General features: G+C 38.8%; 1 long non-coding RNA gene across 1 annotated transcript; it reads right to left on the reverse strand.

Annotated features, from left to right (window-relative positions):
• Positions 1 to 27,322: 27,322 nt before the first annotated feature.
• LOC121527204 lies at positions 27,323 to 58,038 on the reverse strand. The gene is made up of 3 exons (XR_005993382.1): positions 58,005 to 58,038; positions 32,256 to 32,308; positions 27,323 to 27,531 (listed from the first exon to the last, which is right to left on the reverse strand). It is a non-coding gene; the product is annotated as an uncharacterized LOC121527204 (long non-coding RNA).
• Positions 58,039 to 72,089: the final 14,051 nt, after the last annotated feature.

Here is a 72,089-nt window from a genome sequence, read left to right on the forward strand (position 1 = left end):
TTTAGGTAACTATCACATATAACCTGTCTGACTGGGTTGAAATGAATTCAGGTCTGTTTGCCTAGTTGGTTTGGTTTGTTTGTGTTAGTGTGAAAACTGAACTCTGGGGTAAACAACTGTGACTGTGAACATCTAGAACAACAGAAACGTTTCTCTTAATCTGAACTTTCTGCAGAGTCAATTCGACTATAAGAATAATATTCAAGTCCTTTCATTTTGCAACAATATTAAATTGTTTTGTTATATTCCCTACTTATCCATTTTTTCTTTAATTCTGTCATCTCTGTTAATTTTATTAGTCTACTCTGGATGTTTCTTTCAGCTTATTATGTGAAAAGCTTTATAAACCATGTTTTACTTGTGTAATTATAATAATCAATAAAATAATCACAATATAGCAACATGCCAACTTTACCACTTGACTTGGTATTGATTTGCAGATTTTTATCACATTTACTTTAATATTTCATAATAGTGAAATAAATGCAGTTTGAAATACTGGCTGAACTGTTTGGATAAAAATGGAAATGAGAAGAAATGAAAAAGTTATCATAAGTAAAATAATAAAGTTTTGATGTCTGTAATATTCCTCTGTTCATCCGTGTTTACACAAAGAATTGTGGGTTGTCTTTTCATCTCTCCTTTGGTAAAGGATGGTCCAGTGTTTCCTGGGCTAAAGGAGACAATAAAGGCAGTAATGAAGCTCCTTTCCTTTTCAATTGCAGAATTGGAACAGCCTTTATCATGGCCGACAATAGAATACTTAAGGGTCGTTTCCCTCACTTAGGAACCTCCCTAAGCAAAACGGACTATTCGGATGGACCCAATGCGTAGAGCTATTGTGACTTATAAAAACACTAACTTTTCAGTTTGTCATCTGCTGATGTGAACCATGACCTGCAAAAAATAGATCTCTGAAGACCTTTGATCAGGAATTATTGAATTGCATAACTCTAGATGGGATTACAAAGTCATCTCAAAGACATTAGGTGTTCACCAGTCCACAGTTAGACAAAGTGTCCACATAGGGAGAGGTACTGTAGCTACTCTCTGTAGAGGCGGGCGCCCAGTCAGAGTGATCAGAGAGGAGTAAAGGAATTCCAGAGTAACAGCTAAAGGCTTAAGCACCCCATATCTAATATGTTTCCAGATGGGTGATATAGGTTTTACTGTAAGTTTTTACTTATGTCAACTGTTGCTCCCTGTGGACAAAGCAGTCTCCATTAGCTCATCAGTGATCTCTGACCTCTTATCTTGTTATCTAACATCTGACGTTCATCCTGATGACTTAACAGTCAAATATATCACTTAGCATGGAAAATGTACACAAAGGCCTTTCTGCAGCAGGCTCTAACTCATTTAGTTTGAAACCTACATATTGACAGTGTTTACAGCCATTAAAAAAGCCCATGTCAAAATGATGAAATTGGTCAGTCATGGTCTCTTTTTGCTTTAGTTCACACAGAGGCATCAGCTTTAATTCCCTAACCAATCTCAAACTCCTCACAGGAGCATTAATATACAGGGATTGTGAATAAATGACCTCATTATTTATTTTATGGTGAGCAGCCACTTTGAATTCCAGCACCCAAAAAAACAACAACAAGAATGTTATATTCTTCTTTATCTCATGTATTAATAGTCATATCTCATTGTGCATATTCACTCTGCTTTTCTGGCTGCTCTGTGTTGAAGTTTGGTTACTGTCAGTTCAATGCTACTTGTGTTGACACTGCCACGGCAACATGCTGTGTTTCATAACAATAAAGCGCCTGTGAAGTTGAGAGGGAGAGATAGAGGAGACTTTGAGAGGGCACAAGAGATAAAGACGGGGAGAAGAAGAGAAAGTGTAAGGGAGGAGAGGAGGGAGGGAGATAAAGAGAGACGGAAGACCCTGCAGCCGATTCAGCACCACGGACAGCGCTGCAGTGGGATTCTGCAGCACAAGGCCGGAACACGCTTTATCCTCGGAGAGAAAAGCCAAAAGCTCTTCTCAACATGCTGTGATCTCTCTGACTCTAACTCTCTTGCTCTCATACACACTCACACTTATCTCACATCCATGTTTTTCTCTTGCCCCCTCTTTCCTCCTCTCCTACACACACTCAGACACGCACACACTTCATTGCCTCTCTCACCTGCCTGCAACCCTCTACAGTCTGTTTCCTGTCATTCGTCTGTGTGACTGCTCTCTTTGTGGATCAACATCAGAAAGTAGTTGACAATAAGTCGGGCATACATGAGTGTGTGCGTGTGTGGGGGTGTGTGTGTGTGTGTGTGTGTGTGTGAGTCACTCAGTCTGATAAGCCTTTGTTTATGTTTTTTATTTTTCTCCCCCTAAGTACCAAATTTGGAGAGGACGGGTTCAAAAGGACACTGAACGTTAAAGTAGTTCAGAGATTTATGAGCAGGATAAGAGTGTTCAATCCTGGCAGAGAGGACTGTTTAGCAAGTAATGGACAGTGAGGGGGTGAACAAAGATAACATTAATTGTAGATAGGCTTTAACACAATTTGAGGAGGACAGGAAAGACTTCACATACGGCACAACTGAAGTAAGGAGAAAGTTAGTATTAGGTTATTTTATACAATGAAATCCCTACACAAACTCCAAGAAGCTGAACCTGAAACACCTCATACAATATTTTACAATCATGGACAAAAGTATTGGCATCCTGGGATAATACACCATTTCTCCCAGAGATTGTTGCAATTACATGTTTTTGGTATACACATGTTTATTTAATTTATGTGCATTGGAACAACACTAAAAAACAGATGAAAAAACGTAAAAATTGACATAATTTTACAAAAATTCAATAAAGGTCAAAATTATTGGCACCCTTTTAAAACTGTGGGTTAATCATTTATTTCAAGCATGTGATGCTTATCTAATCTCACCTGTGGCAGTAACAGGTGCTGGCAGTCTAGAAATCACTCCTGAAGCCAGTTAGAATGTCTAAAAGTTGACTCAACCTTTGTGTTGTGTGCCTGTGTGTGTCACACCAAGCATGGAGAAGACAAAGAAGAGCTGAGAATTGTCTGAGGACTTAAGAAGCAAAATTGTGGAAAAATATGAACAATCTCAAGGTTACAAGACCATCTCCAGAGATCTTGAAATTCCTTTGTCCACTGTGCGTAATATAACTAAGAAGTTTATCACCCATGGAACCGTGGCTAATCTCCCTGGACGTGGATGGAAGACAAAAACTGACAAAAGAATGCAATGAAGGATAGTTGGAATGATGGATAAACATCCTCAGTCAACTTCCACACAAATTCAGGCTGTCCTGCAGACTCAGGGTGCAAAAGTGTCAGCTCAGACCATACGTGGTCATCTGAATGAGTAGAAGCGCTATGGCAGGAGACCGATGAGAACCCCACTGCTGACAAAGAGACATAAAAAAGCCAGACTGGAGTTTGCAAAAATGTACCTGAGTAAGCCTTAACCCTTCTGGGAGAACATTTTGAGGACAGATGAGACTAAGGTAGAGCTTTTTGGAGAAGAAAAGAAAAGAACACAGTACCTACAGTCAAACATGGTGGAGGTTCAAGGATGTTTTGGGGTTATTTTGTTGCCTCTGACACCGGGTGCCTTGACTGTGTGCAAGGAATCATGAAATCTGGAGACTATCAATAGATTCTGGGCCACAATGTAGGGCCTAGTGTCAGAAAGCTGGGTCTGCGTCAGAGGTCATGGGTGTTCCAGGACAATGACCCCAAACATACCTCAAAAAGCACCAAGAAATGGTTGGAGACAAAACGCTGGAGAGTTCTGAAGTTGCCAGCAATGAGTCCGGATCTAAATCCCATTGAACACCTCTGGAGAGATCTTAAAATTGCTGTTGCAAGAAGGCAACCTTCAAATCTGAGAGACCTGGAGAAGTTTGCAAAAGAAGAGTGGTCCAAAATTCCAGTTGAGAGGTGTAAGAAGCTTGTTGATGGTTATAGGAAGTGATTGGTTTCAGTTATTTTTTCCCAAGGGTGTGCAACCAAATATTAAGTTAAGGGTGCCAACAATTTTGTCTGGCCCATTTTTGAGTTCTGTGTAAAATTATGTTAATTTTGGCTTTTGTTCTTCTGTTTTTTTTTTTTTTTTTGTGTGTGTGTGTGTGTTGTTACAATGCACATAAATGAAATAGACATGTGTATACCAAAACATTTGTAACTGCAACAATTTCTGGGAGAAATGATGTATTTTCTGGAAAAATTCCAGGGGTGCCAATACTTTCATTTTAGAAATGTCCAATTCTGACTAAACTTCTGCTATACTACAGCTACATCCACGCTACCATGACAGTAGCCATTGTAAAAAACTGGCGACCAGTACTTTGAAGACTATAGCCTCTCTATATTGGCACCTGCTCTGCCAGTTGAGCTTAACTGGCACCCAACCCTCCCAGACTTTTGTTTCTGTTCGGACTAGAACTGGACTGAGCTGATGCCGGCCCATGCTTTTCCCTCAATTCAAGCTATTAAAGTAAGACAGTATCAGCAAAAATTGCATTAAAAAATTTGCATAAAACCTCCCTTTAAAACCCACTCCATCTTTGGGGTTCTCAACATTACTAATAAACAAAAGCTCTGCAAACAATGAAAATCCATCCAAAGCTCCTTTGAGGAGTCTTGAGCTGGTTATGAAACAGACTAAAATTAACTCTAATGCTTCTACTTGACATAATAAGAATACAAACAAGACCATCGGAGAAAAGATTTATTATTTTCATAAAGTTAATGTTGACTATCTAAAACCACTGTGGTGTACAACGGTCTTGTTGTGTCACAAATCTTTGGTCTGAACTAGGTTGAACAAAATACTGCATTTTCAGATTGTCAGTTCCAAGGACTTGATGTCAGTTACATGTTCACACTTAAAATAAAGAGCAATGGAAATTCATGAAGTTATTCATCTATTTGTATTTATTTGTGTATTTAATTGTAAGTAACAACCACTTACACATGTAAGGACTAGTGGTGTAAGATAAATCAATCATAATCTGTAAACTGTTCTCTATGTCAAAGATCCATATGCATTAGTGAGTTGTAACATGAATGTCACATGAATTGGTCCATGCACTGTTATTAATGTTAGAGATCAGTTCACTGGAGGTCTGCTGTTGAGTCATCAGGGCTAAAGATTTGCCAAGATCCTGCTAAACTACCAAGCAGCTCAAATAAACCCAAGAGTAAACACTTTTCTCCGTTGAAAATTTGAGAAGTCTTCAGTTATGGTATCCACAACCTGCTTTATTCCTGGGGCTACAGCTGTAAGGTGTTGATTGAATGATTGATTTGGTGATAAAATCAATACGTACAAGCCCACGGATATTATAATAACCCGAGAGTATTTCATAGGGCTGGAGATCAATTCAGAAATGAAAACAAACAAGAATGGTCAGATAGAGATCAAGTAGAAATAAAAATGTCTGAGTGAAAAATAGACTAAATATTCACATTTAAAGGAATTATGACAGAATTAAATATAATGTATGAAGATCTGGTTTTGTTTGACTATTTTCAATATTATTCTAACCCATTATCCCCCAGTGGCCTTCCAGCAGACAAACAGAACTCTATCACTTTGCATATCCAAATCTCCTTTGGCAATTGATTCAGCTTTAATTTGGGCTTCTTGGGCAAATTTAACATTTAGTTTTTACGGCTGACGGGATTAATAAAGCCACTGAAGTTACAAGTATAGATGGGCAAAGATTTACCCAACAGTCAACACTATTGTACTTTTCCTCCAATAAACTATCAAAATAAGACACATGGACAGGTGTGTGGTAAGGACTTCAGTTCATAAATATAATGTCAGACTGACATTAAAATCAGTGAGAAAATGAATTATTCTTGCTGAACAGTATTGATGCCAAAAGTTTCTCTCTGTTGCAAAGGAGGCCCGAGATTTCATCCACATTAAAATCAGTGAGAAAATGAAAGATTCTTGCTGAACAGTATTGATGCCAAAAGTTTCTCTCTGTTGCTATAGATGTTGATAAATGTTCCAAAAATCCATACACAACATTTCTGCCTTTTTTGTCACACAGTTAATATTGATGCGCCCCTTCAGCTGTCAAATCCTGCTAAAGGCTGTTGTGTGTTTTACTTTTTTCAGGCATGTCACTCTATCATAATATAGTCACACTGACTAAAATTGGAATAGCCTCAGTGCCTCTGTGTATAGCTGCCAAGCACACACACATTTTGCTTCAAGTGTCAATCAAACGTCAATACCCTGTCCACTTCCTGCAGCCTGGCTGCCCTTGTCAGTTCAACACTGGCCGACCAGTCGCTGACGCAATCAATCAGTCAGCTGATCATGAAATCAGCCCCTGAAGCTGACAGCTGATCGAACCTCACATCAGGTAATTGATAGGCATTGATTAGTTAATGCCTCGGTAAGTGATTAAGAAGGCCAGGAGATGGTTTCACGGGGAAGATTATGGAGGAAAGGCCTGTCCATTGACTCTGCTGGTGAAGTACGCACTTTATTATGATCAATGAGATATATTAAGACCATTTGTGTCAAGGTAATCTCCTCTTGATATGCAGCATTGAGGTGAAACAGAAGTGGCTCTTGTTGTTGAAGACAAATTATACAGTAGGGCTAGATTCGAAGAGGCTCTCTCGTTGCAATTGCAATCTCATTTCATGGTATCCTAAAATGGTGTACCATCTGAAGGAACACCTGTAGCAATCAGTTTCTCAACCAAGTCTTGAGGATATCTGGTCTTACTGTAATTCTATCATTCTGTCTGGGCAATATGATCCCAAACCAACAAGATGCTTGGAACAAATACCATATCACTTCAAGGTGATTGAAAGAATCTTCCACTGGTTCCATCTATTGAAAAATGTACTGATGGATAGTACAGTGTGATTGTTTTTCACCATCTTCTTCAATTATTGATGTGAAATTGAAACAGAGAAATGGAGAACAAAGAGAAGCCAGCCAGTGACTGAGCCGCCATTTATCAGGCTTCACGTTGTACCATGTTGGCTCACGAAGAAGAAAAAGCAACATTGGATTGACCTAACAGTACTTCCAACAGCATCAGTGTTCCAAATTAAAGTTACATCACACTGGAAGAAAGATGCCTGGAGGAGAGGCACCAAACCTCAGATCTGAAAACTGCAGAATGAAATTTTGTCTGAGATGGTTTCGGGGAGGTTTGAGATAGGAAAACGTGCAAAGAAAGACAAATTCTTTGAGTAATAGGTATAATCATGCTCAGCATAATATTATTATAATAATATTTGGCACAATCCCAGATAAATCTGGATGAAAGATTGGAAATTATTTAATTTCTTTTTTCTGATGACTGAAAATATGTTTAACTACAACAGTCTTTGACACTGTACTGATCAGTGAAGTCGTAGCCTGGCCATTTGTAAACTTTGTTCAGCTGCCATCAAATCGACTGGAAGCACGACAAACCTTAACAACCACCTGGCGAAACGGCATGGCGAAATTGTCGCTGGAGATGAGGAGGCTAGCACCTCTAGCACTGCTAGTGCTGCCAGCATGAACAAGACTGGGCAGGACAAAGACAATAAAATACAAACCTTTTTCCAACCTAGCTCAGCCATAACTTGGCATGGTCCAAGGCAATTATGGCATCTATCGCTCTTTTTATTGCAAAAGAATTAAGACCTTACAGTGTAGTTGAAAGTGGAAGCTTTCAGGACATGACAAAAACACTCCAGTCAAGGTATAAGATACCTAGCAGGCAGCATTTCACTGACAAGTGTGCGTGAAATGTGTAACAAATTAAAGAACGAAGTTAAATAAGAACTTTCCCAAGCATAGAGAGTGGCAATCACGACTGATGCCTGGACCTCATGTGCAACCAATTCATGTGTTACTATTACTGCACATCATATTTCTTCAGACTGGGAATTAAGGAATCATGTCTTACAAACGAGAGTCTTCAGTGACACTCACACTGGAAGAAAAATAGGTGGATTACTGAAGGAAGCATGTGCTGATTGGAACATTTTGGATAAAGACCTAGATCTGGTAACTGACAATGCCAGAAACATGATTGTGGCTGGACTGGAAGCTGAAATGAGTCCTCACCTTACCTACATTGCACATACATTAAATCTAGCTTTACAAGTGGACACTGCTGCAAGGCTGCTATAGGGAGAGTGAGGAGGGTCGTTGGGTTTTTGCATTGCAACATTAGAGGCACTGAAATCCTCTGTGAGAAACAACAACAACTGTCTTTGCCTTCACACAAGCTAACGGCTCCTATGATATGCTACAGTGTTTCTTGGAGCAACAGCCAGCAGATTTTGCCACTCTCATGTCCAGGGAGCTCAGGAAAGGAGAGGAGGTGAACACTCGAAATGACAGAGACATTTGCAATGCTGAAAACACTGTCAAGCTGATGGCTCCAGTAAAAGTTGTGACCACTGTCATGTGTAAGGAGCAGCCAACAATCTCAATGATTGCCCCACTCAAAGCGAAACTTCAAAAGCACTTTGAGGCTACTGATGAAGATACAGCTCTCATCACTGAGATGAAAAGGGCCTTCAACAATGACTTTGAGAAGCAGTACGTAGACCTCCATGACCTCCTCTACACCGCATCAGCTCTTGACTCTCGCTTCAAGACTTTGCCTTTCCTGAGTGACCATGAAGCAGAGAGGATATTCACTGGCCTTTCTGTTGAAGCTGCAGCCATTCACAACAAGGTAACAAACAGCATGTTATTTAGTAAACATAACTTTTTCTATTGTGCAGTCTAACCATTTCTCACACTATGCATTTGACACGTTTACTTTTACTATTTGTGACTGCTGGAAGGTAGTGTATTAAATGTTTTAATAAAACATGGTAAATTAATTATTAGGAAACATCACATGCAGACAAACGGGGACAGCCAGTTCAGAGGGTTGAAAGGAAGACAGATCCTCTGACAGACCCTGGTCAAGGCAATCTGGACAGCGTAGTTTGTTCCCAGAGTAGTTTGTTCCCATAGTTTTTTCCAAGATAAACAAAAAGGTGTGTTGTTGAGCATAATAGGGCATAAGCAGATTCAAAGTTATACATAAAACTAGAAAAACACTCAGAGTGCGCAGACCTCTGCCATTAGCCCAATCTACCAATAGTGAAGACTCCTTTTAAAACATTCCTGGTTCCAGACGGTGATCCGGATCACTCCCAAAATCTAATTTGCAGATTACTCCCTCCCCAGTGGAGTGGAGGCACGGTGAGGCAAAGCATTGGCTTCGCTACGTGTGGACTGTCATGGCGGAAGCACCCCATGGTCTCACTGGACGACTGAAAGTCATGGCAGAGAGTGAATATACCTCTATTCCTCCCAGCATTGTGAGTATTCTCGCTACAATTCGCTGTCTCTCTCCCTGTTACGCCCTGTCTCGTCTCCTCGACCAGGTGTGCGTCTTCCAAACTCTATGAACTCCAAAACTTTGAATAGAAACACACCAAAAACATGCTGCTGGAATTGGAACTGGAACTTTGAAGGTCAGTACACACAAGACCAGTAATTCATGGAAATTTTTTGATTTTCAGGTGATGACCAGCCTCCGTGCAAGAAAAAAAGAGTTCAGTGCTGTTTGGAGAAACCTTTGTGAGAGCAGTGACAAGCTCTTCAAGAGAGAAGGCCAGTGAGGAAGTCATGAGGTACAGAGAGCGTAATCCATTGCCCCTCAAAGAAAACCCACTACAATGGTGGAAGGAACAGTTAGACCTCTCACTGCTGTCATCTCTTATGAAAAAACAACTCTGTGTACCAGCAACCAGTGTAGCATCAGAAAGAGTTTTCAGCACAGCAAGGGATATTGTTTCAGCGCAACGCAGTGTTCTCAGACATGATCATGTTGATCAGTTGATTTCCTCAAAAAGAATCTTGACAAGCATGAATGAACTCTTTTCTGTGGGTGAGCTGTAAACAGAAGTCAGAAATGTAACAGTTTTTCCCCCTATAGTATTAATGTAGGAGTGCAAGCAACAATGTGATTTTTTTTTGTCTCAAAGGAGAGTGGCCAAAAAAAAAAAAAGATAATTAATGGAGAGTAAGTTTTAGTTGTTCAGTGTTTATGGCTTTTTTCTGATTTATTGAAGAAAAGCTAATGTTTGCTGTTTTTTAAGTAAATGAGAGTTACTGGCATCAAAAACACTTTACATGTTGAATTTAACATGCTATTTTCTATCGCTGCTTAGGCCGGCCACACATCACAGGATTTTAAGCCTGATTTTAGCCAAGATTTGACTCCCCTGGCGATCGTGGGGGCATATATCGACTGGAGCCTCGTCGCAAACGATTATTTGTCTGAGTAGTCTGCATGTGTGTGGTGTCAACACAATTAATTTACTGCTCCAAATTGCGTCATAGCCTTTCAAACCCGGAATCGTAAATATCAAACATGTTTGATATTTACGATTCTAGGTCATAGTGCCGCTGACGATATACCCACAACAACCAATGAGAGCGAGCACACTGGATAGTGCCACCAGACAAATCATACGTACTTTCAATGCTCACAACCTTAAACACAAGCTTCCAGCCAGGATTTCGTCCTGAGTCTTTCCCTTTTTTTTGATTGTTGCTGCAGCTGTAACGCACACCAGGACAGCCTGTTGTGGAGAGACAGCAAGATGGTATCGACAGACATCCGTGTTTTCTGAAGTCACGTGTGTGGTCTCCAGTGATCTGACAATCTGGCTGAGTCATCTATTGTGTGCATTAAGAGTATTAAAGATGGGGTTAAATTGTCAATTTGTATCAAATCGAACCGAACCGAATCGGATCAGATCGGCTTGAATAGTACTGAATCATTTACTTTTTTCATGAATCGTCCCTGAATCGGATCGTAGCCTCTGAATCGAGATCCGAATCAGATCATCTTGTAAGTGAAAGATTCACACCCTTATGTTCCAACATTTGGGAAAGTAGCTAACCTCCACTAAAATAAGGAAACAGTGACTTTCAGTAATTCCAAACTTGTGTAAAATACACTATATGGACAAAACTATTTAGCCACTTGACCATTCCACTAACTGGTACTGCAATGACACTATTCAAATACATGCACTTTAATATGGACCCCTACCCTTGTCAGCCTCTACCAAAATTTTGGAGTATCTCAGGGGGATTTTGTGCCCATTCATTTTGTGGAACATTTATAAGCTCAGGTACTGAGAAGGCTTGGCTTACAATCTCAGTTCCAGTTTCTCCCAAAGGTGCTTGATGGGGTTGAGGTCAGACCTCTGTGCAGACCAGTCAAGTTCTTTCCCACCAAACTCATCAAACCATGTTTTTATGGTCCTTGCTGTGTGCACTGGGGCACAGTCTTCTTGTGAGATTAAATTTCATGAACAGTCTTTTTGCATTTGTGACATCCGTCACAGTGCCACGCTTGAAGTCACTGAGCTCTTCAGAATGACCCATTTTATATCACAAATGTTTGCAAATGGAGATTGCATGGCTTGATTTTTCTCATCTGTGGCAACAGGTCTGATTAAAACACCTGAACTCAATAACAGGTGTGACCAAATACTTTTGTCTATATAGCATATATCTCAATACCAGCTGCCTAGTCAGTTTTATCTATATTTTGGAATTTGTTGTGTTATTTTTAGAGTTCGAGCATGGACAGGCCCTACTGATTTGTTGTAAAAATAGGACTCCTGGACTCCTGGTGCTTAACTGATCTCTTAAAGTACTTCCCTGCTTCTTGTGAAGTTAGAATTCATCTGGTAGAAGTGCAATGTAAGAGGATTCATATCAGGTTACCTATCTCATTACTTCAGGTTCAGGCACAGAATTTGCAAATAACATGAATGAAGATATCAGATGAAGCTGTTAAACCACACAGTGGAACTGGACGGGGAGGAATACTGCAAGCTGAGGGTCAAAATAAAGGTAGACACAAGCCATATATTTCGTCTGTTCTTTCTTTTTCTCTTCCCTTATGAACATTAGAAAGCAGGAGGAAGAAAGACCAACTGTCTATCCCCAGTCAAGGCACTTTAATCTTTCTCTTTTCTTTTCTTTTGTCTTTGCAGTTATTTTTCATAATTATGTTATGTTGACGCCAGGACTAGTTGTCTCCCTTGTGTTGGCACCGAGGGGCCAGACTGTGGTATCAGCATTGTCACTACTTGGAGGTTACATGCATGGAGCAGGGTCTGTTGAAGGTGGTGATGCTGTATGGGCTCTGATGGCCATGTGGCCATGAGGAGGGATGATAAAGGACGTCTCGGTGTTGGCATGGTGTGTAATGAGAGTTGGTATGGAAGGGAGCTCCAGGATGCCAGAGCTCACTGTTCAGCCATCTGGTCTAGCTGAAAGAAACCCCAAAGAAGGGGGGTTTCCACTTGACAATACATATACACATCGTGAAAAAAATATACTGTGTGTGTACAAGAAGTTTAAAAACTAGAAGTAAAACTATAAGAAAACAATTAGGTGTCTGTTTATTGTACAACATGCGTAGGAAAGTCAGAAACCTGGACAAAAAGTGCAGAGTAGATTACTAACACAGTAAAAGAAAATGCAATTTAAAGTTGACTTATTAAAACTTTTAAAAATAATGATAAAAATAAAAGTAATTATAATTGTAACAATAGGAATGTAATGATAGTAGTCATAATAATAATAGTGGCGTTAGTAGAAGTAACATAGAAATAATGGTAGTAATAATACAGTAATAGTAACTATAGCAGTTATTTCAGTAGTTATAACAACAACATTTATAGTCATTAGAACAATAATTATTATCAATATAACATTGGATAGAATATTTTCTGATATTTTTCACTACCATATCACTATGGATTTGTAAACAGACTACCCATGTCTTTTATATTTTGAGGTCAGTGTATGAATCTGAATAGGATTTTTTTTCTCCAGGAGCTATCCTTTGGTTTTGTTTTGTTTTTGATATTATTTTTGTTTTGTCTTGTCTTATTGCAGTTACACCTTTGATATCTGTTAGTGCTGTAATGTCAATTGTGATGGCAAAAGATGTCTTTGAATGTTCTGTACTTAAGTGTTATGGTAATTGTAAGTACTAACTGTTTTGACACTGTCTCATTGTAAAACTCTTGTGGACCCCTGGAAGAATAGCTGCAGCAAAGCAGCAGCTACCGGGGATCCTAATAAACTAAACTAAACAATCCTCTAGAAGTGTTGTTTTTTTTGTTTGTTTGTTTGTTTGTTTTTTTTCTTTTTTTTTAATGCCCATTAATCTGCATGATTGACTTACGGGGGCTGGTATGAAGGTTTACTGGGTTTTAAGATTTCTTATCCGAAGCAGAGCAAGGGTGTCTTGTGTTTGTTTAAAATAACTATCAATTTTTTTGTGTTTTAAAGAGAGAATGTCATATTTGGAAATGGCAACTTTGGAACAACATGGATTGCATATTTAACCAAGAGAAGTTAAGTTACCGACACTTCCTCGTCCTAGTGATTGTTAATGTAAGGTTACCAATGTGAAACCGAAGCCAGGACAGATACTCACAGGCTACTTTTTTGTTTTCATTAGTGACACTGAGATGTTTTTACATTGTTCTTCAGAGCAGCAAGGTTGAAGTTTAATGGAGCTGACACAAATGCCTCTCATGACACATCCCCCTTACCAGGCCTATGTGTTAGTAGAGAGAGAGAGAGAGAGTGTCACATCATGGCCTTGTACCGCAACACTGGTGTAGAGAGGGAAACAGAGGGAGAGTGCAGCAGCAATGAGGCACAGACCCTGACATCAAAATAACGTGGTCATCCATTAGTCCTGAATAGAGAGGGATGGAGTTGAAGAGACAAAAGGAGAGTAAAGTTTATATGACATGGTTAAGTATAAAGTACATTTTAATTTCTCAATAATTTCGTTTGATTTACTTGTCTTCACCATCTTCAGCAAAGGTGAAAACAGAGGAGTAGGAGGGATGTTTGAGAGAGGGAGTGGGAGTTGGATGTGGAGATTGAACAAAAGAGATCAAAAAGTGAAGGACAGGGGAGATGGAGGAGATAAAGAGTTGGAGTGTGTCTATCTCCCAAGGCTCCAACTTGGAAAGAGTGATGGGAAAAAAGATAGGGGGAAAGGGGAAGTCAATAGAGAGAGCATGACTGAGTGACAGAAAACGACCAGCAGGGAGAGGGGAGGAGGGGAGAGAGACAATGTGTTATTTTTTTTCTTTTCTTTTTTAGCTCTGGGGTCAGCAAAGATCTCGGTGCCTTTAGTCCAGTGAAGGTTACTTTGTACATATGTGAGTGGAAGCTGTAACTGGAAAAACCGAGCAACTATACGTATATGGCAAATTGAGAGTGGAGACCCATGCTGTGTGGGATAGCCACAATTATTAGACAAATAAGGTTAAACTATGCATTGTTGTCAGTTTGCATAATGTATAAATATTTGCATTAAATAATAGTCATTTAACAGATTACTGCTAAATGTATGATTTAAGTATGCTGGAAATCCTGCCTAACTAATCTGGAATTGAGCAAACATGGTTATGAGCATGCACTACCTCTGTATGATATTCACTTAGACAGTCATGAGAATTTAATACAATATTCTGTTTAAAACCACAGTAAATGCTGAGATGTAACATTGCAATTAATTATTGACATGTGTCAGGCCTCACTGGCCTTCATACACAAACATCTGGTCTGTTTCAAGAATATTTCAACCCTTAATTTCATTAAAAATGCAAAATAACCTGAGGCTTAAGATAACAAGTACGTCTTATGCATCACTTAACTTTTCAGCAGCCTTCCTAATTTGCTCTTTTACAGGATTGAATATGCATCATCCATACATGAAATCATTAAAATGAGAGAAAGGGGAAAAAAAAAAAAAAACAACAGACAATTCCACACATTCTGGAGTGACAATATACTTGTGTCCACTGGAAAAAAAAACAAACAAAAAAAACAAAAAACACAGTGAGGAAACCCCCTACCCCAGTTATATTTTGCATGCCACATATTTTTAGATTTACCTAATAATGCACTCATACCTCACCATTATAATGCCCTATTAATACAACCTGTTATTACAATTAATGTTATTAAGCACATAAAAATGATTAAAGCTGCTAAAAATGCAATCCTGTTTTTTAGAGTGTGTGATACTTAAAAAGAATCTTTCAACTGCCTTTTTGTCAAGACTAAAACAATTCTGGGTCCCTGACCTAACCCAGTCTCAGGGTAGAGTTCCAGAACCACTTCTACCACACACTTGAACACCTGATGTCCCTCTCCATAACTTTTTTCCCCTAACCAGATTTTTTTTTTCTTTTTAATTTTTATTTTTTATGAATTTCTTAGTTGCCCTTCTGTTTGGACCAGATGATGGACAGGGGTTTCTTGATCTCCAGAAAGAGGGGTCAGTGGTGATAAAACCATCCCTTACAGCTGTTCATTTGATCCAGGGGTTTTAAACTCAAGGCCTGGGGGCCATATCCAGCCTGGGACACTGTTATACATGGCCCGCAAAATAAAAAATATTCTAATAAAATTATAATAATAAAATATAATAATAAAAAAATATATATTATAACTGGCTCTCCAGTATGAGGTCAGCAGATATTCTTCAGTATAAAAATGTAGAATGTAACTTTGATGATTTAAAATCTCCTCTTTAAGTAAAAAACAATCAAAAAGTAAAGAGTAAAGATTATTGGATAAAAAGTCAGGAATGTGGGAAAAGAGTGTGTTTGTATTTCATATTTTTGCTTTGCATTGAACAGTTACAACCTAAACTTATGATTAATACTTTTTTAAGTATTTTCACTTCATAATTTTGACATTTTTTCTCATATTTTGACCTTTTAAATTCATGATTTGAACCTTTGGTCATACTTTGACCGTTTTTACCTTTGATTCTAAATTTTATCTCACATTTTAAAACGTTTCAACTCCTCACTTTGACTTTTTGACCTACAATTTCAAATTCAAACTTATATTTTGACCATTTAAATTCATGATTTTGAATTTTATCTTTTATTTGAACCTTTAAAGTCACAATTACAAACTTTATCTCATAATTTGACCTTTAAACTCATGAAATTGAGTTTCTATCTCATAAATTTGCCTTTTAAAACATTACATTGACTTTTAATTTTGTGTTTGAACAATAAGTTTTACCTTTGATTTTGAGCCTTTACAGGTATCATTTTGATTTGTTTTCAATCTCAAAATCACTTTTGGTGAATATGAGGTCTACAGTTTATGGTTAAATGTTGACCCTGTTAGGCCTTATGGTTTGATCAAAATTCAAAATCCGGTCCCTGCCTTGATTGAGTTTGACGCCCTTGCATCTCAGTGCATAAGTTCAGCACATGAAGAGTCTAGCTATAAAATGTCTTGGTTACCCCTCATAATATCTGACTAATCACAATCACAGTCACTGAGGAGAGCATTTTTCTGCTTTGGAGGGATATCAGAATGTTGAATGACTTGTCAAAAAAGCCTAATAGTTTCAAAGGTCAATTTTTCATACAGAAATTATGGAATAATAAGCAATGTGGAAAATTAACTCAACATGTTTGCTCATTCTATGACACCACTGAACAACAACCATGCCTTATCTTTAAATGAACATACTTTATCACAGGACGTTAACAGCTTTGGTCATGTGACTCACACCAAAATTGTGATATTGCACATATATTACTCAGAGGCGTTCATTTACTTCAGTGGTTTCTTGAAATGCATTGATATGTCATTCTGTAACACTGTTAGGCCCCTTTACTGAGACTTCTTTTATTTGGGATCACTGTGTCTGATGGTAAAAAAACGCCATGGGGCAAAAACTTCACAAACATGTTTATACTTTACATGTATGAAGTTTAAGTTACAGTCGTCATCTGCTAATATCATCAAATACATTTATTAATAATGACATTAATAAATTGCCTTGTAAAACTCAGTTCATAGATAAAACACATTAAACTCTAAGGTCATTTGTCAGTGATAGAAAAACTATTCTCAGTTATCAAGTGAACACCTCCATTGGTATTTATTTTATCAAGTTAGGCCCACAACATCTCAGGGAGGCTTTGTCATTATCGCTATGCCAAGAATTATTTCTACTGGTGCTAGCTCTCACTGCCTTTCGTAACCATTCACAGAGGAGAAAATGAAAAAGAATTTTTTGAACAAAAGAAAAAGATTCATCTCATAGAGCCAAAATATTTTAAGACTTTTGTTGTCTTTTAATCTCCACAATAATGGCTTGCAGCTCATGGAAATAAAAAAATATCCACCATCTCAAAATATTTGAATTTTGTGTAAAAGTCCAATTTACAAAGGTTTCCTGAGCCTTCATTCTCTCATTCTACACAACTGCAAACAAAAGGAAGACTGCTGACTCGATAAATCTCTGGGAGGCAATCATTGACACCCTCTATATGGAGGGTAAGCCACATAAGGTCATTAGTGAAAGATCGGGCTGTTCTTAGACGATGTACCAAAGCAAATTCAAGTAAAGTTGACTGAAAAAGAAGAAATAAAAGGACTACAAGCAACAAAGATGAGCTCAGCTGTCGGATGGCTGTCAAACAAAGCAGCTTCAAGAACTTAGTGGAGCTTTACAAAGAGCGGACTGAAGCTGGAGTCAGTGGATCAAGAGGCACCACACACAGACGTGTCCAGGAAATGGGCTACAAATGCTGTGTTTCTAGTGCTGAGCCACTCCTGAACCACATACAACATCATAGGCATCTCTCCTGAACTAAAGAGACAAAGAACTGGACCATTGCTCAGTGGTCCAAAGTCTTACTTTCAGTTGGAAGTAGATTTTGCATTTCATTTTGGAAATCAAGGTCCCAAAGTCTGGAGGAAGATCAGAGAGGCCCAGAATCCAACACGTTTATGTCCAGTGTTTTCAGTCTGCACAGTCATTGATGGTTTGGGGTGCCATGTCATTGGTAGATGTTGGTCCATTGTGCTTTATCAAGTCAGGAGCCAGAGAATGTTGTCAGCCCTCTACCAGGAGTTTTCAGAGCACATCATGCTTCCATCTGCTAAGAAGCTTTAGGGAGACACTGATTTCCTCTACCAGCAGGACTTGGAACCTGCTCACAGTGTAGCCTACCAGAAACTGGTTTGCTGGCCGTGTTATTACTGTGTTTGATCAGCCAGCTAACTGGCCTTACCTGAACCTCATAGAGAATCTCTGGGGAAATTTGAAGAGGAAGACTAGCGCTGAGTAGGTAATTCTGGCATAACTTCACCAACTGCCAAGGTGCATGGAGGATGAAGAAAGTCTTAAGGGAAACGGAATGCACCAGCAACACCTGAAGTTCAGAGAACAACTTTATCAGACTGACGCATTTCGTTTCATAGCTTTCATCAGGGTCATCAAGAAACATTGCAAACATCAATTAAAAAGAGTAGTTTGAGATTTGAAAAAAAATGTAGAAAAAAAAAAGATCAAAAGGATACAAAGGTACAATGATGCAAACAGTCAGCTATGTACACATATACATACCAGCCAATAATATAGCAGCACGAAATGTTTGGATAAATGGTCATGTGGATATGGACCATTAAACACTTACAGGGAGGCAAGGGGAGTGTGTGACAAAAAAACCTATAAAAAAGAGGAAGATGAGAGACACCAGACTCAACGATCTAGACAAGTTGAAGGCTGCTATCAAAGTAAACTGGGCTTTATAATGACTCAGCAGTGCCACGGACTGATTGGCCCAATGCCACGTCGCATACCTGCAGTCATTTTTGCAAAAGGAGCTCCAAACAATTACTGAGTGATAAATCAGCATTCCAAAAGGTCAGAATTCCTGAATCTTAAATCCTTTTTTGGACTGATGTTTTGTGATGGTGTAATATTTTAAGATAGTGAACTTTGGTTTTTGTAAGCTGTAATCATCATCATTTAAACCAATAAATAGTTAATTGCAATTAAATTAATCTGAAATTTGTTTAATTAAAGCATGGGGGAAAAAAAAACAAAACATTTTCATGATATTCTATTTTTCCCTGAGGCTTGACACACATGTTTGTATAATATGTTTAGTTCTTTGAAAAACTTTCTAAAAGATAAAGCTGTGAAAGCAATTAGCCCATAACAAGGTGGCCATATTTGTGTCAGCATTAAGTGCAAGGCTAAATACCCAAGCTGTGTGTGGGTGCATATTTTTATTATCTTGGAAATATTACATTCAGTACAACGGACTTAAAAAAAAGATAAATAAAGATAGCTTAGGCAGCATGAAGAAAGCGTAAAACTGTCTCTATTTGAACTTTTTAAAGTTGATCTGTTCAAAAGAAGCAATAAAGCGATGCGTCTTTAGGAGACAAAATTGAAAGCAAACTAATTTGTGAAAGCAATGACTTCAGTGTATTATGCCACAGAGTCTGCCAACTTCCTGCAAAGTGTTTTGGCTTCAAGAGAAACTGTTTTAGAGCATTTTTAGAACATTCAAATGAGAAATATTTCTCATAATCAGGATTAGACATGAATACTTATGATTCTCTCTCCCCTGCTTTTTATTGCAGCTGAGTGCATTATTGTTTCCCCATGTAACACTCACTGCCATTATAGGATTGAGTTAGGAACAACAATAAGGATACAATGACTTATAAATTAAACACATCATTAGTATTTTCACCATGAAGTGACTAACACAGAAAAGAAACCTTCCATGTCTCCGTATCAGAGAGGCTGTTTCCTCTCTGACATGATCATTTCTGAGTGTCTGTGCATGTGTGTGAAAAAGCCCAGATTCAATCAGTCTCGTTAATTAGCAGCAGATGTGTGGCTTCCCAAATTAGAAAGTGATGATTCAGTGAAAGCGTAGCAGCACTCTCTGCTGTCGGCTTCAAATCCACGAGGGGAACAAAAAAAGGGAGAGCTATGCTTTGATTTATTGAAACATGACAGAAGTAAATAATGCAGAGAAGGGCCTGGATTCATTAAATAACAGGCAGATTCTTCTTTATTGTAAAATAGAATAAAGTTTTGGATGACACTCATAAACAAAAAAATTACAGTCTAGAATATCTACAAACTCATCCTGTATATGAATTTGTCAATAAATGAAGTTTAGCAGCTTTAACTGAGGGCTCTGAAGCCCATCAAACTGCACTGTGTTAATTTAGAACTAGTTAACATGAAGCACTCAGAGAGAAGATGTAAAAAAAAAAAATGGCCTCAACACAATAATTATCCTTGACACTGCAGCCACTTGTTCCCATAAAAACCTTCCAGAGAGCTAGAACTGTGCTGAAAACAGTAATTGGTGCCTTTGTTGCACATTTCAACAAGTGAGATACCAAAGTTTTGACACAGCTTTTACCTTTACTTTAAAAAAGCTGTAATACAACCCTCTAAACACTCTGCCACCGGCTGTATATTTCCAACTCTGTATGATGGTTCACTGAGTCAGAGCTGCTGTTAAACTGTTTTCAGGGCTCACAAATAGTTGTGGCTTTGCTCCAAAATGCTCATTAAAGAGTTTTATAGTTGTGATCAGTGAAGCATGTGGAATTTAGCTCTGCTGTAATGCTGTCGTTCTCAGTTCTCAGGGAGGGAACAGTGTGGGACGACACAGCAAAGGTATAGCCACAGCATAATGTGTAAAATCCCATTTCAGCACAGCGTGGCATGGTACTGTACGTCTCAGCATGGAGGACCATAGTGCAGAAAAGCAAAGCAAGGCATAGCATAGCATATTAGTCTGCATGAGTCTAGATTAAGTCCGGCACAGATCACTGACTGATCCTGCTGCTGCTGCTGCTTCAAAGGGCATGTCGCAGCTTCACACAGCATACAATAGAGAGACTGAGTTACAAACATGTCATTAGCAGAGCAGAGAACATGAAATATGATGCATTCTGGGATAGTATGTGAGTTTATAGGGTACTATGTTTCTTCATTGGGCCAACATTATAAAGGCTTCAACCTTCTTCATTTGGCTGCAGACATAAATGTGAGTGGGACGTAGTGTAGACTATATAAAGCACTGGCGTACACACAGAGATGGTCTTTGAAGTAGAGTTTTGAAGTGTGGTGAAGGTGATTTCCATATCTGAGATGCTTTTTCACACAAACTTCTGGGCAACCATGTAAGAGACAAAAAGGTGGAGGTAAAGTGGGCCTTAAGCCTCTTTGCAAACATTTAAATAGTCACATTTCACACCATTTATCATGTAACTTTCAGCTGTATATCGTCAAAAAATATGAGTTTAAACAAAATTCATGTCCAGTGCATTGAATACCACTAAAGATGTGTGGTATTAAGAACTAAACTTTTTCTGAACAGGGCAGTAAACATGTTTGTTTCTGCTGTTAAAGGAGACATTTTACTGAGCTCTAATCCTTTCTGTAGGACACAAGTCTCATGTGTGTACTCTCCTTTTTACAAAGTTAGCATTCTAACACTAGTTAATTGATGCTAAACTGAGACCCCAGTCATAAATTGAAGGTTAGAGGTCTGAGAAGACTGACATGTTTTTTTTTTATTGTTAGTAAAAATGTAATTTCAGCTGAATGTTTTCAATGTTTTCAAAGCACAAAAGTCATCAAAGGTTCAACATCTGGGAACCATGAACATTTCTTTTTGTAATTAACCATAAAGAAAGCTTCATTCTATTACTATGGCAATGACAAACAAGCTAGCTTCCCCATTCCAACATTCATGCAAAAAGTCTGGCTAAAAATCCATTCATTTTCAAAGCTAAGCATAAAAACTTGTCGACATTGGTGTTTTTTCACCCCGTTTTTGTAGCATACAAATCCACCAAAGACTAGAAGTCAAACAGATATAAGAGATGATAGGAAGTGGAAACAATAGTGTGCAGCAACAAGTGATACTGTGGACCTGAACTCGTAACGTGACAAGTGCATGCAGTGCCCCGGCTGCTCCACAGAGCCCTCTGCCCCGCTGTGCTCCGTGCCGTTCTGTGCTGAGGAGCCCTGTGTCATGCCAAGCAGGCTAACTACACTGTTATGCTTCGCATGCAGAACGTCAACTGCATCTGCTCCACTGGCCTGTGTGTGTGTGTGTGCGTGCGTGCATGAGAGAGAGGGAATGAAAAAGAAGGATAGGGATAAAATAAAGGGTTGTGAGAGAAACACAAGAAACACTGAGAGCCAGCTGACAGGTGAGAGAGAAAAAGAAAGTGTGAGAAATTATTGTTTACAGGAGGGAAGAAAGGAGAAAATGCAAGCTATAAAAAGCAGATGGTGCTGAAGTTAGACTGTCCGCTCTAATCTGCTCTTTCTTTTGCTTGATGAAACTAACTGCTGCTATGGCTCTCATCCCTGTCGTCTGACCGTAAAACATCTGTCACTGTTTAAATTTAAAAACACATTAATTTTCAATTTTCAAAAGAAAATGCACATCTTCGGTTCCTCTATCTTTGCCTCAGGCTTTTTTCGCTCTCACACGATGTCGTCTGATCCGCTGAGGCTCTCGTGTCTCCCATCTCTCACATAAGCTCTATGGCAGGCGGCAGTGTTGCTCCTGAGGGCTTTTGCCCTGTCTTTAGACAACAACTAACAGCTTATCAAGAAAAAAAGAGTCTTGAATTTGCTTAGTCATGCTAGAGGGAGGAAACAAAGAGAATCTTCTCTGCAGTACAAAAGTATCACTTTTTGGAGAGATTTCTTTAGATGGCTTCAGAATGGTAAAGCTGACACTTCACATGTACATTAAAACATCATTGTTGGACATCTTGTTTTATTAATGTTCCTCCCTGAGCAGGGCGAGCAGCAGAGCAGTCACTGCCGTGCAAGGGTCTGTTGACTCCTGCCCCTGGGTCTATTTTTATTGGATCTCCAAATAGCTATCTGAACCTTCCTGACAGGAAATTTACAGAGACCTGTGCAGGTTTCTCCCCAATATATTTTAGAGCAACAAAGCCACTGAAAAAGAAAGAGGGATGGGAAAAAGAAGAGGGAGAAATAAAGGGATAGCTATACATAAAAGCCTGTATACAAGGCCACCTCAGCAACTCACTGACAGTGGTTTAGCTCTTATTTTATGTTTTGAATGAGTCGATTGTCTATTGAATGTAACAGCAGTCATAAATGGAAAAAAACCTAGAGCATGAACATTAATTCTGCATTTCTACATAGCTCTAAGGAGTGATTTACTCCAACGACAGTACCTGCCTGCTAAGATAAATTAAAAGAACAGAAGACAAAGTTACTGGATATAGAGAAAGAAGGAGTAATTAGCTGCTAATGCACCAAATAAGTCCCTCAGGAGGCGACAGAGACCAGATGAGTGCCAGAAGGAGAGGGACTATCTCACTCACAATTGTCTGCTCCTTCTCCCAATGATTGCTAATGCTGCTGAATATTTGTTCTGTTTAAAGAGGACAAACAGAGAAATGAATATTGTTTCAGCTTCCTAGATGATATAGGGATGTTAGTATTTGTGCTTTAATGCATATTGTGTGCACTTTCAATACTATTGAAAAGTCTTAATTTGATTGAGCTTTAAATTGAATCTTTTTGCCATTGCTTTCAAGGGCCCTCAATGCTTTGTTTTTTAAGAAATGCTCCCTTATTAATCCAGCAGCATGCTTTGACTTTCCAGGGAGTGCATGGCTAAAAATCCCTATATGGATTGATTCATTTGCATATGACAATGCACATTGAAGACAACAAAAAGTTAAAAAGCAACAAATTCATAGTAGCATGAACCTTAATGAGGGTGCAACAAGCTTATGCTATAAAGGAGGAGGCTGGGGTGGAGAAGGTTAAGCTTTGTCACAAGCAGCATGGTGCATCAGCATTAATGCAAGCAGGGATTAGTGAGAAGTAATGTCATATTTAAATGGACCACTGTGTTGAGGAAAGATTTGTAATTGGGAGCTGGGAGGTGATAATTGGGATCAGCTGGTCATCAGCTGATCTTAGCTGGGTGTATGACTACTGTGTCCTGCATGAACTAACCCTGAGCTTCAAAGTGAAGAAACTGCCTTAACATCCCAAAACAGTGACCATTAGCAACAAACCAACAAACCATGATCGACACATTTACCTACTTGGATAGTTATGTGTCCCTCTAATATGTGTATTGAACAAATAAACTCACCAGGAGGCGGCCATGTTTTGATCCGCATTGGTAGTGTTCCATCACTTGACCACAGTGCTTCTCAGCGTACTATGCCCTAACCAGCTATTTCACACTGGAAACCTGCACGAGGACTGCATCTCACACACTGATACACATCTCATGCACAGAGAATTCAGAGATTTGAGGTCTTGTCTCATCTATTTTTTTCCCTGCACCACACTCAGCTGTTGGTTAAAATAGACTGGAAAATGATAGTGTGCCATAGTTACATTGCATTAGCGAGTACATCCACGTTTGGCTTGGACAGCAATTTCAATATGACCCACTTGGAGAAGCTTGGCTATTTATTGCAGATGGGTATAGTTTCTTAACATAGTGAGTTTTCGGTAAAAATGGGCAAAAAAACAATGTTGACACAATTGTATGCTGTATCAAAAACTTTTGAAGCTTTTTTTTTTTTTTTTTTTTACCCAGAGGGCCTCTGTGTTTGGCACTACTTTGCAACGCAAGCTTCGGCTACTGGCTACGTGCCCTTCCACTTATCTGAATAGCTGTTTTGGTCAGTAGTCTTCAGCAGAGGAAACAACAAATAACTAAACTAAAATAACACCAAAATATGAGATTTTTTACTATATTGACAATGATTTGTGATTTACTGTGGATCCGAGGGGATTTTTGTATCACTCCCCATCCAGAGGTCCCTGACCTTCTTCTACTTTCTGAAGATAACTTGGAGAAACTGAACCTGACCATAAGAGCTGAATGGAAATTTGTTGTCCAAGTAAGTTTATGGCTGTCGCTTTACCCATTGCTGATAACTAGACAAGCTACTGTTGGCAAGAAATGGTTCCCTTATGAAAACAATGTGTCAGCTGTTAAAATGGGAACCTGAGCTGAAATAATTAGCTTTACTTTATTTACTTGTTCTTTTTGTTTCCTCAGATACACTGAGGCAGAGGAGCATGTAGCTGGTAGCCAATGCTTGCATTGCAAAATAGTGTCAAACACAGAAGTCTTCTGGGTAAAAAATAAATCAATAAATAAAAAGCTTTAAATTTTGTTGATGTACCTTACAATGATATATCTAAAAAATGTTTGCCCATTTGTACCTTAAGCTCACTAAATTACACAGGGCTGTTGTACTTGTCTGCTACACTGTATATCCTAGCTTCTCCAAGCACACAATGTTCGAAGGATGTGTCACCGGAGGCTTATGGCACTATCGTCAAGTACCTTCTCCAACTCAACTTAAAAAACACCAAAATATAAAATACTGTGAGTCTAACCACTACATCAACATTACATCCCATACTGAGGCACAAGCCACAGGCCAAAAGTCTTGTCAGAGGGTCACTGAGAGGAAAAACCACAAGATTTTACATGGAACCACACATACTTTCTAGAAAACAAGAACATTTTAATGTCCAAATAGACTCACCTATGGGAGAAGCAAAAATATCCCAGAATATTAAAAGGAACGGTAAAGCAACTTCATTAAGGTAATAAATCTGTTTTATACATACCTGAGTTTCCGTTAGGCATTTGCCGGTCATTGGCCGGTAAAAAGGGTGGAAGTCCGGCAGATAAAAATATAACTGGTCAAAATGTCCGGCAGAAAACATGCAAATGACCAGATAAGTAAATACTGACTACTTGCATATTATATTTTGTGTAACCTAGAAGATATGTTGCGAGAATGCGTTAATATAAACTAAAAGTTGCCTAATATTACTACATCTACTGTCCTATGGTGCTGGGATTGTTTATCTCCTCAGAGGGCAAGCACATGGCTAATTATGTATGCACCATGACTTCAAATCAAATCTATCTCTGCCATGCTCAGTATTACTGGGGACTATACAAGGAATGTGGGAAAGTTTGACCAGAGCTTTCTCGTAATGCAGAATTTTAATCTAAGTGAGGTTTTCCCAGTTAACCAAAGGCTTAATATCATCAGCGGTATGGAGGAATTTTGAGTATGTTATCGCTGTGAGTAATGAAGAGGCTGAAACAAAGGGAATTGTATAGTTGAGCCTCGTAAACACTGATGCAGCAGCAGAGAGAGAGGTCTGCGCCGGGCAGAGTTGTAGTGGACTTTGATAAACTACCTATGACCAATCCTCAGATAAAGTTGGATTGTAGTCAACACAGAATCACATCGTGCAGAACAGCGTAGACCGCTTGGAGCTTATAACGAAGACTCTGTCTCTCTTCAGAGAGGGTACAGTTATATCATCATGAGGACTGATATTAGCAGCTGATGGTAAAGCTCATTTTTCATTTAAAATATCGAGTTCTAACTCAATGTCCAGTTAAGAGAGCACTTTTGTTATGTGTTTGGATGCTTCATTGTTGTCTGTAGAGGATGGTATTTGGCTGTTGTAAGCTGCAAAGTTATGATAGTGGCCAATGTGCTAACAGGCGAACAATGCTATGTGTAGCTAACTGTTGTTTATGTGTTTAACGTGGGCGTATACTGTGTAACTGACTGTGTGTGTCAGGAAAAGCTCACAGCTTTCATTTTGATACTTTAAACCACTTACACAAAAAAATAAGAGAGAGATTCATGCGTTTTGCTGCTGTTAATACAGCAAAATAATGTTAAATCAAATGTCCGGCAGTTGTTCTAAATGGCCGGGATTCTTGAGGACTGCCCGTCATTTTGACTGGGGACAAAAAAGTCTAGCAGAAACACTGATACATACTATTCCATAATAAACTCAAAGTTTACCCATGATCTTGTGATCTCTCATCTCCATCTGCTAGGGGCTGCACTTCCCAGCACATTACTCCAGAAACGCATTTAGTGGGTGAGGGCACACACAGAGTATACAGCTCTGTCATGTCAATTTCAACTTTCCCCCCGATGTAATTAAAGTCTAGTGCCTTTATTTTGAAGATGGAGAAACCAACAAGTCTTTCATGGCAGTGAGCGAAATAGGTTTCAAAAATAGATAAGGATGCCATTAATGCATGACTATCTCCACTTTGTAAAACAAGCTCTTTTGAGTGTCCATGTCATCTCCCTATTTTCTTGTTCTTATCCTTAGCATAAGAGAGGAAAATAAAAGGCGATGGGAAAAATGTTGCACTGCATCCCCTCATACTGAGCTACATTGTGCTATAAAGCTAATGGGCTGTCTAAACACTATAATAGGAATCAATGTAACAAAGTAGTTCACACTCTAACAACTTAAACCACCTCTGCACAGCTGTGGTTAATAGACTGCAATCAGGAGGGACAAATAAATAATGAATTGTTTATTATAAAAAACATGGAAATGTGTCTTGACAGGAGTTCCTTGGCGCTTAGACTCCATGGGGAGGTTTTGTCTTGAAGAATATCTTTTCTGAGTGACACCAGAAAGAATCCCCCTATGGAGTCTAGACAATATAGTGGTGCTGAAGGCTGAAGAGACCTCATGGGTGAGGAGCTGATGGCTGATGATTCTGAGAAGATGAGCTGTGACTGTGGGGATGGAGGGGTGCATGAAACGTAAACCTGAGAGAAGAAGGGAGAGAGAGTCATATTGAAAAGGGAACAGAATGGAGATTGGCTTAAAAGTTAAGGAGAGGCCAAAAACAACAACAGCCAAAACAATGAGATACCATGAATTTAGTTACAAAAGTTAAACTGTTAACTATGTGAAGAGCATCAACTGACGTAGAGAAGGCATGTAAAGGGTGTCTTTCAATGCTTTTGGCCTTTTACATTGATAACACTTAGAGTACAGGGACGCTCTGTTACAGTGGCTTTTGCTTCAGCAAATGTCTGAGGAGATTTGAATCACATACTGTAGGGTGAGTAACTGATCACTTAGCCCACTCTGCACAGAGACTGTGAAATTTGGATTGGTCTACTACAGTCTGAGCATAAGCAACTTTGTTTGGCAGATGTAGAGTCACAGTGTGTGTCCAATTATTCACGTTCAGCCCTTTGAAAGTGGAAGATGATAAAAAACAAAACATCTTATGTCTTTCTGAGCCATAGAAAATATTAAGTCAACAGGCACTTAAACTCTCTTCAGTAAGGCCTGTAATTTATTCAAATTCTCCTTCGCCACTCACTCTCACTCTCACAGTTTTTCTCATTACACTGCCTCCCATTTAACTGAGTCCCAGCCACCCCTCTGTCCATCTGTCCCATCATCTTGCTCCAATGCATCCTGAGGGAGAACCCCACGCACATCCATACCAAATAGGCGGGTGGTTATCTACTGTGAAGATATTATTTATCCATCAGAGATACGTGTGCACGTTTCAATCCAGTGTCATATTTTAAACCAATGTCAAGCAGGATAAACTGACAAAAAGAAGCTGTCTTTAACATATGCTTTACAGCATGTCTTTTATATGTAAATGATAAAAATATTGACGGCACGCAGATGGCTTTGTGGTTTAAGTCGCTACCCATGTACGTGGCCGACCCAGGTTCGAATTCAGCCTGTGGCCCTTTGCCGCATGTCTCTCCTTGCTCTCTTCCCTGTTTCCAACTCTATCTACTGTCCTCCTCTATCCAAGAGGCCCAAAATGCACAAAAGTAAATCTTTAAAAGAATATATACATATTGACAAGAAAAACAAAGAGACCTTGATTAATAACAGCCTGATGATGAAAACAAAAGGATTAAAGTAGCAAATACACTATATTGCCAAAAGTATTTGTTCACCTGCCTTGACTCGCATATGAACTTTAGTGACATCCCATTCTTAATCCAAAGGGTTTAATATGACGTTGGTCCACCCTTTGCAGCTATAACAGCTTCAACTCTACGAGGAAGGCTTTCCACAAGGTTTACGAGTGTGTTTATAGGAATTTTTGACCATTCTTCCAGAAACGCATTTGTGAGGTCACAGTGGCGGTGTGCTGCATCTGATGCTTTGCATTGCACTTGGTGATGTATGGCTTGGCTGCAGCTGCTCGACCATGGAAACCCATTCCATAAAGCTCTCTATGCACTGTTCATGAGCTAATCTGAAGGCCACATGAAGTTTGGAGGTTTGTAGTGATTGACTCTGCAGAAAGTTGGTGACCTCTGCGCCCTATGCGCGACCCCACTCCGCCATTACGTGGCCTACCACTTTGTGGCTGAGTAACTGTTGTTCGCAATCGCTTCCACTTTGTTATAATACCACTGACAGTTGACTGTAGAATATTTAGGAGCGAGGAAATTTCACTACTGGACTAGTTGGACAGGTGGCATCCTATCACAGTACCACATTGGAATTCACTGAAGTCCTGAGAGCCACCCATTCTTTCACAAATGTTTGTAGAAACAGTCTGCATGCCTATGTGCTTGATTTTAAACACCTGTGGCCATGGAAGTGAATGGAACACCTGATTTCAATTATTTGGATGGGTGAGTGAATACTTTTGGCAATATAGTGTAGCTGTGCTACTTTGCTGCTCTATCTGCTCTGACTAAAGGTCCAATTAATAAAGCATATTATGATAATCATCTTCAAGTCCCAACACTTCTAAAGGTTTTGCACCTTCAAGCAGTTCTCTGTCTCTCTCTCTCTCTCTCTTTATCTGTCGCTGAGCTGTCATGTGGTCCCCCTCCCTGCTGCATGGAACGTCATTCTCATCTTGACCAGAGGCGGATTCAGTGGTAGATCCATCCTCCTGAAACCTAATCAGCTGGCCCCAAAATTCTTAACAAATGGCTATTTCTTATGTCAGCCACTGATGTGACTGTTCTTCAAGTTTGCCAGCTACAAAGCACATCTTAAACTACATCAGATTGGTTTTACTAACTTTAATTCACTAAATGTGAGCTTTGTAAAAATGGCCCAGTCAACCTTGTACTTTTCTGGACAACAATAATTTGCTTTAAAAAAAGGTATTTTGGGGTTCTGTGAGGGCTTTGACTTGACAAGAAGGATCTTTTTGGATGATCAACACTATTTTGATATTATTCTATTCACTCTTGGCCTCTTATTAACATTTAATTTACATGTCTTAATCGCTGAAAGTATTTTTTGATGTGTGTCTTTGCAAAATGTGCTTTTTAATAGATTTGTTTTTATTTCAAATGCAGTGAAAAAAGGTTGCTTACACTGATGAAAAATTTTCTGCCCAACCTACTTAGAAAAACCTAGGCAACTTCTTGCATAAATTCTGTTTGTAGATTAGCCTAATTAATTTTTGTAAAATTTACTACTCTGTTTCAGTTCAAGAACAAAACAACTGAAGAGAAATTTACTTACATTTTCAAGTAGATTCAACAAGACTGATCTATTTTTAACTTAATTTTTTCTTTGAATTACATGTAATTTCAGTTAAACTCAGCTTGAAAATTAACTCATCCTTCAATGCAATTTAACACAATAATTTAAATTATATTATTTATGATTCCCTCCCACTGGTGGTATTCATTAGATACACCTTTAACACTGCTTGTAATGGAATTAACTGCAAATTTACCCCATCATTGTAATTATCAGAGGATAGTAACATTTTTGATTACACTTCAGACAGGCAGTCAAACTTATTTTCAGAAGTACTCTTTTCAATCATGGCGCAAAAGTGTTGACCATCAAAAACAAAAATAATCCATCAGAAAGATAAACAAAGGAATCCCAGCAGTGATCTCTGTACAACATTCAACATCTAAACTCACCTGATCAGATTTAAACATATCTAAACATATAAACACTCTGCCCCAGGGCATCATGGGAAAATTCTGCCAGCATATCCCCAGATTTGAATCCCACCAATCTGAACTGCCATGTCTTCAGTTAGCAGTTCATCTATTCCTGTTTTTTAGAAAAGCCATTTATCACTAATTTTAAATACCCACAACGCATCACAGGGGACATTTATGCATGGATAATGTAGTGTTCTGCAGTTTTGAAACACAGAATGAAACTGAGTAAAGGTAGCAAAGTCAGACTTAGTTATGTGGATAAACTTGGAAGATTGGCTTACAATACCTAAATTATTCTTGTTTGGGAAAAAAAATCGCAATGTCTTGTATTTTTAACGAAAGAAACTGACTACAAAATTAGGTGTATCTATGTCAGGCTAGAGCTTGGATTTTCATTGTTAATATCACAGATTAAATTAGTGAAATTTACTTTGCAAGATTCATTTCTCTGTGTGTGTAACATTACATTCCACAAAACATCACTTAATCAGACAGCTTTTTTTCTGTGAGCGGAGTAAAAGGCTGGAATTTAGTACCTGACCACTTGAAACTTCTTACAGACTTACTACTAGCTACTGAATCCTGGTTAATTCAGCATCAAAGCTGCACTCATGCCTGATGCTCTGTAGCACTTTCACTGCTAAATGTGCTTTAAATGTTTAACCCAGTTCACTTTTTTTTCCTTTCTTTGTAACTTATCTTTTATTCTTTAATTCTCATTAAGGCAGATAAGTTGCAAATTAGCATTTAGCTATAAACTAGGGCTATAAAATGATGATAATTTTTAATTGCAATTGATCCCATAATTTTTGTCATTACTTACTATTTATCTCCCCTTGTGTGTCCCATTCTGAAATTCCACAATTTAAACTAAACTGGACTAAAATAAAGCAATGCACCTAATATGGACCACAACTAATTGCAATTAATGCTGGCAGTCCTACTGTAAACACTTTGGTACTTGCATGAGGTGGCTTTTCTCTCTATATAAAAATGTATCTGTCCCTTATAAATAACCCATAAATAGATAACAAAATATTGGTATGAAAGTACTAAAAACATGACATTTAAAATGCAGATTAAATTATACTGATCTTAGCTATAGCCAGGCATAGGAATAGGCATGGGTTGCAGGCAGTTTGCATGAGTGGTAATAAAGTTTCCTTGCCTTGTCTTGCCTGAATTGGACATTTTATGGTAAGAAAATACAAAGGTAACATGGGGACGGAGAGAGAGATGAGGCAACTGAAAAACACTCCGATTCATACTGTGACATGGTTATGGTAATGAGTTTTAGACTGCATAAAGTAAATTGTAATGTTCCCCCCTTATGCTGAAATGACAAGAGTATGCATTGACACAAATATCACCACCGATGAAAATGAAAGTTCCTCTGTGCCCACAACTTGACTCCAAACACCAGGAAGTGACACTAATTTCTGTCTCAATTTATGAAAGTGTTCCCCTTTAAACTGAGCATTTATATATCAGGTACCCTCCTGCTGTGGAATCATATTTACATAAATAGCTTGTGCACTCTCACCCATCCGTTACAGCCACAGCTGGCCTCTACCCACCTGGCACAGCTTTCCACAGGGAGGAGGTGGAAAGGTGAATCTTCACACACATGCTTACACAGGAAAGCAGAACAAAGAAAAAAAGAGGTAAATCAAATATGTGTTCATATTTAATTTTTAAACCCACACAGCTCTTGTATTTCTCTGGTTTTTCACTCTGGATGTCGGTCGTCCTCTCTCAGTAAAGTTGCTTTTAATGTCTGCTTTGCAAACTGTGAATAGTAACTTCCCCCGTTGCTGAAGCACAGCTTCAAGGATGACAAGCATAACTGCACTAAAACTAAAGCACATTCACCGATGCAGGTCCACACACATGCAAATACACACGCTACAGTGCACAAAGGTATTCACAGAGGCTTTTCTTTTCATGCTCAGACATCCAACCACTCATGCACTTCCTCCACACTACCCACACACTCTTACACTAACATCCTCACTACAGCACCTACATGCAATTGAGAGGTTAATCATGTTGTACTTAGAGAAGAACATAATTAATGATTATCAAACAAGCGCTGCCATGGTTTTGCAGATTGCACTAAAAGATGAAAAATAAAAGAGAATTCCGCAAAGGGGGGATTTGAGCAAGTAAATCAAGTTTCTGTGTGTGCTCTTGTTCATGCCCACGTGTGTGTGTGTGTACTTATGAATGTGGAATCTGATAATAGGAGGTTGTTATCCCTGTTAGAACAACTAAATGAAAGGGGTGAACAATAAGCTGTAAACAAACAGAGAATATGTTAATCTCTATTAAGACCCCAAGTGGCTGCAGGAAAACCAGCTGCTGGCAAAACAAACATGTGATCTGGGTTAATCAAAGTATCACAAGGAGGTGGACAATTTCTCCTCATAATAAGGGAAAAAAGTTCCTTTATCCATGTACTTTTTAGGTCTGAATCACTCCAAAGCAAGGACAATTGTGTCAAGATCGTTACACAACAGAGGACTATGTTAGCAAGCAATAAGTCATGTTTCGGTATGAAGGCCATGCTAAATGTATGACATTAATATTAAGGAGTAATCACTGCTGTGTGGCTTTGCTGGCCTATCACGTAAAAGTGCCAACACCATGCCCCACTTGTGAGAAACATGTGCTACAACCAGATAACCAAGGTTTCATCTGGCCGCTCCGTTACACCTGTCCAGCCCTACACCTGAAACCCACAGTATCCAGGGTTAGGGTAGGGTTATCCTAACCCTATTGCTGCTGTGTAGTGCCACATGTTAACAAGCCAGGGATCTCAGACTGCTTGCGTGAGCAGCTTGACTCTGTGACGATCCTCTGGTGGCCTGTTTGCTGGTTGTTGTGTTTTGTGTTCTCAGGAACCGGTGGGTGTGGTCTGGCAGCAGTTAGGATTTGCATGTGGATTGAGAACACCTGGGCCAGGTGTCTTGTACCTGAGATTTACCTAGAATCTAAAGAGCTGAAAGTTAGCCTTGACCGCGAGCTGCATGTGTCACAGCCAAGACAGAGCACCATCAGGCTGGATGGAGGGTTGACACAACTCAGGTCATGCTCTGAATGTCCTTGCACATTACCAGGGCATGGGAACATAATCTTTCAAAAAAGAAAAAAAGTCTGTACCTTTAAGATGGAGAAAGGGGTGGATGTGGTAAGGAGGCATGGCTTAGGATACTGTCCAGGTGGGTAGTTACCCTGAGCCCCTGGGTGTGCTGGGCCCAAACGAATCCAAATATCACTGGTGGTCTCCAGACATATCGCCAGGCGTGAAAAGGCCCTTACAGAAAAGATGCTGTCGATCTTAATGTTGGCTACAAAGTGACACTTTGAGCTTGCCAATAACCTCCAGGTCCTGGCACGTCAGGCCCTGTGTTGAATATTTAGCACCCTAAATGATAATAGTTAAGCAGAGTACTGTATGCTCTCATTGGTATAAGCATGTCGCAGTCCTGGTTTCACTTTTTAAAGTAAAGATTTATGGCATTTCAATGGAGAAAATCACTGGTGGGAGGGCCAGAAAAAGAGCGATCGAAACCACCAAATCGGGAGATAAAATACCTTGCCTGGACGCCCCGAGCAAGATGTGAGGGTGAACTTGCAAGACAGCATCTGGTGGCTGGGTTTCTCTCCTTTGGGCCCAGCCAGGTTCAACCCAAATGAGTGACATCACCTGCAGGGAAGGGCATGGTGACAGGGTGCAGAGCAAAACAGTGGCCAAGAGAGGTGCGATATTGGTTTCTGTTTTCATGGGTGCTATTTTCAAATTGTGTTGTCTAGGAAACATTCACCTTATATACAGGTGTAGCCAGTGAAACTGCAAACTGCATTTAAAGTAACAAGGGGAAGACTCAAAATACTAGAGTGCTGAATGCTTCTTTATTGCTTTAGCACTGGTGGGGCAGGGTTTTCCTAGTCTCAGTGAGTTATTAATCCCTCATTTGGAAATAGCCAAATCCTTGAGTCAGTGTAAAAATGTTTCTTAGCCTTTTTGCCAACCTTTATACTTTGTTTACTCCTAATTTTACTTCACATGGCTTTTAATCTGCTGCAGATGATTGCTTAGACAAGTACTTCTCTGAAGTAAAATGTCAGCATGATGTCATTTATTGAGAAAATTCAATTTGATTAAAACTTTCAAATTAAAGCCAAGATTTTTGCTCAAGGTACTGACACTTATGCTGTTAAAAAGCATTTTATCATTGGAACACAACAGAATGCTCAAAGCATTACAAACAGGACAGTTTTGCTTACAGGCTGGGTGTAACTCTTAACAAGGACATAGGTGGTTAATATCTGATTTCCTCTGAAATTCCCTCCAAAATAATTCTTATAAGTAGACAAGATCATAATTAAAACAAAGAAACAACAAGGCATTGACTGAACTGAATAACCTTTTGAAGGGTAATTTAAAGATAAAATACAACAGCTAATACAAGCATGGCTGCTTAGGCCACCAGGCTGATTCGTTCAGATTTAATAATTGGGCACAAATGGTTTCTTAAGGGAATTACAGTGGTTACATAACTAACCTAATAAAATGAAATGGCATTCTTCTTCCCACAGTGCCCCCTTTTTTGTATTTCACCCATCCACCGTTACCTTTATGTCACTTCATACTCCATAATTAATTGGCCTGCTTTTTGTAATTTAAGTCCTGTTAGGCCAAATGAGGATAACCCGTCAGGAGGCTGATATCAGGTCAGATTCAAAAGTCCCCAGCTAATTATAAAGGTTAGAAAAGGAGTTTCAGCAGCATGCAGCCTCTTTCCAGTGCTTGTTAGTCACTTGCTGTGCTTATTCCCTAGCCCAAATATAAAAGAGTGAAATAAACAAGGTGTAGTTTCCTGCAGCTACAGCACTCATGCTTATGTATCTGTATTTTGAATTGCTAAAGTGCTTTTAAGTATCTTTTAATGCCGGTATGTGCTCATGTTTATCTAGCAGGGATTGCTGAATATTCTCCTCTTTCTCTTTAGAATAACAAAGTATCCACACAGCCCATCACCTTTAATACATTAAGCTTGTCGCCTGCATGGGTAAAACATGCAAATAGGGAGCCTCAGACACAACAATTTAAATAGTCTGATGAAAAGGTTAGCAGAAGAATATGCAACAGTGTGTGAAACAACCCAGCATCTCAATGTGAATGAGGGATTTCTGAACTACACCTGACCTCAGACATAAATAAAATACCTAAAGATATGAGAATAAACAGACCATTACTTTCAAAATTTGCAGAAGCTTCCAGTAAATCCTGAAATATATGATACCCAAGACTTCACACCATGGTTTAAATAAATTCTGCCTTCTGGGGATGAAAGGATTTACCTTGAAAGTTTGAATAAATCCTGCAGATGTCAAGACAAGTTCAGCCCAACAGGTAAAACAGTTAGCACTTACAGGATATTAGCATAAAATCAGCCACATTAATGCTTCCGCTCTGGTTACGTGTCATTTTAAATCTTTTCTTTTTCCCTACCAGCTGTACCCACACTAGCCCCACATTACATAATACGTTATTTCCCATTTCCAAAGATAACTTTTGCCGTGCATGCTCTAATCCTGTTTTGATTTGTTCAGTAATGTATTACAGCTCAGCCCTTGCATGCATGAGGCTCTGTGGATAGCACAAACGCTAAATGAAATCTTAGCTAACAAGACAAGAGTGCACTCGGGGACACATCAACTTCTTAACCAAAAAGGATGGAGTGAGAAGATGATCAGAGTAATGAATATTCCCTCAGTGGTCCAAGCCATCTAACCCTAAAATTCAAATGTTGGCAAAGAAAACTGATAACATCTTTAGAGGAACCTGTCAATTAAATTTATGAAACCATGTGTAGGCCTCATGATATATAAGCGTTAGGCAAATTAATTTCTTAAATTGGATCAACTGCTGTTGTGCAAGAGAGCATTAGCATCATTGTATCATTAGCAAGAATCACATCATTGTGTGCCATATTTTCTCATTTGCCTTAATGAATCTTATTTAAACTATTTATAGACTAACACTGAAAAAACAACATTTTTGGACCTACTAACGAATTGCTTCATTTAACCATTGTGTGGTGTTTATATTTTTTGTTATTCAGCCAATGTTCATGAGTATTCTGGACCCAGGGCAATTAGGGTTTTAAACTGATACAGTCATAAAAATTTATGTGAAAATTCTCAACAGAGGTCAGGTCAAGTATGGGAGTATATGCAGGTTTGAAGAGAGCAGAAATCTCTAGCTTGTAGTTAAGAGGGCAACTTTATTAGACCGACACATTTCGGCATGTAGCCTTCATCAGGGTCATCAAGAACCACGTTGTGAGCAAGATTTAAATAGGGTAGTGTAAAAACAGAAAAATGGGAAAAAATTCAAAATGATACTAAATTGCAAACATGTAACCAATCAGAAACAGCCACATATGCATACCAGCCAATGGGGTAAAAGCACAAATGGGATGGATTAGCGATTATATGGTTTATGACCAATAATCAGTAGTGTTTTCACTCTACCCTTTTTAAATGTTGCTCACAGTGTGGTTCTTGATGGCCCTGATGAAGGCGACATGCCGAAACGTTTCTGTCTAATAAAGTTGTTCTCTAAACTACAAGTGTTGATAGAGATTTCTGTTCTCTACAAGACTCTCTCCATCCTCCATGCACCTTGGAAGTTGGTGAAGTTGGGTCAGAGTTATCCACTTCAGCATATGCAGGTTTGACATTTCACCACGTCAACCTTGGTTCTGTATTGCTCTGGCCTCCTGATGGCCATCCTCCAGGCCTGTGCCAGGCCTATGCCTCATCTGTCAAGGTAGTTTCCCCAAAGCTGTCATTCCCTATCAAGAAGCTTACCCTTCCCATCCCTGCTCTCCTAGCACAACAGCATTAGCCATATGGTCTTGCCAACGATATCTAAAGATGTGCCGAGGAGGAGTTGTCACAAATTAGTTCTATCACCAGTCAACGTCCAGGCCTCACAAGGGTATAGTTAGACCAGAAGGACCAAGGACCAAAACCCTCTGACTTTTGTCTGCACGCTCAGATACTGGAAATGCCACACTGTTTTGCTCAGCCAATCCAACATCCCATGCAAGAATCCCAAGTCTGTGTTGGATCTGGGCCTGGAGGTCAGCAGATCAGTGGATTAGGTAGGTGAACTGCTCTGCAACTTGGGATACGGCAGCCAACACAGGTGAAAGAGGGGTTGGCATCCCTTGCCTCTGGAGCCTCAGGGCACAGATTATGAACCCCCATGCCCTAAACTACATTGCACATAAACACCTACAAATGGAAGATCTTCGCAGGGGCAGTTCTTCTGACAAGCAACTATTAGAAGAGCAGCATGCCACATGAAAGCGGTGAGGTAAAGCCCTTGGGACCCTCACTGCCAGATGAGTAGGAAATCCCTGTGCAACAAGAGTCACCAGGTAGGTTGGTGTCATCGACCAGTTCTCAACTGTTTCAGCTTAACCCTAGGCAGACTTTCTGGGTCTGCGCCTGGAACAAGACCTCTCTTCTTCACAGAGTTTTACTGTAACCTAGTTCAAGGCAATGTAGAGGGTTTTCAAATTTCAATCACAATCAAGATGTGGATTTAAAAAAACAAATCTGACACAAAACACATTAAAAGCCCTGATGAACAGATATGTATATGTATATCTTGATTTTTACTGTGTCTTCCTGTCCATCTTAAGTCCACACACGGCACCTTGCAAGTGTTGCCACTGGCTTCAGCCTAAAATAACTTACATACACAGATCAGGAATTTTACCTAATATCTACACTCATATAAATTCTCTCTCTCTGTGATCTTCATATCCTGAAAAGGGCCGCAGGATGCAGGGGTTAGCACTGTTGGCTCATGGCGAGAAGGTTTCTGGTTCAAATCCCAGTTGGACAGAGAATTTCTGTGTGAGGTCTGCATGTTCTCCACACATATCCGATGGTTCTCTCCAGGTACTCTGCCTTCCTACCGAGGCTCACTGGCGACTCTAAATTGAGCGTAGCTGTGAATGTGAGTTTGCCTGATAGATTTGTCTCTACATGTGATTGGCTGGTGACCAGTCCAGGCTGTAACCCTGCCTCTCACCCACTGACAGCTGGGATTGGCTCCAGCCCCCCACAGCCCCAAATGCGGTGTAGATAATAGATGGATATTATGAAAGTTCTGCAAAGCTTTGCCCCCTTCAAAAATCATCTCCAAGGCCTTCTAAGCAGAGAATGTTTTTGCCATCTGTATTGACTGTGGTAAGAAGCCACACGGGCAAAGCTATTTATTTGTTGCACCCTGCCCCCAAATTGCACCTGGGATAGCTTGTAAGAAAACATAGAGTGGTCTCTACAAGTCAGAGGGTAAACTACGTGGGAATTTTGGAGCAGAGATGTGTATACAAGTGCCTGAAATGAAGCAATGTTGTATGGGAATAGCAGTTGTGGAAAGACATATTCACACAAGCATGCACACATCCATTTACAAATACCCATACAAACACCTGTAAGCCTGGATAGCTCAGTGGGTTACAGCACTGACTTTGGCGCAGGAGAATCACAGTAAGGGTGACATAGGTGAAATCTAGGTGGACTCTTGGGCAAGGTCCTTAATGCTATTTGCCATAGCTCAGGATGAGTGATTCGACCAATGATAGAGCCATACTGGTTCAGATGTCACCCGGGTCAACAAGGTCCCCATCAGGTGTTAGGGAATCAGGGCACTCTGATGAAATGTGGGCTACTAGAACAAGACATACATGGACTAGAGTGGAGAATAGGGTACTACTGGAGTGTTACTACACTAGCAACACTAGTGAGAGGGGACATATGCAGAGAATGTGGGAAGAATGGGTTCTTCAAAATACCACATCTACCATAACTAAAAAAAACACCTACTAGGTCAATGTTTGAATATCCGTAATACAAAGTTGCTTTTAAAGTTAGAGATGGATGAGGTACACAGTCCTAATGCTAATATGTGTCTATTTGTGTTTGTAGGTGTGTGTGAGAGTGGAAATGGAAGTGAAATTTTGGAGTCCTCTAAATGGTCCTTGGGTTTTATCTATTGATATCTTGTGATCCCTCTTTTCTTCAGTCCTACGATTGTTCAATGCATTTCTCCTTCTCTCTCGCCAACCAGTTAACCGGTCTGTGGTCATATAAAAGTGAATGGTTTTGATGTTGGATTTCCTCTGGCTAGTCCTCAGGATGTACATGACTGGAAAATTTTTCTCTCCTGCTGACTAACCATAAATCTAATGCTCTTTCTATCCATCAGTCCATCAATTTTTTGATCTGATGATCCCTCTATTCTTTTATCTGCGGATCCAACGATTGTTTTGATGTTTCAATTTGCTCCATCTCGCCAGCCAGTCAACCATTTTCTGTCTGTGTGTGTCTCTGGGTTGGTATTTTGTGTCTGGTGTGTGTGGAGAATTAAGTTGTTTAAGGCATGGCTGGGGGGCTGTATCATCAGAGAATTGGGGTTCATATTCCCTAGCTGACCAACCTCCATCCACCTATCCATCCATCCATCCATCCATCCACCCACCCATCCATCCATCCATCCACCCACCCACCCATCCATCCACCCATCCATCCATCCATCCATCCATCCAGCTTTGACTTGTTATCATGGCTAGCATTTCTCCTCTGCAGCCTGAGTTTGGGAGCAGGATCTGTCCTTCTGTGTTGACCTTCTCTACAGCCAAGACTGTGCTTGAAAGATTGAATTTGGCTCCTCAGTCCAGAGACTTGGCTACCATGGCAAAGTGAGAGACTGGCTGTGGCCACATGACTGGCAGCTGTATAAAAAGCAAATCAGGTACAGCCTCATGTCCACAGACCATTTCCACCTGCTTACCATCTATTTATCTATCCATAAAGTTATGTGAAGGGTAAATTTTGCAGTAAAAGATGAAGTGGGTAAGGAAGAATTGATGAGTGAGGGGTTGTAGGCTTAAAGGCGGGTTGCATGCAAAGGTCTAAGGAAGACAGTAAGGGTTCAGGTACAGTATCAAAGAATCGTACAGCAGATTTGTGAGCGCTGCAGTGATGAAACTGAGTGATATGTCAGTGTCTATTGCTTTATCCTTACTGTGAAAGCCACATAGCTACATGGACTAAAAACATCAGACAGTTGTTGTTAGGGGTTCTTAATGAAATGTTTTCAGCATTTGTTAAATTTTATATAATGGACATCATTTGCTTCACTTTAATTTAGCTTTGGAATAAAACAGGAAGTGCACAGTACACAGGCTTTTACCTTATAGTGAACACTTGAGGCTGACTGACCACACAGAGGACTGCAATATTTTCCAGAAATGGACTTTAAAAATGCTCATTATTCTGGCTGCTTCAAGTGATTTACATGGTAGATGTCCAATATGTAAAATGTAACTAAAGATAAGATCATCCAAAAAGGCACCATTATCAGTGGCAGTCAAAACATTAAGCACAACTTTCAGGAGCTGTTTTAGGATGTAAATATGATTTTTATTGTTATTTATTTTTATGCATGCTTTTTATATTTGGGTTTTTAAAACAGATCTTTCTTTTATTGGGATTTTTGTTTTATATTGATTATTGCAGTTTTAATGGTCTTGGTTTAATGGCATTATTTTTGAACCATTCTGCCTTGTTGAGATTATGATTTTAGATTACTTGCACCTGTGTAGCTTCTGCACTGACAGTTTAAAGCACCAATGAGGTGCAGGAACAGAGCCGCCAAATCCATTTGGTGGCTGGAGGGAGTTTCCAAGTCAGTACTCTGAGTTCAGGGGGCAGTCAGGATGATATATTACCAGAGGTGGGTAGTAATGCATTACATTTACTCCATTACATGTACTTGAGAAGTTTTCTGAGAAATTCTACTTCTGAGAGTAGTTATTGGGCAGAGTGCTTTTTACTCCTACTCTGTTAATTTGTGATGAAAAACTATACTTATACTCCATTACACTGGGCAATACACTAGTTGCTACTTTTATTTGTCTATAATTTATTTTCATTAATTATTTTTTTTACTCTCAGCTGAGCTCTCACAGCAGCGTGAGGTAAAATCCTCAGCATCACAGAGTAAACAGAGGAGTGACCCCTCCCCTTAACTATCAACAGTTGGAGATAATGGCTGAAGATGTAATACCTGCGTCTCCTTCAGAGGAGCATGTTCATCCCTGGCCCAACATCAAGACTCTGCCCTTCAAACGACGAGGAACAACAGCCACATAATGTGCTGCCTACTGTGTCTACCTAAAACGGTGGAAATCTCAAGCTTCAACTTACCGTTATGGTAAGTAAGCTAAACAAGCTAATGACCGCACTGCTAGTTAGCTAAACGTATAAGTTCAAATCTCTGTTTTAACTTACAGACTGCAAAGTTGTGTCAGTGAAAAATGATGTCATGTGTCCAACCACCTCTGCAACTCTGCCACAAATGTGATTTTATAGGCATTATTTAATGTTACGTCATGGTGATATTATTATCATGTGTGTGTGGCATATCTCTAATATCAGTGATTATACCTAACATGGCTATAACGTGGGGCTAGTGGGCCAATGTTGTCTTTGGTTTGGTTTGGAGGTAAAAAGTAACAATTAAATAAAAAAAGGGCAAAAAGTCAGAAATGAGGTCAGTTCAAAAGATTGATTTCATAAATATGAGCCAAAAATCATTAACACATGATAAAATAAATAGCCTATTATGTGATTCAAAAGGTAAGAACTGCAAGGTATAAATTCATGTATGTGAGATCAAAATCATCATGTAGAAATAAGATAACTATTATGAGAGAGTCTGTTTTTTTCTCATTATATTGAATTTTTCATCCCATAGTTGTGATTAACAAACATAACTTGACCGCTGCTTTGAGTATTTAGATTAGTTTTTGTTTTAATTTCTTTTAATTTCTATGACAATGTGCAAATTACATTACTACCCCTGAATATGTCATATTGAAATAAGTTTTAATAAATTGCACCAAATGAATTTACTCGCTACTTGAGTAGTTTTTTAATAAGGTTGTTTTACTCTTACTCAAGTACTTATTTTTAATTATTATGTTAAGTAACAGTACTTTTACTTGAGTACTGTAACTGTATACTCTACCCATCACTGTATATTACACTGTAATCCCAGAATTTCCAAGATGCAAGATGAACTGGAATGCACCTTAAGTGCTGTTTAACCTAAAGCTGTGAGTATGTCATGTTAATGTCCACAACATATCAGGAACAGCAGTGCCACAGACTGTGCTGGAAAGTGGGAAGCATTTACTTGGAAGGCCATCAGAAATAAAGAAACTTGTTGATATTAGGCAACACAACAAGTGTTTGACATCATGTATTGTACAAAAGATCACAGATAGAACGACAAGAGAGGGAGCTGGACCAAAAATGGTAACTGCAATGGGCATAGCATGTTGCTAACAGCTAACCACAGTGACGTCTTCACTCGAAAGTCACGTCTGACCATTTAAGGGAGATTTGGTGTTTTGAGAAATGAAATCAGGCTGAGGCTCTAGTAGTAAGTGAACAGAAGGAATACAAGCTGGATAATAACAGCCGCTGTGATAGGCTAGTTATTGCCAGCTAACTGGCACTTGCAGATCAGATCAATCACCTCATGGTTCCAAAGATCGTCTTGCCTACTTATCTTGTGGTGTGCGATGGGTTATGAGTGACTTTTTCCCTCTCTGACCTAGAGAGCCATTGCTATCGGCTTCCAGTGCAACTAAACTCCACCTGTAGCTACTGCTTCAGTCTCCTTAGAGGCGCTGACTAGTCAGGTCCGTTTTCAGACCTGGCACAATTGTTTCAGACAATGCAAGATTAATTTTCCAGATGACAGACATGGAATCTTGCCAATCCATCTGCTTTGGAGGGTTATTCTCTCATGACTTGAGTTCATGTTATTGTTGATTTTTAAGAAACTGTTAACTAACAAACTATGCAGGGATCTCAAATATCCTTACAGGTGAGACAATCTCACAACAGTCCTGTATTCTGCAGCGAAATATCATGCTTTCCGTCTAGTTTCACACTTGTTACTCCAAGTGGAGGAAAAATTTTCCTTTTCTCTGTCACACCTGGATATTTTCAATTACAGCAGAGAGCTGAGCCAGCACACTCCTATTTGCAAGTTTGCAACTCTTACTGTTAGCAGGCTGCAGCCACGGCACACTGACATTTACTGAACAGCAACTTTTAAACTTTCACTCCAGTGCACTCACCTTGATAGACTTTGTATTGACTGGGTTTTTCTGTGGTTTTCTCTGTCACGAATAGACTTTCAGAACAAAGCAATCTTTATGCATTTTGTCTCTTTGTTTGCTCAGACATAACAGCAGACGGAGTAGAAGGGGGGCAGGCAGGCTGTGATAAGGAGTTACAGTGCCAGTACTACGTATAATTTTCATAAAATCACTTCAAGGCTGAGGCTTCTTTGAAGACGTAAAGCTCTTATGGGTAGTTTATCTCTGGTTATGCAACAGACTGAAAATAATATTGATGCCTCTTTATAGCAACAAAAGAAAAGAACAGCATGTTGATTGATTTGACATTGACTATTTCTAGTCTGGTATTTAAAGCCCAAAATTCCTACTGTTGGAAAGCTGTCAGGCAAAAGTGAGCAACAGCACACTACTACAACAAATTTTTTGACATTTCCCACAACAAAGATTCTTGATAAGTGATACTTGATTATTGAAATGAGCAGGATAAGTCCAAAAGTTTCTCAAAAAGGCTTCAGAATGTATTATGCTTAATTATAAAGGTGTGGTATCATCCCATGCAAAAACTTGTGTAAAACTAAAACATGGCCCAATTAAATATAGTCTGCATAGTTATGTGCTCAAGATTATTGTGTTATTTTCCATGCATGACAAGAGAGTAGAAACTAGTCTGTGCCCTACAAATGAATAGACTGTTTCAGGAGATAAAAACAACAATTGTTTGCTTTGTGATAGCATGAAATTTGGTACAGTTATAGCCAAAGGCATTCCAAAGAAAACTGGATATTGGGGCATCAAGAATTTTCAACATGGTGCCCATGGCAGCCATTTTTCAAAATGGCCACCAATGATAACCGTTTTCTCATCAATTTTCTGATCAGGGATGATAATAAAGGATGATGAAGAATTAAAAAAATAAAGAATACTTATCGTGACAGTAGTCGTGCGTTACAGACAGTGTAATAGAGTGGATGTTGAAGCACAGCCATGGCACACTGGTGACACCACTGCTGTGAAACTCAGCATGGGGTTCAGTGTCAATACATTAGCCATTAACGACATTATTTCTGTAGTCAGTATCAATCTACTCCTTTTATTGATAGTTTAGTGGTAACATAGTTTAGTTTCCTAAATGCTATCTAATGTTAGTCCCACATCTAGTTGATATTGTGCATATTTAGATGTAGTTAGATAGCTGCACCTGAATTGACAGGATGTGCCAGCGCGGGAGAGCCGAGCCAAGAGTAACAGGGCTTTACATGACTTCATGTAGTTACTCTGACAGATCGCACAGGAATTAAATGGCTCTGGATGAACGATCGGGTAAGGTGTAGGTCAATTTTTACATCTGAACCTAGTTGTATCCAATACCTGAATGTGTGTTTCTGCAGTAAGGTGGTAAGGTGGTAAAAGGATAACCCCTCAGCCTTTACTGTTAGACAATGTCAATAAAATTGTTGAAGAACTTCAAACTTGTGACTGTAAATAGAATAATTGTAAATAGTTCTTTTACTCTTGTGATCAAAAACATTGATAGGAAACTCAATTCAAGTTTCAAGTTTATATAAAACTCTGTGTAAAATGTAAATAGTTCTTCCAATCTTGTAATAAAAAACACTGATCTGAAACTTATTTCAAGTTTCAAGTTCATATAAAATCTAGTGTAAATTTGAAATGGTTCTCTTGCTCTTGAGATCAAAAGAATTGATCTAAAGCTCTATTCTGAGGTATCTCTAATTTTCTAATAGACAACATATGGCAGGCAGCAACTTTTGTTCAAACTGTATCAATTTCAGGCTTAAAAAAACAACAACCTCAACCTTAATTTCCAATCCATCTTTTCAATGTCTATGTGTCATATGAAATTGCAAAAACTAAAACAACCCCTGTTTAAGCCACATCCATTTCTGATCTAAGCCCTGCCAATTTCTCACCTAACCTCCACCCTCTCCAATGGTATGGTAGACAAATTAAACTAATTAGGTCCTTAATATCAGTAAATATCCATTCCTAATAAGAAAATTGATAAGAATACGGTTACGGTACATTTTGAAAAATGGCTGCCATGGACACCATGTTGAAGACTCTTGATGCTTCCATATTCACATCTTTTGGAAATGCCTTTGGCTGTAAGTGTACCAAATTTCATGCTTTTATCACAAAATGAACAATTGTTATGTAATTTCTACTTAAGCTGCCCCACTATTTTACATACTCACATAACTGGCTGTTGAGCATAGTAATGAAGAGGGGTTTATGTTGATTTTCTGAATCCACATTTTATGTCAATAAACATAATTTTTTCAACATAATATAAAATGTATAATGTAATTAGAAGGCTTGGCCTTTGGATATTTTGGCCCTCCACCTGATTTCAGAATTTGGTGCTCCACTGCCCCTCACAAGCACCACAGAATTGTGAGAAAAGTGAGGCCAACAGTTCAGCCAAAACACACTGAAGAATACGTTGAACAGTGGCAGGATACAGTTGAACTTTCTGAGGAAATACTGCCGTCTTGCATGAGTTGTTAGAAACTACAAACATGCTGGACAGTGCAGAACTTTTAGGCATGTTTGGGGCAAAAATTGTGGCTAAGGTGGCGTGAGGGCACCATCAGGTAGGAGGGAGGATTGACACAACCCCAGTCGTTCAGATGTCTTGCATATTACCAGGAGCATGGGAAAACAAAGTTCACACCTTTAGAGTGAGGTAAGGGGTGGATGGGGTGAGTAAGCATGGCCTACTATCTGGGCAATTAGTAGGGTTACCACAAGCCTCTAGTAGTGCTGTGGATGTCCCAAGGGCCTGAAAACCATGAGTGGTCTCTGGGCATATTACCAGGGGTGAAAAGGCTCAGACAAAAGAGATGCCACCAAGCGTGACCTTGGGTGCCAAGTGACACGTGTTTTGGAATGTGTCAAAGTTGTCTCTGGCTGCCTTCTCTGCTTTCTCCAGCCCCAGGTAGTGGCACATAAGGCCCCTTAATCACTGAATCCTGAGCACCCTACACACCTAAAACTTGTGCACATGACTGTATGATATTAGCTCACCTGGACACAAAGATGAACAACTACAACTGAACAGCTGGGTGAAGGACAGACAGCAGCAACAAAGGAGTTTAGGAGGTCCTTGTGGGACAGTGACCTATGGTGGTTTTGTTTTTAAATGTTCACTTCAACGTAACAGATTGTTGCATATGCCCTCAAAGGAAGGTATCAATTATAAAATGCCACAATAATGGATTTGAAAAAACTACAGTTGTTCTGCCATGAACAAGACATTACCATTGTATGCATTAAATATATGCATACAAACACTTTATGTGCTATTTCATGCATGTATCATAGGCAAATGATTTCTTCAAAGCGCATATCTTTATCAAAGAGTAATTGAAATGTATACTTTAGAAACTGATGTTTGCCTCTGAGATTAATAATAAATTGTGGTGTTAAAATATTAAGATACAGTTCATGGAGTGTAGTGCTTAACTTTTCACCTCTCTCCATCTGCTGCTGTGTATCTGTGAGTTTACTGCATTAAATTATGCTGTGTGATTAGACAAACAGCCTATGGCCAACAAGCCTAACGGCACAACCTGCCATCAGTATGTAGAGAAAAGGACAATCACATATTTGATGTTAAACAGGGTTTCAACTCAAACTTTGTCTTTTTTTCCAGTCACTGGCATTCTGTCCCTGTTTTCTGTGGCATTTGTCACTGTGCTGACCAGCAGTCCAGCCTTATAAGACAGTAACTTATCTCTTTGAAAGAACAGGATGACAAGTGAGCAGTTAGTCAGAGAGCATGGGTGTCAGACTGACAGGGAATGTGAGTGAAACAGATTAAGGGTTAAAGTTGACAGTCAGGCATGTATTTATTCATATTCCCATATAGCTTATACTTATACTTTTATACTAACCCCTCCTAAGACTCGTAAGAGATTTACATTCAAAATGGATCCAGATTATCGTATGTAAAACATGTAAGGTGAAACTACTGTATGATGAAAAAAATGGCATTAAAAAGTGAAATGCAAAAATTCTTGTGAATTCTGCAGGAGAGAAATAAATGTCATTTCACGGTGCACTGCACCTGCTTTATGTTGAACATATGATGAGGTGTTTGATCTTATCCTTTGAAAATCAGGTGCATTACTCTCTCTAAGCTAAATGCTGTCTGACCTTTGTGAGGCCTGACTTTCAAGCAAAACCATGGTGACTCAGCGCTTAACCCCCTAGCCTTTTAAATATGCAGCAAAATGCTGTCACTGTTAAGCTATGCTACAGCTGGTAGCTAACGACAGGAAGTGCCAAAGTCGTCTACATGACCTACATACCGAAGGCTTTGGTTACACCAGCTTGGGGCTAGGTGTTAGCTGTTTAATATGCAGGCTGGTGGCATTAAAGGGGTATGGCTGCTGGTGCTGTTATTAATATAGAGCATAAGGCTGGTGATGCAGAGTGCTAAAGCTGCTAGCTGTGACGCCCAGGGAAATCCCTGCTGCTGACCTTTCACTGACAGGATGAAACCTGACACAGAGACACACACATGGTAATGAGGGTCGGGGATAGAGGAGAGGAGGGAGTTAGTGGGGAGACAGTGGTGATGGGAGACGCAGGACAGAGACACTGATAGGGGAATTAGGGATATCAAGGAGATGGACGTGGTGAAAGGAGTAAGAAAGCAGTGATTGTGTGTGAGGAAAATGAAGGACAGTGCAGGAGAATGACAAATGTGTAAATTACAGGGCATGAAATAACACAGTAAAGAGGTCAAGGGTCAGAATACATTGATGGCACCAAGGGGGAAAAAATAACTGGTGGACAGAATCAACTAGAAAAGCACTCAGAGAGCGCAGACCTCAGCCATCAGCCCTATCTCCCAATAGTGAAGAATCCTTTTAAAACATTCCTGGATTCAGACGGTGATCAGGATGACTCCCAAAATCTAATTTGCCGATTACTCCCTTCCCGGTGGGATGGAGACACAGTGAGGCAAAGCATTGGCTTCGCTACGTGTGGACTGTCATGCTGCAAGCACCGTTGGTCTCACCGGACGACTGAAAGTCATGGCAGATGGTGAACATTCCTCTATTCCTCCCAGCATTGTGAGTATTGTCGCTACAATTTGCTGTCTTTCTCTGTGTTATGCTCTGACTCATCTCCTTGACCAGGTGTGAGTCTTACAAAGTCTATACACTCCAAAACTCTTAATAAGTTACTCATGTCTGCCATCTCCTGGTGTAAAGTGGTAACAGCGCAGACCTATCTCCCAATAGTACAGAATCCTTTAAAAAATTCCTGGATCCAGATGGTGATCTGGATCAGTCCCAAAATCATATCTGTTCTTCCTTATGCCATTTCTGACATTTCATAAAATTTCATGAAAGTCCGTCCATAACTTTTTGAGTTATGTTGCTAACAAACTAACAAACCCACCCAATCACATAACCTCATTGACAGAGGTAACAATCCAAATCCTTACACTTTAACATATCTCATTGCAGGCCACATTCACTTGTTCTAACTTTGGAGTAGTAATCTCTTCCCATAATGCAGGGGTGTCCAAACTTTTTCAACTGAGGACCACATACAGAAATACATAAGAATGGTGGGGCCACTTTCATACATCTCACCTTGTGGAAATTTAAGTAAGGCTAATCCAATTAATACATGTTTAGTGGTTGAATACACCTAAATGGCTTGCTAATGGCTGACAAGACAAAATGACAGTCATTTTCAGGATTTGGGGGAGCCAATCAGGGGGGCCCTTTTGGCCCTGGCTACCACTGGCTCCACCCATGAAATGCTATTGGTGCTGCTATTTGCTGCAGTAATCCATCAGGACATTATTAATCAATGTATCTTCTGGTAAAAATGTTTGTTTGCAGAATCAACATGATAGCACTGCCTAGTGCTGAAATGAAAAACCACAAGACAGTTAAGTACAAGCTTCAACATCTAATGTGGGCCATGTTTCATTTTATTTCTTTAAATTTCCTGCAGGCCAACCAAAAATGGACTGTAGGCCACATTTGGCCCCCAGGCCATAGTTTGGACACCCCTGCCATATTTCCACAAGATAGCCTGGCTGCAGACTGTTAATTTCTGACAGCCACTCTCAAAGGCCGTTCATGCCATATATCTCAGAATGGAAATACACACTAAAACTAGAGAAATAAAATCATATTAAACCATCATTTAGGGTTAGGGTAAAGGTTAGGGTTACCGTTAGGACACCAGAGGTTGAAGTCAAAAACCTGACCTGCAAAACCTGATAACAAAATGATCTCTCTTAAATGCGTCTTTTAAACCCAGTCATGTTACTGATATGTTGTTGATTAGCCTGATTGATTGTTTCCAAAGCTGTTTTTCATGTGCACCACTTACTTTTAGTAGTTGCCCTATCCCTACATTTTTGAGATTTGTTGCTGTCATCAAATTCAAAACTGACATGTATTCTTTAAAAAATGGTAAAATGTCTCAGTTTTAACATCTGATAACTTATGTTCTTTTGTGAATAAAATATGGTTTTATGAGCTTTGTGGTTCATTGCATTATCTTTTTATTACCAAATAATTTTATGGAATTGGGGTTGTATTATAACCAGCTTTTTTGTTGTCATAGTATTTCAAATAAGGATACATAAGGCAATTAATTTCTGTGTTGCACTTAATTGTGCATCACATTTTTGTACTAAGTAACACTACTTGGAACAAAATAAGCTGAACTATTGTCAGTTAATGGGAAAAATGAGGGGATATTTGATTACATGTCCAGGACTTTCTGTTTATTTTTCCTGATTTACCAAACTTACCAAACTTGTATCAAACCCTGACCCCAAAACTGAGGTAGAACTGAACTGTAACCTCTGTTAGAGTTAGATCCCTAAACACCAGACTAATACACTTGCTATTAATTGGAATTTTGCAGTAAAGTGAGCCATGTAGAGAGGTAGGCGGCCAGACGAAGGGAGAACAAATGGCAGAGAAAACAAAAGTTCACCCAACTTTACCTCATACAGATAGATAGGCTTGAGTGCTTTACTTGCATAACAATGAACAGAATTGACAAGATGAACTAATTCTGCTCAGTTTTAATGCTTGAAACCATTGGTGAGTAGCGGGTGTCAGATGAGGTAAGTGACATCACACTGCTTGAAAATCCTGTATTTTTTATTTAAATTGTCCTTGTTAAAGTTTGTTGATGCATGATGCATCATTTAACCGTTTAATAAAGCAGATTTTTTTTTGCATTAAAAAAAAATCTGTAGACATAATAAGAGATACTAATTGGCTTCAGGGTATAGTAAATGGATGCACCCTAAAAAGTTTCCTACAGGAGCTTCAAAAATAGTTAAAAGTTAACAATAGATTACAAAAAATAATAATGAAGATATGGACTTAGGCTATAAAAAACATGACTCAAAAGAAAGGTCTCTAATTTATTCTAACATAGTTGCAGAAGCTTGCCATTTTGACATCCAGGGGCAGTGATTTTTCATATGGCTTCAAAAATGGAAGGCTCTTTTAGATGCTTAAAAGAGCATTAGAGGACCATAATGATTCGGCTGAAATAGAAAATTAAAGGCGATCTCTAATGAATGAAAGAGCAGTACCATTTAAAGCAAAGCGACAAGACTTACAATAACAGGAAAGGGAAAAAGGAAAGGTGCAAAGTGCAAAACAACAGGTGACTGAAGGAGAGGAGTGAGAGTGGAGAGGCAGATCTGCAAAGATAGATTAGAAAATGGGAGGAAGGCGAGGGAGGGCGTGAGGAGGAGAGGATAAGAGACAGCAAGCAGAGCACATAGCAATTCCCTCACAGCAGTGTTGGTGAGGCTGTAATTTAACGCTCCGCCAGGTCGCAATCAGAGCCTGTGTGTGCATGCATGTGTGCCTGCATGTGAATGTGTTTGTGTGAGTGTTGGCGAGTCAGCCAGCCAGGGGGGACAGTTAGACACACACCGGAGTCGTAGACACAGAGGGAGGGACGGGAGGGGGGGGCACAAACAAATGAATAGATGAGCAGACAGAAAGGACTGGCAGGGCAGATCCCTGGGCTTCGACAAACTTCTCTGTTTAGAGAGACACATCCCTTCGGGACGAGGGACTGAGTCCATAGAGAGGAGTTAAGAAGTGAAAGGTCAGGAGTAGAGAGGAATTACAGGAAGGAGAGGAGAGGCAGATTATTAACAGCCATGGAGGCAGACAGAGCAGAGGCTACAGTATGGAGACATGAGGAGGACAAGAGCGGGAAGCAGAGAGGGGGCACATGAGGAAAGAGGACATTTGGAGTCAAGGAGAAAAGGGGATAAGAATGAGGAGTAAGGTTTGGAAGAAATAGAGGCTAAGATGGGACAGTAATGGAGATGAGAAGAAAAGGGAAAAAGAAAAAACTTCAGAAAAGAGGGGAAGAAGATGGGATTAGTGGAGGGATGGAAAGAGAAGAAGGAAAGGGGCCATAAGGGAGGGGACAAAAAAATGAGTTTCTTTTTCATCTGGAGTAGAATAATCCCCAAAAACTGAGGAGATAAAGGAGAGTTCAAAGGCCTAGTAAGAATGAGAAGAAAAAGAAGAAGAAGCAATTCCTGGCATCTTAGCTCAGAATAGGAAAGCTAGGAGTCATTTTTCACATCCGAATATGGTATTAGATAACAGTTAGGTTACAGATGGCAGCAACAGCAAGAGGAGCTTGTCATGTTACATGGTCATTAATGAATAATCAGAGCATCAGCCGCATCATTTTAGTAGGAGATGCATTAAACACAAACTGAAATTTAACTAATCCAATCAAACTGGAAGCTATACAGTAGATTGGGATTGCTTTGACATTTTCACATCAGTTACAAATACACCATGCTGTCTCAAACAACAAACAGTATATTGACCTACAACCTACATTTTTTTTTTTTTATTCTGGAGAAAATGGATGGTTTCTACATGTGTTGTTCCTGCTGTGAAGCATGGAGGAGGAGCTGTGATGGTGAGGGGGTGCTTTGATGGTGACACTGTTGGTGCTTTTATTCAAAATTTAATGCACTCTTAACCAACATGGCTACCACAGAATTCTGCTGCGACATGCCCTTCCCATCTGGTTTGGGCTTAGTGGGACCATCATTTGTTTTTCAACATGACAATGACCCCAAACAAACCTCCAAACTATGTCAGGGCTCTTTGATCAAGAAAGAGAATGATGGGGTGCTGCATCAGATGACCTGGCCTTTGCAAACGCCAGACCTAAACTCAGCTGAGCTGGTTTGGGATGAGTTGGACTGGAGAGGGAAGGCAAAGCAGCCAACAGGTGCTCAGCATCTCTGGGAACACTATCAAGACTGTTTGAAAACCATTCAAGGTGACTACCTCATGAGTCTGATAGAGAGAATGCCAAGAGTGTGCCAAGCTGTCATCATCATTAGCATGGCTTTCTAGTGCATCTCTGCAGCAGCATGCTGTGGTAGCGCATGCTTACCTCTATTGCTTATTGAAAACTCCAGATGGTAAAAGGTGTAGAAAGCTTTCACTGAGTCCCCTCTGACTGCCTTAACCCACATCATCTTTCTTACTATTCTTTGTAAGAGCTTCAAAATCAGTTTTTTAGCAGATTTATCCACTTTGAATTCACATTTATGTGCAAAACGAAACAAAACTAAGAACTTCAGATAGATTTGGGCCTCTGATTCATGCAACGGGGCTGTGATTGGGTGACAAATGTCACTTGATGGATGTGATACACACATGATGCACTACTGGTTATATCAAATAATATAATCTAGGGTCAGCAAAGTGTAGTCTAGTGCAGTCGTGTTCATTTCTTTTGTCCAAGGCACACCAAAGACAAGCCAAAATCTCAAGAATCACAGGTTTTATATACATGCAAAATAGCCTCTTTAACACTTGTTTGAGTATCTTTAGTTTATATATAATTTAGTAAGAACGTGTGATTGTGCAGATTCCCCTTGCACACCTCGAAATAGTCTGGAGACACAACAGCATGCCAAAGCACAGCATTTGAGAAGCACTGGTTGAGTGATTACAGAAAAATAACATCAATATATGAGACTAGGGATTTTACCCAGGACAATCAAATGTAGCTTGCAAAATGGGACATCCTGGCTAAAATGAAACAGTTGGCAACCCCGATTAGACTGTATTGAAAACTAGCTGTTTTAATAGCAGAGCTGCAGTATTTGAAATTGACCTACATTCAGTACTGATTCAAAAAGAAGCTACCTTGTCTACAGTTTCCAACAGTGCAAAGCATCAACTGGTCAGAGCTGGAAATGCATTAGTGTATTAGTATTAGCCTCTGCTACATTTACAGTGCAGTAATGCTAATCAAATGTTGGTGAATTTACTTTCATTTAGTTTTTAAATATGAATTTCATACTCTATATGGACAAAAATATTTGCCCACAACTGTGTATTATTGAATTAGGTGACCTGTTACAGGTGTATAAACCAAGCACCTAGCCATACAGTCCCCATTTGCAAACATCTGTGAAACAAAATCAGTTGTTTTGTAGAGCTCAGTGACTTCAACCATGGTTCTGTGATGGATGCCACCTTTGCAATAAAATGCTTCATGAAATTTCATCCTTGCTGGATATTCCACGGTCAGCTGTCAGGGATATTATTAGAAAGTGGAAATGTTTAGGGACAATGGCAACTTAGCCACAAACCTGAAGCGGGGTCAATGACTGCTAAGGCGCATGGTGCATGAAAGTTCATAAAAAAACACTGCTGATTCTATAGCTGACGAGCTATACTTCTACTGGCATTAATGTAAGCACAAAAACTATGCAGCTGAACTTCAGGGAGTGGGTTTCCATGACCGAGCAGCTGCATGCTAGCCTTGTATCACAAAGTCCAATGCCAAGAGTCAGGTGGAGTGGGGTAAAGCACACCAACAGTGGACTTAGGAGCAGTGGAAACAAGTTCTGTGGAGCGACGAATCACACTTCTCTGTTTAGCAGTCAGATGGGTGAGTATGGGTTTGGTGGATGCTGATTGAATGTTTCCTGCCTGACTGCACTGTAAAGTTTGGTGGAGGAGAGATAATGGTTGGGGCTGATTTTCAGGGAATGGGCTAGGCCCCTTATCGCCAGAAAAGGACAATCTTAATGCTTCAGTATACCAAGACATTTTAGGTGATGCTATACTTCCAACAGTTTGTGGCAACAGTTTGAGGGAGACCATTTTCTATTCCAACATAAACAACATAAATTAAGGACTATAAAGACATGATTTGATAAGTTCAGTGTGGAGAAACTTGACTGGCCTGCACAGAGCCCTGACCTAAACCCCAATGAGCATCCTTGGAATTAATTGGAATGGACCTCATAATCATGCTACTGAATGAATGGGCATACATTTCCAAAAAAACACTCCAAAATCTTGTGTAATGTTTTCCAGGAAGAGTGGAAACAGTTCTAACTACAAAATAGGGGAATATCTGTATATCAAAGTACATGTGTTTTGATACACTGTCATTGCAGTCCCTTTTGGTGTAATGGTCAGGCGGCAAAATACTTTTTTCCATATAGTGTATCACTCAGGTAAATGTTAATATCTGGTGAAGTCATAAAAATCTAAAATAAATTATCTGTAAGCTTTTTTTCAGCCTTAACTTTTCTTTTCCAAGGCAGAAAATGAGCAAAGTGGGGTTCAGCATACTGCAACAAAATGAGCTACTTGCAGTCATACATTTACACACTACTGTCAAATGCGGTATGCATCGTGCTGTGCAGTTGCTGTTGCAAAACTGCCATGTTAGACTGCTTTTTTTCTTTAACTGTGATGGTACGAGAAGAATATAAATACTCCAATACATTGATTTGTACATACGTACATGTATGTTGGTAGGTAGGTAGGAAGAGGAATAAGTCGATGCGTAACAAAAAGATCCCCACTCACACACATACTGTACAGTATCTGTCCTAATGCCACATAGTCACACATTGATATTTCTATTTTCAAGGCCAATGCAGTGACTTGTATTCATTGCTGTCACAAAGCCATTCACTGTATGAATCTTCCTTTTCATTTGTAGAACATCTTTTCAGCTTTGGATGACATCTGACACAACTGCCTCAGTGAAGCTGCTGAACACAGAAGAACAAACTTAAACACACACACATACACACACATATTTAGCCTTAATGATTAATTTATAGCCACATCATGACCAGAAATGGAGAACACATTAATATTACAGATACAATCATAAGAAACCCTGCAGTTACAAATGTGTTCAGAACATAAGACAAAGAGCATGTTCACCAAAAAACTGTTGTCTCTCAAAGATGGGCCATGCTTTTTCTTCTTTTATCGTCAATAATTGTTTGCATGAATAAGTAGATTTTTACGTTTTTCAAATAATTGCAGTCAGTAAACATTTGGCCAGCTGCTTGTGCAGACAGATGGAAAGCCAGGCAGCCAACACAGAGAGAGACACACACAGATATAAAAAAAGCTTCACAGTATTGAGCACATATTTTTTGGCCTTGTTTCTTGCCTGAGCAATGTAAGCTGAAGACTGTTTGCTAACACCATGCTTAATTTCTCCCTACATTAAGGCAGAGATGTAAAACTGCAGATGAAATATATTGATTGCTTGGAAATGTCACATAAAATGATATTATGCATAAGGGAGGCAAACACTATGCTATGCTGCAGGGTTCATCTTAAACTGCCTCTAGTTTGAGAAAAGACACTTAGGATCTAATTTCATTCAATTTGCGGCATACACTCTGCAGAATATCAACTGCACAGGCCAACCATTTGTCTGAGACAAGGTTCATTAAAGAATATGTAGTTAAACGGCACAAATATTCCATCTTTTGATGATGTGTTTTTGTCTTGTTCCTTTTACAGTTGAACTCTGTGACTGCATGTCCATTGTGTCTGTGTGTCTCTTTGTCAGTTTTCTTGCCAGCTCTGGGGAGTGTTTGGTTATTATTTCCCCCCTGAGGCACACGCTCTATTTGTGTGTTCAAATTATTAGTCGAATTAAAAAACCAAGGACATTAGATTTCCCAGTGTGCATCAAGACATCATGTCATGCACAGAAATGCAAGTGTCAGACTTATTATGCGATCAGTGTAATGTTAACCCTTTGATGCACAACATGAGTCAAAAGTGACTCAGATGAGTTTCTATTATTTGGAATAAATTAATTTCATCATTCTGACCTCCAGGTATTCCCCAGTTTAACTGGTTTTTAATCATCAAACATCCTTTTTTGCTTTTTAACTTTCTTACTTTTTGAGTTAAACCAATTTTTTCATCATTACCCCTGTAACGCACAACATGGGTCAAAAATGACCCGTATCCATTTCCTGTGTTATTTCATGTATATGGCTGAGAGTTTCTACGAAATTTCTTCAAAGATTAGAATAGTTAGAAAGTAACTATTCCAACTATGCAGTAAATATCTTGTTTTTGTAATGTACAAATCATCATTTTTATTTTCCCTTATGAACAATCAGACCTTTTTTATTTCTACATCAAGTTTGCACACATGGGTCAGAAACACATAAACACATTAGTACTTTGGTGGGATACGGTAATGTGTTTCAGACACTTCACAGCTCAACACAGCTGCCCTTGCACATCTGGTAGATGCAAGTATTTGTGTTTTGTTGTTGCTGTTTACAATTGTTACAACCTTACCTCTGAAAAAAAAAGACAGTTCTAAAAGATTACTGTAAATGTGATTAATTTTAGGTTACCTTGAGAGAGAGAGGATACTTATTAGCTAGCTAGCTTGCTGTTGACATAATCCGTTTTATTTATGTTTTATTTTCTTATTTAGTTGATAACCTTTGTAGTTAGCATTGCTAGGCTGCCTAGAAAAGTAGCTAGCTCAGCTATTTTAGCCAAACAGTGAGCCAATCCATTTTAGTTAGCCCATTCTAATTTAGTTACTAAAATCTGTAGTTAGCTATCTACTTAGCTAAGTCAATTGCTAGGCTGCTCAGAAAAGTGCCTAACTAAGCCATTTTTGCCAGTTAGCTAATCCATTTTAGTTAGCTAATTCTAATTTAGTTTCTAACATTTGCAGTTAGCTACTCCCTACCTCCTGCCATCTGCGTCTCTGTGTCCGTGAGTGTGGACAACTTCTGGATGAATTCAACTGCAGGGAGAGGAGAGGGAGGTTGGACCGAACCACTTTCGAGCACTGGAGGGGGGACAGGGACGGTCTTTAAAATCTTTAACCAGATTAATTTGCATATGCAACTCAAAGAAGGGTATTCAAGGCATCATCATGTTTTACATAATTACATGTTTTCAATGAAATGAGGATTTTTTTGGGGGGAAGGGCAATTCAGTGATTGTCTAGGATTGAAGGGGTCCAAAACACCCCCTCCACTTGATTTTCACCTATGCATACCTAAAATCATTCAACTGATTAAAACGTCCCAGTGGCAGATACTTTTTCTTAAAATGCAACATAAATAACTTTAGATTGGGCTATTAACAAAGAAATAATAGAAAAAGTGTTGCTTTATCCACTTACCACTCACAGAAGTTGCATTTGGCCCAAATCTTGTACTGTGAACCCAGCCGCAACGTCGTCAATTCATTGGAAGAGAGCGCCATCACGCACTTACACTGCATCGTGATTGGTTAATGCAAAACGGGGCTGATTTAACGTTCGTAATGTAGTGGAGTAACAGAATGGAGCACGAAACCGTCTCAGGACGAAAAAGAAGGTAAGCCACATCTTTGTCAAACGAAATTTTGATAAAAGTAAGTACATTTTAGAGTATCTTGTTCGAGTGTGTTGTCCTGATTCTTCCTGAAGAAACTGGTTGGCATATGTGGTAAAAAGTAAAGCTAGCTTGCGAGGCTGTTAGCCAGAACCTCATGTAGTTTGGAACTTGTGTAGGTTAGCTAACTGTTAACTTACTGCAGTAACATTTAATCATGGGAGAATCACCTATATGCCCAATTTATGTAAATAACATACAGTTTGAGGGGAAAAAATCATTTTCTTTTTCATTTAGTAAGACTATGTTTTTTATATGTGTGTGTGTGTGTACTCATATATACAGTATATATATTTAAATACTCAGCCACAGTCTGGATTTTTATCTGATGTTCCTTCAAGATCCCTCTGTGTTACTGTTGTTTGTCTGGTGGATTTTAGATTGTGTTTTTCAGTTCCTGAGTGGTCTGATATGGTAAAATTAACATGATCTACTTATCCAAATATATCAACATGTGTTGTACTCTGTTCCCAAATACAAGACATAATGACAGGATGAATTAAGTAAGAAGTTTAAGCTAAATGTAATGCACTTGTATGTATTTAACAGAATGGATGGCCCAGCAGCAAATACTAAAAAGGAGCCGCCCAAAAGAGCAAGAAAACCCAATGAAGAAGATTTTTATGAACCAGACCCTGACTCACCTAGAGATGACCAAGATGGTATTGAGCTATTGTTTTACTACATGGCTTAGCTGTCTTTAAAGTGACTGCTATTTTGAATTTACATCTGTTTGACAATCTCTAGTATCTATAACTGGTATTATTATCAATTAATCTGCAGCTTCAGGCACTAACACTGGTTTACAGGATTTTTGTAAAGAAATGACAGAGAAGTAAGAGTAATCCTCCAATCCAATTGAAACTGTTTGTATTTTAGTGGAAGAATTTTGCAGCTCGGTTGGTCAAATTATCACTACATTTAGGGCTGGGAGATTGATTTGGAAATGTTATTATTATTATTACTTTTTTAAATCTCTCAATTGAAAAAATAGATACCGTTTTGCCTGGAAGGGCATGCAATTGCAAATAGGTATGAAGTTGATACTGCAGAAGTTGTTTTGCCACTTGTTTGCTGATTTTAGGATTTAACTGTTTAAAATGTATTGACAATTTACTGAACATTTTCAGCAGCTTGACCTTAACTAAAGGCACTTTGAGAGAAGACAGGCCAGGTGACAATAACAGAAGAATATCAAGAACAAAGGTTTGCTAAATACAATCTTTTCATTCAACAGCATTGTAAAAAGCTAAAAATTGATAAAAAATGAATTATCTTACATAAAAAATCTCCCACCAGCACACCTGGACACAGATCATTACCCTTTTCTATCCTACTCTATTCTCAACAGTTTATTGGTTTATACAATAATAATGGTGAACTTTATTTGCACAGCACCTCTGATACAATTATTGCAACTCAAAGTGCTTTACAACAAAAAATCACAGCATCAGGTGTGTCATAGAAAATGTGTAAAAAATTAAAATGCATAATCATAAAATAATAAAATGAAAAACAAAGTGAAAAGATAGAATATGGATTGCATAAATTAAATAATGAACACTACTTAAAAGAGTCATGTGAGTGCAGAAGTGTCAGGAAAATGCACAATTAGGCTACTAAATTTAATGCTGTTTAAAGGCATAAGTAAAGAGAAAGTTTGTGCTAAGGTCTAAGAGGATTAGAATTGAGACCATTAGGATATAGTAGCATGTTTCTTGCATCACTTATTCCATCGTCTTTTCAATGTTTTTTTTTAATGCAGAGGAGTGCCAAAATGCTGTAGTATTTGGGAAACACGGAAAAGTGCCAGATGGAAAGACAGTCCTGGATCAGTCCAAAGTCAATGCAATTCTAAGTAAGTACACTGATCATTTAGTAGTTAAAAAAGAAATGTTATGGAAAATTGTTGGAAATTAATTGGTAAAAACATGTGGGATCCCAATATAGAGAGCCAAAGGTGTATCCCTTGGGACCTTATTTTGGAAAAATATATGTGGCAGTGAACAGCAAGAGATAACTACTCATTTGATCATGTTTGAATTGTGTCATGATTTACACATATGATGCTGGTCAATTTGAAATACACCATTACAACTCATAAAGTCACAGATGCTGAAAAACTGTGTGAGACTGTGAAAATATGTTATTAGAAAGACAACACACCCAGGAGTTGCACAGGTGACGTCATGCTAACTACAGCTGTTGAATCCAGTGTTAACATGATGCCTGTGTGTTTTGTGCTGGGACGTAGGTACACATATATTGGCTACATTGGCTCTTGCTTGTTCTTTGGCTATCTGGCTGGAAAGGAACATGAGTCACTGGATAAAGCACATCAGGCAAGATACATTTGTGCGTCGAACAGCTAAGCTCATGCTACTGATGTATAGCATGTTGTGCAAGATGAGAGTATTAGTTTACTGTCCAGGTTGATACAAAACTACTAAATTCTTAACTATTTTCATGCTTATTTTTTTAATAACAGCAAGGTAACATTTTGTAGTGATATACATTAACAAATGTTTGATTCATTCACAGTTCATGGGATTAGAAATTAAGTTGTCTTTTGTTATTTACTGTCATACATATTAGGGGTACCATGACTTTCCAAATCCTTGATTTGATTGGATTTTCAATTTTAGGGTCACAATTAATTAGATTCTTGATCTTCTGTTCTCTTTAGCACAGATGGCAATACCACTTTTAGACTGTCTAATCTAGATTAATTGCTTTTATGCAATGATAACTCATTTAATTTTGGATTCTTCATTTAAAAGATGGTTTACATGGTGTCATGAGTGATAGAATCTCCATTATTTAACAGTGTGCCACACTATAGCCTTATTGTCAAATTGAGATAATTGATTAACAACATAATTAAAAAAAAAAATATTTTCTTGTTAGCAACGTTAATTTTGTTGGCACATCTCATTTGGAAGGCAATAAATCAGGGTTCATTTTGACAGTTTTTAAATTAAGTCTCAGTCTTAGTCTTTAGATTAAATGCTGTTTAGTTTAAGTCACTTTTTAAACATTTATAACCTTTTATAGTTTTAGTCTAGTTTTAGGCCATAAAGGTTTTAGTCTTGACCTTTAATCCAAGCAATTTATTTTCTTGCCTGAATCTGGAGCCAAACCATGGTAGTGTGTTCTCTGCTCTCTGCCAAACCTGCTTTCTACAGCTGAGAGGCAGAAGAAATACAGATGCATTGTTTTTTGACAGATTTACCCACAGTGGAGAAGTATCACGGATTTTGATTGACTGAAAAAAACTTAATTACATTTTAGTCTAGTTTTAGTCATCTTAATGAAAACTAAACTTACTTTGAGTCAGTTTTTGTCATCAAAGATCTATTTTTGTTAGTCTTCGTCTAGTCTTTCTCATGTAAAAAAGGCTGTCTACGTTCATTTTTAGTCATAGTTTTAGTCGACAAAATTAACACTGCAATATGTTGATTTCAGAAAAGCAGGAGGAAGTTTGGTTCATGTGTTTCCTATATCAGCAGTTGCTGCCAATTAATGGTGTCTTAATTGGCACTTTCAGGTTAGAGGAGGTGATGTTCACTTGCAGTACAGTGGCCACAAGCACAATATGCTGTGTTTTTTGTCCCTCTTGGCCTGCCTGCTTTACACGACACTGGGGGCAAGGCTAAATCCTCGATTCTTTTTTTAATTTTGAAGGTCGAGATCATGATGTCATTCCTATTAATATCTGATTTAAATTGAGATGGAAAAATACATATTTTTTTCCAGAAATAAGGTCCCATAGGGTCCACTAGAAGGGGTTGACTTTGGCTTTCTATATGGAACTCTGAGAATGGTTGACTGCAACTTTCTCATTACCAGGTTGTCCAACACAAGCGTTTAGGGTTGTGACACAAGACTGTGCTAGAGTTCTATACTGGGCCTTTAAGAAGCTTGTGTCAGAAATTTATTCCCCTCAAATGCCCTTAATCAATTGTAATTGATAACCAATAAACTAATAGTTGCAAATCTAAAAAAAAAATCAGTTTTAACATCAACCTGTGTCAACCAAGTGTTTTTGTTTTTCAATAAAGCTTCATCTACCTCGTGCACTGATTAACATGCATTTAACCATCAACTTTTTCAATCTAAAGAAATGCAGCATTATTTTCAAAAATGAAGTTGTTATAATTCTAGTTTTTATTTCTAGTTTGTTTTCCCTTTGTCTTCTGCCCTTTCTCCTCACATTCATCACCACATATAGCTAAATTTGTCCATACTTTCTAAAGTATTGGGACCCCATATATCATGTAGCTACATTTAATGTTGTGGTTGTTTCAAGGTTTTCAGTGTCCCCCAGTTTTGCTGCGTTCTCTTGTGTGAACCATAGAGATATTACAATAAGAATTTTCAATATCGGGATAATAAAAAATGTCAATGCTGTTGTGATAACTGCTGTTAGATTATCCAAGTTTTAATTAGTGCTGTTTTTCTTTGTTTTATTCTTGCAGCTTACATCATGCGCTGTAGTGCACTGGATGGATGGACACTGGTTGAGAAAAGTAAGGTCAAAAAAGCTGTCATAAACAAATGTCGCATGAGAGCTACAAACACATAGACAATTGATGAGATGACCATGTTTAAAAAAGCCCTGATATACAATGCTGCATGATGGGCCTTAAAGAAGTTGTTGAATGTTATGTGTTGTAAAGCTGTGCTGATACTTCTCGAAACATTTTTAGATACACTGTTTGTCCATGTCTGTTTTGAAAAATTTAGTTTTACTGATAAGAGGCACATTTATGGTTCAGATTTTATAACGATGACAATGATGGAGTAGCCTTAGCTGTTGTTGAAGTGCCAACGTTATTACAGCTATCATAAATACTCAGTTGGGATTGAACTGTTTGTCAAAGTCAATTTACCACTGTTGTTAGTGCACTTTAATAAAGACTTACTAGTACCAACATTGCTGTGTGTGAGTGTTAATATAGCTATTCTTCTATATATGGGTGTGTGTGGGGGCAGGGGTGTCTCAAGTTTGACTCCCTCTAACCTCCAATTATTCTGTCTCACCTATTTCTCCCAATGAATTTTAGGAGAAATAGGTGAGACTCACTTATTGCTGTGTCTCAAGTATGACTCCCTCTAACCTCTAATTATTCTGTCTCACCTATTTCTCCTAGTGAATTTTAGGAGAAATAGGTGAGAATCACTTATTGCTCCATAGTAGCTCCAGTAATGCTCATTTCTTTTCCAATGGAGAAACAACAGAGCCAATAAAAACACTGAACTGAGATTAGCAAGGTATCTCTCATAAGTCTCAAGACTCCCTCTAATTATTCTGTCTCACCTATTTCTCCTAGTGAGTTTTAGGAGAAATAGCTGAGAAACATTTCAGACACAATAGAAACCAAAATGAGGCTGAGATGAGAATCACAACTTTGTCTCACAAGCAATAGAAGAGCAAGCTTTGAGCAATAGATTTTTCCTCTGGGTGGTTCTTTTCATAGCATAAAGAGGGAAAAATTAAAATAATGATATCAGGTAATCAAAAAAAGCATATTGAAAGAATACTTGTTAGCAATTAATCATAAAATCAATCTATTTAAAACAATGGAACAGAGATAAACTCAGCCAGCCTTAAATAGCCAGGGAAATGAATGCAGGTCATTTTTGACCCATGTTGTGCATTGGGGGGGTACTTAAGTTGCGCATCAAAGGGTTAATGGAGAACCATAAGAAAAAATAAAAATAATAATCTTTCATTTAACAGAATGAGCAGATATTTGCATATATAATTACCAGTCAAGCCACTAATCATTTATCTTCCTGGGAGCTCCTGGACTCCTGTGTCTCTTGGGCTTCTCTGGATCATTGGCATGGATGCTTCTGTGGACCTGCCTGACTCAAAGTAACTGCAATTTATCAGCTTGACATCTATTCTTATTATTGCTCAAGAAGTGAAATTAAGAACTTGAGCAGCTTATTTACTTCCATTTATTTGATTATCATTATTGTAGCTATTAGGATTATCAGTTTATAATGTTGTTCATGCAAATTTCCAACATAGTAGGTTTATCATGGACATTCATATCCTGCTGCGGACCCTTTTAAAACTGTTTCAACTACAAACATCGGTCTTACATTTATTAGTATTATTAGAAATGTTACTGTGAATCTGAGAGCAGCTCAACTTGATTACTACAATGACTGATATCAGGCTTCTCCATGTCATTGTCATCTTAGGTGCTCTTGCTAAAAGTAGAATGTTCAGTCCTCTGGCAAACATGGCTGTTACTGCTTCTTCACATTGTTGCTAGCACCAAGACTGATGTTAACGACACATCCAAGATAATAAGTTAAAGATGGATTAATGACCAGGACAGACATTACCTCACCTATTGATTGTTGCTCTGCTTGTTTTAGCTGAGCAGAACTCAACCTTATTCTAGCCAAGAGCCACATTGTCATAAAAAAAAATATTTTGCGAGAGCCACAGTCCAAAACCGGGGATGTGATGATCAATCTAACTTGGTGGATTATTGTATTAGTAAATAGAATGAAATAGGCTACATAAAAATGTTTGTATAGTGTCAGAAGAAAGGATATTTCACTAATAATAAGCAAGATTTTATCTATGTAAGTTCCATTTGGACTAAAGATTTTTTTTAAATATCAGAATAAGCTGACTTAGAGCTATGAGAGGCTTTTCAAAGAGCTGATGAATCATGGGTGTCTGCCTGGGTATTTATATTTCAAGTTTTGGACATTTACTGTAGTTCTGTGACTCTGTTAACTTAAAGGGGTGCATTCAATTTTTACCCCTCTCATTATTTTTGCCTTTAGCTAAAGGGGGAGGGTCCCCATATTGGTCTTTGCCCTGAGCCTCCAAATGGCTAAAACCAGGCCTGCCTCACACCTGCAGCTCCCCCTCGCAAATCGTTCTGTCCTGCCAGTTTGTTGCTTTCATTTTTCTGTTTCTGCCCTTTTGACAGTATTTATGATTAGTGAGTTTAAGGTCAAATAAACCACCCATGTTTGGACAAGTTTCACTCAATTTTACATTATTTCAAAATGTGATCTGTGTGTGTTTGGCTCGTTGATGATGATGCATATCACAAAAAAAATCATCATCAAATACAAGTATGGGAGAGCATTGGCAGGAAGGGACTGAAGAAATTTGTTAAAACGAGGGCATTAGAAGCTTCACTTTGAACACAAGACAGCACACCTCAATGAATGAACTTACTGAAGAGACGCATCATCAGCGGACTTCCTCTGCGCCTTTTGATGAATTTCAGTTTTGTTTTTTTTTTTAAGTGAGCCTTAAAAGAGCCGCAGCTGGTCACTAAAGGGCCACGTGCAGCTCAAGAGCCGCAGGTTGAGTATCACTGTTTTAGCTCTTTCTCCATCTCCCTGTTCTCTTTATCTGTATCACTTTCTACAGATCTTTTTTATTTTTTTGCAGCTCCTTCTTGTTGCTTTCTGTATCTCTATCTTCTGTTTTTTCTGGATCTCCTTCTCGCTTTTTGCATCTCCATCCTCTCACTTTCTGCATCTTCTACTTTTCTGCCTCTGCCGTCTCTCACCTTCTGTATCTCCCTCTTCTCTCTTTGTGATTCTCAGCCTTTTTTATTACCGGATCTTTCTCTTCTATATTTCTGCAACTCCCTCTTCTCTTTTTCTGAGTCTTTTACAGTATCTCTCTCTTCTCTTTTTCTTTGGCCTTTTCCATTTCATTTACATCTTCTTTGACTCAGCATGGCAGCCCAGTGCTACAGCGGATCTGCTTTTCCACTACAGCCGAGCTAACAGTTTTAGGACATGTCTAGGGCTGATGACCTTGTGGTTAACCCTTTACCTACTGAGGCTAAAATATGGCAATTTGGACATATTTTGTTATTATGGCTGTAAAATAGTCAGGAAATGCCCTAAGTCTGAGAGCTTTGATCCCTTTCCCCAGGACTACTTGAACTTGACTTTTCAACATCTGGTTAATTATTATTGCACATTATATGGAATTATCAGCAGTTTAAAAGAAGAAAAACACTAAAACAGATGTGTTTTTCATGGCTTTTATGAGAAGAAATTTCATTATTGCTCATGAAGTTTTGATTGGACATTTGAAATGTGAACCTAGACATGTTTAGAGCAATCACCAGTCATTTTTTGAGTCTAGGACTCTGAGTGTGCAAAAGAGAACTATATTTGCTCTTCACATACCTCAGTTCATTACATGCATCCTCCAAATCCCTGTCCTCCTCTATCCTCTATCCTTGTCCTCCTCTATGAACCGTAGCAGCTGTTTTACCATTCTTGATGGCCTTCCCGACATTATAAATGTGTGTAATAAAACAAAAACATGCACAAATGCCACTATCTAACGCTTTTTTTTTTTTTTTTACACATAACACCACTCTCGCTGGCTCTCCTTTTACTTTCTTCCTTCACTCTCCTTTTCTCACTCATCTTCTGCCAAAGTTTTCGCGGTACTGTTCAACACTACCATGATATATATACGACACATCATATGTTGCCAAAAAGCACAGATTCTCAGCTCTCTGTCAGCATTGGAATTTTTTAAATTGAGCAAACTTTCGAGGAGTTACGGTGTTGAGAATCCGTGTAGCTGTCTCTCCAAACATCTGGTGTATTGTTATGAATGCCCACATTATATGGTTGCAAGTACAGTGATGAACCATACATGTGCGCATGCCTACAATTCTCAGCTTTCCAACACCGTTGGAATTTCTCAAATCGGACAAACTTTGACAGAGTTATGGTAATAAAACTCCAGACATATAAAACACATCACCAGCGCTGGATCCGTAGAGGATAAAGGGTTAAAGCCCTCATCAGTATCATCCACAGTCACTATTCTGCACCTGTTGAGAGTAATGAGTGATTTCAATTCTAGATTTCTGTATAACAAAAAAGGAAAGACAGGAGTTAGTGCTGATTGTCTTTACATCCTTTTAAAGCAAAAATCAAACTGTAGACTCCCAGTGGAGAGTGTTGCGCTTTTCCCATTGACTCTCTCTCTCTCTCTCTCTTTTTCCATGATCAATTAAAAAAAGAATAATTCATGCTTACAATCAAAAAGAGAGAATTTTCATATACTGTACACATTAAAGAACAGTCTTCTGATGATTGTTTTATTGATCTTTGGGATAATATAAAATGAACACAATCCTGTTTTTTGATTGGGTGATAAGAACGGCATGCTTTACTAACGCCGGTTAATAAATTAATACTTGTCAGTTGTTAAGAAAGACTGTTTCCATCATGGGCTTAATGTTTCAAACACCTCAAGAATTTTATTTTAAAAAGAAGTACATGACTTATTGTTTATGAGAAGTGGAAAGAGTTAAACTTTTATTATTAGTAGACACAGACAAAGTTGTAATCCTGGCGCTGCGCCTGGTCCATCCTGATTTCCCGCATCAGTGTGAGACTCTTTTGGTTGTGTCATAAACATTTCAGTCGCACAGAAAATTCTGAGATCAGCCCACTACTGTTGAAGAGATGGATGCAGTCCGTCCAAGCAAGGTAGGAATACAACGTACTGGTGATGGAAAGGTAAATCAGCAAGGCTTTGTCATCATTATCTTGGCTGAAAGTCATAGTGGAAAAGCTCCTTCTCTTTTCTCTCTTTCTGTATCTCCTATTTTTGAAATCTGCAATCTCCCTCTTCTCTGCTCTTTCTTTCTTTTTTCCTTCCACATTCCCAATCTTTTTGTTTCTACATAGTCCTCTTCTCTCTCTTCTGTATCCTTTAGCCCCCTATTCTCTCCTTCTGCATCTCTGTCTTTCTATTTTTTATTCTCCCTTTTCTCTCCCTCTGCATCTCCCTTTTTCCTTAAGATAAAGCTGTATCTACCCAACACGGCTTTGGCAGCTGGCTCTTTACCCTGGTTCTGGATCTGGTCAAGGTAGCTACTGTATACTGTCTGCTAAATGTTGCATAGTCCTGAGCTTAGGGTGGATAATGTTTGGTCTTTCTTCATGAATAATATAACAGAGAGTACAGTCTGGACCTGCCCTCTTTGTATGTATAATGCCTTGCTTGGTTATGAATTGGCGCTGTTTAAATAAAGATTGGTTGATTGATGGATAAACATTTATTATATTTTCCTTGTTTTGCTATATTCGACAGTTTGACTGAAAAGTGCAATGTCTAAGAGGAAATTGAAGACAGATGTGAATGTTAAGTCTAGTTTCATGCATTAAGAAGAGGTATGGCACATGCCTCTGAGTGACAGAAGCAGTTTCAAGCCTTTACCATTAAACTGCGTGAAAAACATAGATTGATCGATTTTCACAGGCGTGATTGTATTACAATTTCCTTTCCCCTGGAAAAGTGCTTCATTACCACCATGTTGTCTGGCTTCCTCTTTCTCATTACCACTGACAGAGAAAATTGATCAATCTACACCGACATGCCGCACATAATTTATCATATGTGCTGTGTAATCTGGCAAATTTCCTATAAAGTAATAAAAAAATTACGGTAAAGAAGATCTAATACACTTTAAGCAAACGTGTAACATACTAAAACATGCTTGTACTGCAGACAAGCACACTAAAATTGCCACAACAATAACAAATGTATACATGAGCCCCCTGGCATATTAATCATAATGGCATAAAGCTGTGGTGTACACAGACCGGCCTGTCCCAGCCTCAAACATACTGTGACTAATCACACCCCAGCATTTCATACAGCTCATTTTTCATGCTAAAAAGAGACTCAGCATAGTGTGTTATACTGGAGTCCAAATAAACAGCACCCTCACAGAAGAGAGGAAGAATGCGCCAAGATATCATCCAATGAAAACAGTCAACAACAACAATGATGTGATTTTTTCTTTAGGATTGTGAAGACGGTGAATCCATTGCGTGTAACTGGCAGTTTAAATGTTTTATGCCTCTTTGTCATTTGTTTTGGGTCGCCTTGTAGATTTTCCTCATGATGAAAAAAGCAAAGATAACTTTTCTGTATCACTGTGGAGTTCTTGTTAGCCATACAAAGCAGTGGAAAGTGGTTGTCAGTGTGTTTACAAGCACTTTAGTAAAAGGTTATTTGGAGAGCACATTAGCATGCACTGTAGTAACCTGGTTGCTTTAAATGCACTTACAGAGAGCATGTAGCAGGTCAGCAGGGAAGTCTGGGGGTGGTTGGCACACTTCTCCCTCTCTGCCGTGTTATTATTTATGTGTGAATGCAACAACCAGCAGAATATTAAAGGTTAAGGCCCCAGCGATGAATTCATTTCTTTAATGCCCATATGGGCCTATAGTATACCAATCTTGGGATAAAGATTTATAAATCCTGGGGCTGCTGTGGCACTGTTGGTAGACTTGGTCATCCACTTTGAAGATCTGAGGTCTGATTTCTGGCTTATTCAGTCCTCTTTTGATGTGTCCTAGCTCCCAGTGCTGAACCTCATGATGTGAGGTTCACATCAAGGTATTAAGATCAATCCACTCTAAACAGAGACATTTTTTTCAAGCCCATAAAGTGGCACTGAAAATGTTTCATGATTTAATCTATTTTTAGTGTCTGGCCATAGAGCTCTTTAGGATCTTTTTTTTATGGTGGACTACTTTGATTTTATGCTGAGATCTTTGTACAGAAAAGCACAATCATGTATTTTTCATATTTAAAAAAAAAAAAAAAAAGGTTCAAACTCATTGATAACTGGATTAAGTCAAATGCTGCAAAATTAATTTGGAGACATACTATTAAAAGTATAAATTCCATCCTCCTCTCAACCCCTATTTTTAATGACTTATCAAAATTAAAACAAAAAATCTTAATTTGAGATGCAATAGTCATGGTTTATTGGGTTGATGTCAGGTTGAAATTAGGTATTAGATCTGAGATTTAACATCCGTGGGGCTTTAATAGAACTGCCTGAGATAAACTATCAATTATTATTAAAGGTTTTAAATCAATTTAAAAACAAATCAAATGTTTATATGTTTTTTAATTACTTAAAGAGTTTTTTTTTTGTTTGTTTGTTTTTTTTACTGGGTTGTATAAAGTACTTGGAAACAGTAGTGGCATTAGCCTCCACTGATTTCAATGAATGATGCCCCTGAAGCAGGAGTGACTTCGTCTTACCTGTTGTTGTAGGTGTGAAAACCGTTAGCTCAAGCCCACGAACTCAGTGTTGTCACAAGTGGAACTTCACACTTCTTCAGGACATTTTTGATCGAGGATAGCGGCTCTTAGACACCTGCAGCCTGCATCACTCCTCATCCAGAGTTCCCTGCCTTACTGAACACCACTGTCTTACAGAAACTCTTCAACTCTCTGAAGATAGGTCGAAGAAACTGACCCTGACCAGAAGAGCTGAATGGAAATTAGTCATCTAAGTAAGTTTATGGCTGTTGCTTTGTTCTTCTAATGGCTGGTGAGTAACACGTGATATGCCAAGGGAGAAGGGGCCATTACCACAAGCTTACTACAAGTTCAGGATGAACTTTCAACCGGGTCTAAACTGTCAGCAGGGGTGCAGGAGGAATTTCAAAATATGAGTAGCTTAAAGGTGATGTTTTGACAAGCGTTGTTTATTTCAGTGCGTCAACAATCATGACTAATCTGAAAACCTTAACATGTTCAAAAAATAACAACGCACATCCTCCAGTAGTCTTACAGCGTTTAGATAAAACCAAAGTAGCAACATGCTAACAAAAACATAGGATCATGCCATTGTCATTGAGCTACACAGGTGGAATGCAGTAGACTTAGATTTTTCAACAAAATGTCAACAACTAAGCTAACTAATGCAATTGCTAAATGGGTTAGACTGCAAAGACTGCAGACCCATCAACATCCTTGAAGACGAGAGGCTTCAAGGATACTGTTTATATTCACTTTGCAGCAGAAATTGTTTTATACCTGATGTGTTTGTTTTCTGAAAATGTTTGCAGAATTAAGTTTTTGTAATTTACAAACCATTACAACTAAGCTAGGTTAAATAAAGCTAATAAACTAAAGTTTATCATACTTGTGCTTCTTTTATCTCAAACTAAAATTCAAGGAAATGGTAGTATTAACATGTGTGATTAATCATGATTAATCACAGCATATTTATTTGATTCATTTCTTCAATTAATTTTCAGCAATTGTTTTGACTTTCTATTGACCTGATTGGATAATTGATCAACAATCTATGTACTGATTTATATCAGTCGATTGTTGCACTCCTTAAAAGCAGACTTGATTTCAATCCATTTTTAGCCAAATTTCAATATTTAAATCATGTCTAGAGCTAACTGTGTGCTACAAATGGAACCTGGAAACTTCTGCTGCCAAAATCTAGTTTTGTACTAAAACACTGTCTGAGTGGTAAGTACTGTCACCTCCCAGCGAGAAAGTTTCTGTTCAAATCACCATTGCTCAGGGCCTTTTT

Source organism: Cheilinus undulatus, linkage group 2 (assembly GCF_018320785.1).
Source record: "Cheilinus undulatus linkage group 2, ASM1832078v1, whole genome shotgun sequence".
Lineage (NCBI taxonomy): Eukaryota > Metazoa > Chordata > Actinopteri > Labriformes > Labridae > Cheilinus > Cheilinus undulatus.